Here is a 72,089-nt window from a genome sequence, read left to right on the forward strand (position 1 = left end):
TTCTCAGTCCAGCATAGAATTGAAGAAGAGCTGCATTATTGGACGTGATGTCCTTTCAATGATCAATTAAATGGAGGTAAAAATCAGAAATTGCCAGTAATACTCCACAGATCTGTCACCATCTGTGGAGGGAGAAACAGAGTTAACATTTCAGGTCAATAGCCTTTCATCAGAACTGGGAAAAATTAGAAATGTTGTTGGTTATGAGCAGGTGAAATGGGGGAGGGTGAAAAAAGAACAAAAAGGAAGGTCTGTGATAGCGCAGAAGATAGAAGACATTATTAGCATGGTGTCAGAGGACTGTTAATGTTTTAGCATGGTTTAAAAAGGGAGGAAGAGATGTTATGAGTAATTACAGGTCATCCAGCCTAACTTCAGTGGTGGGCAAGTTGTTGGAAAATACTTCTGAGAGACAGTATTAATCATCATTTAGAACGGCATGGATTAATCAAGAACAGTCAGCATGGATTTGTTAAGGGAAGGCCGTATCTGAATAACTTCATTGAATTTTTGAGGAGATAACAAGGAGGGTCGCTGAGGGGAGTGCATTTGATGTAGTCTACATGGATTTTCAACATAGCGGTGCCTCATCAGACCCCTTTCCAATCCTGAGTGGCGTGAAACAGGGCTGTGTTCTCGCACCTACACTGTTTGGGAGTTCTTCTCCCTGCTGCTCTCACATGCATTCAAGTCCTCAGAAGAAGGAATTTTCCTCCACACAAGATCAGGTGGCAGGTTGTTTAACCTTGCCCGTCTAAAAGCGAAGACCAAAGAACGGAAAGTCCTCATCAGGGAACTCCTCTTTACTGACGATGCTGCATTAACATCTCACACTGAAGAGTGCCTGCAGAGACTCATCGACAGGTTTGTGGCTGCCTGCAATGAATTTGGCCTAACCATCAGCCTCAAGAAAACGAACATCATGGGACAGGACGTCAGAAATGCCCCATCTATCAATATCGGCGTCCACACTCTGGAAGTGGTTCAAGAGTTCACCAACCTAGGCTCAACTATTACCAGTAACCTGCCTCTCGATGCAGAATTAAACAAGCGCTTGGGAAAGGCTTCCTCTGCTATGTCCAGACTGGCCAAGAGAGTGTGGCAAAATGGTGCACTGACACAGAACACAAAAGTCCAAGTGTATCAAGCCTGTGTCCTCAGGACCTTGCTCCACGGCAATGAGGCCTGGACAAAGTACGTCAGCCACGAGCGACGTCTCAATTCATTCCATCTTCGCTGCCTCCGGAGAATCCTTGGCATCAAGTGGTAGGACCGTATCTCCAACACAGAAGTCCTCGAGGCGGCCAACATCCCCAGCATATACACCCTACTAAGCCAGTGGCGCCTGAGATGGCTTGGCCATGTGAGCCGCATGGAAGATGGCAGGATCCCCAAGGACACATTGTACAGCGAGCTCGTCACTGGTACCAGACCCACCGGCCGTCCATGGCTCCGCTTCAAAGACGTCTGCAAACGCGACATGAAGTCCTGTGACATTGATCATAAGTCGTGGGAGTCAGTTGCCAGTGATCGCCAGAGCTGGCGGGCAACCATAAAGGCGGGGCTAAAGCGTGGTGAGTCGGAGAGACTTAGCAGTTGGCTGGAATAAAGACAGAAGCGCAAGGAGAGAGCCAACTGTGTAACTGCCCCGACAACCAATTTTATCTGCAGCACCTGTGGAAGAGCCTGTCACTCTAGAATTGGCCTATATAGCCACTCCAGGCGCTGCTGCACAAACCGCTGACCACCTCCAGGCGCTTACCCATTGTCTCTCGAGACAAGGAGGCCAAAGAAGAAGAACATGGATTTTAACAAGGCTTTTTGACAAAGTCCCACATGGCAGACTGGTCAGAAAAATAAGACCCCTTGGGATTCAAGGGCAAGTGACAAGCTCGATCAAAAATTGGTTCAGTGGCAGGAAGCAAGGTAATGCTCGGCGGGTGTTTTTGTGACTTGAAGACTGTTTCCAGTGGGGTTCCATAGGGCTCAGTACTGGGTCCCTAGCTGTTCATGGTCTATATCATTGATTTAGACTCAAATGCGGGGGAATGATTAAGAAGTTTGCAGATGATACAAAAAATGGTCATGTGGCTGATAGTGAGGAGGAAAGCTGTCGACTGCAGGAAGATATCAATGGACTGATGAGATGGGCAGAAAAATGACAAATGGAATTCAATACAGGGAAGTCTGAGGTAATGCATTTTGGGGGGGAACAAACAAGACAAGGGAATACACAATACATGGTAGGATATTGAGAAGAGTACAGGAACAGAGGGACCTTAAAGTGCATTTCCACAGACCCCTGATGGTCACAGGACAGGTAGATAAGGTGGTTAAGAAAACATGTGGGATATTTCCCTTTATTAGCTGAGGAATAGAATATAAGTGCAGGAAAGTTATGCTAGAATTATACAAAACACTAGTTCGGTCATAGCTAGAGTATGGCGTACAGTCCTGGTCACCACATGACAGTAGAGAGGGTACAGAAGAGATTTATAAGGATATTTTCTGGAATGGAGAATTTCAGTTATGAGGAAAGATTGAATAGGCTGGGGTTGTTTTCTTTGGAACGCAGGAGGCTGAGGAGAGATATAATTAAGGTATATTAAATTATGAGGGACCAAGATAGAGTGGATCGGAAGGATCTATTTCCGTCAACTGCAAGGTCAATAACAAGGGGGCATAGACTTAAAGTAATTGGCAGAAGGATTAGAGGGGAAGTGAGGGGGGAAAAAATCACTCAGAGGGTGGTGGGGATCTGGGACTCACTTCCTGAAAGAGTGGTAGAGGCAGAAACCCTCATAGCATTGAAAAAACACTTGTATGCACACTTGACCTGCTGTAATCTGCAAGGCTACAGACCAAGAGTTGGAAAGTGGGATAATGTTGGATAGCTTTATTTTGCTGGTGCGAACAAGATGGGCTGAAAAACTTCTGCTGTGCCATAAATATTCTATGTTTTCTGTGTTAAGGAAGGAAAGAAGTTGAACATATAATGCCTTAATAGTATTATTTTTGTAATAGTCACTTATTTAAGTGATACAGATGCCAATTTACACACAGCAAGATTCCACAAACAGCAAATGATTGGTTCATTTATTTCTGGGAGTGGATTATGGGTTGGGACACTGGGGAGAATTCCTCTTTGGATAGTGTCATTGGATCCTTTGTATCACAGGGCAGACAGAAATTTCTGTTTATGCCTCAACCTAAAGGATTCTTGCAATGAAGGCTCCAACAATCCATAGGTTTTTCCACTTATCCAAACAAAAAAAAACTGCTTGTATTTATCTTTGTAAAAGCTGGACGGCGAGATATTTAACTTTCAAGCATGTTTTTCAATGCCTAACTAGTGTAGGTTATGTAAAAAAATGTGCGCAATGGTAGCACCATTTAACATGTGAAGTGTAATAATCCACATACCTGAACTTGGCACAGAATAAATGCACTTTGGCAGAATCATCATCAAATTACCACAATTGAAAAATGGATTGTGTAGCTGAGAAGCTGAATTCATTCTCTAGTACATAAGCTGAGGAAAATTTTTTAGAACAAATATTCCGTCAACAGGGCATGTCTGTAACAGTAGGAGTAGGGAGAATACAAGAAGATTGGAAGAGGGAGCCAGCACATGCAGTCCAAAGGGAACCGAGTAGAGTAGAAGACTGAAAGTAGCCCAACACCTTTCTTCCCTTGGGAAAGAAAGGATGTGGTTGAAGATGGGACCCCGGAGGCTGTTTCTGAAGGAAATTAGAAATACTGTATTGTCTGAGAGACCATGGGTGAAAGACATAGAGTGGTATGTGAACCAACTTCTGGAAGTTTGGGCGAGCAGCTGATGGCTGTTACCATTTGGGAACTAATTATATGTTGTTAAGATTGAGGAAGGGTCCTTGCACAGGAATATGAGCATCCAGAAAGAAAGATAGAGGCAAGACGGCTCTTCGAGAGTGCGACCCAGCGTGGGACTTTGAAAGTGCCACAGGAGCTTTAGTGACTGAATAAACCAAATTAACTTTTCACAGTAATGATACTTGGGGATTTATTTACTGGAACTTTGGGAATCACATTAAAGAATCCCTTCCACTTATAATTCCATCCACTGTAGCTTTCAAAAGAAGAATTGAATGTGTGCTTAGAGGGAGTGATTTACAAAACAGTGGATAGAGAGTAGAGAGTGGGACTGGTTGGGTGCCTCTTTCAGGGAGCTGGCACAGCCACGATGGGCAGGGAGGCCTCCTTTTTGTGCTGAATGATTCTATGACCTGTCATGGAGTCATCACCCTCTGGAACAATGTGTGCAACATGCACTATGTGTGGCCAACACTGTCCTTTAAAGGGGAACTTGACAAGTTTGTGCAAGGGCATTTCCAGTTACAGGGAGCTAGTGCTTAGTTTGGATTGGAATATGGCAGCAGCACCACTTTTGGAAATTCAGGGAGCTTGGCAGCAATTGCCTAAAGGTATTTTTCTGAACAGGCCATGTTTCTTTGCCTGTTCCAAGAGAGAGTGTTGTTTGGAGGCGGGAAGGCAGCAGACAAGGTTATACAAGGTTATACTGTCTGCTAGATGGGGAGAGCTTGATTAGCCAGTCAGTAGCTCAGCCCAGGAAGAATTCCCATTATGCAATCCCCCATCAGAGATCCCATCCCCTTCCCTTTCTATGAACTGTGCACAAATCAAAAAACAGAGTAAGTTAGTTAAATTTCCTTCCACATTTATTTTCAGATTTTAATATTCTCATATTGAAGTCATGGTCCCATGCAGTGTTACCTTTCAGCATACCACAACACTCAATTTGTTTACACACAAAAACAACCCAGAACAAGGAAAAGAAACACACCCAACACTCCCCACAAGGCCTAACGGACAACCAGGTGGATGGAAAATGCTGTGTCATTTAAAGATTGAAGAGGAGTTTACTAGTGAGCAGCTTCCAAAGGATCAGTTGATGACAAAGCGGAAGATCATTTGGGCATTCTGCATGCACTGACCTGGACAGACATGATAAAGTCGGCATTACCCATGAAAGCACATTGCTGGTATATCTGACATTGCCCGACCTGGGATGATCCAGATCCAAATCCTGATGGTTCAGCTTACTATTTGGGTCTGGTGATGTCACCCTGTGAATAAACTCTCTTTGATCTGTTTGTCCTGGGAACAAGATCCAGGATTGTTCAAGATGACAAACTATGTGCCATCTTGATAAAGGGCCAGTGGAGGCACATACCGGACTACTGTGATGTTGGCTGGAGTAGGTGTCAATGGAAAAATGCAGAATTATCACCAACAGCTGCTGTTTCTAAAAAAGAATAAACAGGAAAAGGTTATGAACTGAAATTTTTGAACTCAGTGTTGCGTCTGGAAGCCTGTAAAAAGTGCCTAATTAAAAGATGGGATGCTGTTCCTTGAGCTGACATTGAGCTTCATTGGAATAGAGTAGGAGGCCAAGGACAGAGAGGTCAGAGTGGGAATGGAGTGGAGAATTAAAATGACAGGTGAATCAAAGTTTGTGGTCATTCTCGTAGATTAAACGGAAGAATTCTGCAAAGTGGTTGCCCAATGTACTTTTAGTCGCCCCAGTGTGGAGGAGACAGCATCCTGAGCAGCGAATACAGTATACTAAATTGAAAGAAGGACAAGTAAATCGCTGTCTCACCTGGAAGGAGTGTTTGGACAATGAGAAAGAAAGAGGTGAAAGGGCAGGTCTAGCGACTCCTGCACTTGTATGGAAGGTGCCAAGCAAAGGGGAATAGGTGTTGGGGGGTGATAGAGTCATGGAGGGAATGGTTCCTTTTAAATTCTGAAAGGAGAGGGGAGGGGAAGATGTGTTTGGTGGTGGCATTACACTGGAGGTGGTGGAAATGGTGGACAATGATCTACTGAATGCGAAGGCTGGTGGGGTGGCAGGTGAGGACAAGGGGAGCCCTATCATGGGTCTGGGAGTGGGGGAAAGAGGCGAGAGCTGAAGTGTGGGAAATGGAATTGACACTGTTGAGGGCTCTGTCAACCACGTCAGGGGAGTAATCCGTAGTTGAGGCACAATGAAGACATACTGGAAACGCTGGTACATTGGTGCCAACTTCCTAACGCACTGTCAATTACCCCACCATTAACCCCGACCCACTCCCCCACCCTAAAATTTTCCCAAACCTATGCACGCCTGTATGTTCACATCCAGTCCAGTTCTGGGCACCACACTTTAGGAAGAGCGTGAAGGCTTTGGAGAGGGTACAGAAGAGATTTACTAGAATGGTTCCAGGAATGAGGAATTACAGTTAAATGGATAGACAGGAGAAGCTAAGGTTGTTTTGCTTAGAAAAGCGAAGGCTAAGAAGAGATTTGGTAGATGTTGCAACCGCTCCCAATGGCTGAAGGGTCAGTAATCACAGAGCACAAATTTAAGGTAATTGGCAACTCTCACTATTTCCTTTTTGAATGACTCCCACTGGTTTGATGTAGACTTTCCTACAAGTAGCTGTTTCCAGTCCACTTTGGCCAGATCCTGTTTTATCATATTGAAATCGGCCTTCCCCCAGTTCAGTACCTTTATTTCTGGTCCGTCTTTGTCCTTTTCCATAACTACCTTAAATCTTACAGAGTTATGGTCACTATCCCCGAAATGCTCCCCCACTGACACTTCTACCACTTGTCAGGCTTCATTCCCTAGGATTAGGTCCAGTACCACCCCTTCTCTTGTAGGACTTTCTACATACTGGCTCAAAAGGCTGTCCTTAATGCATTTTAAGAATTCTGCTCCCTTTAAGCATTTTGCACCTGGACCATGCAACTGTAAATCTGTTGGTTTCAGGTAATGTCTCCTAACCCATGGCTCTTGGTCAGACAGTATCATGACATTAGCCCCTGTTTCAAGCTTAAAATTTGCGAGATGTCCATTCATGTAGATATCTGCCATCCAGAAATCTTGGTCTGTGTTACTGATTTCTCTTAGGACTTTTCTAGTTCTTTCTCTTGTGGATATTGCTGTACTTGATTCATTGCTCTTTGAGTGAAGGTCTTCTGTTTTGTACCTTTAAGCAAAGAAATTTTGCTGTGGCACATCTTCCCATCGTGTCTAGTTTTCCCACAATTAAAATACTCAGCTTTACTTGCTGGGCACTGCTCTCGGCTGTGGGCCGTCCTTGCTCCACATGGTTGACATGGTTTTCCTGTGCCATATGCCTTCGCACCTGTACGTTCCTTGGCTTTGGCTTAACAAATTGTACGGGCATTGGACTCCTTCTCATCTATGGCTTGTCTTCTGCTTGTAAGATGTCCCTGTTCTGTTTGTGAACTTCAACCTATCTTACTATTTGAATGACCTTTTCCAAAGTAAGATCTTCCTTGGATTGCAACAGGTCTGACAAGGAGTCATCAGCTATACCAATGACTATCCTGTCTCTGATTAGTTCTGCCTTTGATTCGCCATATAAGCAACCTCCTGCCAATCTATACAGAAAATTGGCTCTTTCCAAGATTTTATTGCTGCCACGATTATAATATTTGTCAAAAGCTCAAAGGACATCTTCAAATTTATTGGAAGCCTCGTCCCTTGTCAGACAATTACATTGTCTGCAATCACTCCTACTGAATATAAAAGAGTGTTGACCTGTTCAACTTATGACTTTACATGGAGTTGGGAAGCAATCCTAAACCTTAGGAATCTCTTCCTCCAAATAGACCATTCTTGAACCTGATTGGGTCCTTCTAGATCTTGAAAGCTTTCTGGCATTCCAAATTTTGAATCCATAGTACTTCCTATCCTTGAGTAAGGCTTTTAGGGGTGTTCACCTCTGTTTTAAAATCTTGCAAGCTTGAATGGAGGTTTTCGTGGTCTGTTTTCTCTCCATGGTCTGACTGAGCAATGGCTGTCAATTCCACCTGATTCCTGAGTCATCTCTTCACTCGAGATCAACAGTTCTACCCATGATTTTAACCCAGTGTGCCATTAACCATTACTGGCCTCCAAACAAATATCTCACCTGATCCTGTACAGTCGCCCAGCACTGAAACTTGGACCCAATCACTGGACTTGGATGTACCGAGGTACACCCCCACATTTCTGTGCTTCAGTCTGTGAGGTTGCAGGGCTTTCTCACTGACTGTCCACATTATCTGTGGCACCAGAGCAGCTCCTGAGTACATTGCAGTCCCACAACTGGATCTACTGTTTTCCTGGCACTTCTCTACGAGGCAGGAAGATCTTCAAATTTTCTTGGTCATTTTAACTGCTGTTTCACTGTTGTTTTACCATTGCTTTACCATTGTGACCATGTTGTGCGTTGTTTTAGTAGCGTTACAGGGCTTCCCAGAGAAAGTCTCAGGCTCAGATAAAGGTTAACTCAGAACTGTATTATTTATATTATACTATATACATGCTCCTCAAGCTACCTAAGCTAGCATCCTCTATGCTGCTCCTCCTTCTTCAGCCTATCTTAGGTGACTGTTACATCATCTCTCTTATAGTGGGAGGGGTTTCTCTCACTGTCTTCTCCATTAACCCTTTATATCTTTATACGACAAATGTGAGGCCAATGCACCAGCTTCCAAGAAGAGTTCCGGCTGCCCTCAAGTCCAGCCAGAAAGTCAAGGTACAGGAGCTTGAACAGGTGGGAGTAATCAAGAAAGTAACAACTCCTACAGACTGGATTAGCAGCATGGTATCAGTGAAAAAACTTGGAAAACTGAGAGTGTGTTTAGATCCAAAGGACCTCAATAAAGCTTTGAAGAGATCTCACTACTCTATACTAACCATTGAAGAGATTCTGACTCAACTTGCCAAGGCAAAGGTCTTTACTACCTTAGCTGCTAAGGATGGATACTGGTAAGTAAAGTTGGACGAAAGCAGCAGCTTTCTGACTACTTTCTGGACATCTTTTGGGAGATATAGATGGTTGCCATTTGGCATTTCTACTGCTCTGGAAGAGTAACAATGCAGACAGCATGTGAAATATTAATTGGTCCTTTGATAGTGAACTATTGTAATACTTACAGTATTACAAGTAATATCCAAAGAAAACATGGGTTTTTATTAGACCTTAACTGGAACATACATATACAAACAGTTACTACATGAACCACATCTAAACACATCTCATTCTGTTGGGTGACACCTACAATTCCCAGGCCATGTGCGATGTGACATCACTTCCTCCTGTGACCTTCACTTTACAGCTTCTTTAGATGGTCCTCTCTTCAGGTCATCTGACAACAGCATGAGATAGTCAATGGTCGACCAAGAGTGGAAGTAATCGTGGATGATCTTCTAGTCTATGGATGTGGAAATACGATTGAAGACGCCATCGCAGACCATGATCGGAATCTAGTGAGACTGCTAGAAAGAGCTTGTCAGATGAACCTGACGCTGAATAAGAAAAGGTTGCAGCTGAAGGTGACTGACGTCAGGTACATAGGGCATGTACTGAAAGCTAAAGGACTTCGCCCTGATCCTGATAAGGTGTGAGCTGCAGCAGAGATGCAGCATCAACAGATGCAAAGGCAGTTCAGCAATTTGTTGGATTTGTGAACTACCTAGCCAAGTTCATGCTCAATCTGTCATCAGAGTGTGAACCTCTACGCAAGCTCACTGCAAAGGATGTTCAGTGGTATTGGGGCACAGAACAAAAAGCAACTTCCGCATCAAACAACTCGTGACAACAGTGCCAGTGCTGAGGTATTATGATGTCAACGCAGAAGTCATCCTGCAGTGTGATGCCAGTGAAACAGAACTTGGAGCCACCCTCATGCAGCAAGGGCAACCAGTTGCATTTGCATCCACAGCATGAACGCAAAATGAACAATGCTATGCATGGATCAAGAATGAATGTTTGGCTATTGTCTTTGCTTGTGAGCATTTCAACCAATACCTGACCACAGACACTTCAATGCATCTTTCTCAAGCTGCTTCTATCTGCTTGAAAGCATTTTCAAAGGATGTTACTTTATTTGCAGAGATATCACTTGGAAATGAAGCGCAAGCAAGGGAAGCAGATTTACATCGCCAACATTCTTGTCAAGAACTGCAGTCCCTTTGAAGGAAGTTGATGATGTCAATACAGAGTGTAAAATCTTCCAGATTCAACATGAAGCAACAGCACGACATGCTCTGGAAGTCATCAACCCAGCAGAAACATTGAATCTGACAGACAAGCATCTTTCTCAGATCAAGCAAACTACAGGATAAGATGCAACTCTTCAAGTGCTACAGGAAGCAGTGATGAAAGGATGGCCTGTGTTACAGACAGAACTGAGAGAGAACTGAAACCCCAGTTCTTTTCCCTTTACTGTCTGTAATCAGTGCTTCTTTTGGCAAGGGAGATGTGTGTGTTAACTCCTGAGCGTATGGTATGTTTGAATAACAAGCAGCATGCTTTTCATGGGTTTACAACGAGGATTATTTTTATTCACACGTTCCCCCTAAAAGTCTGATGCTACATCACTCACTCACTAATTTTTTTTTAAAGAGATACAGCACTGAAACAGGCCCTTCAGCCCACCGAGTCTGTGCCGATCATCAACCACCCATTTTTACTAATCCTACACTAATTCCATATTCCTACCACATCCCCACCTGTCCCTATATTTCCCTACCACCTACCTATACTAGGGGCAATTTATAATGGCCAATTAACCTATCAACCTGCAAGTCTTTGGCATGTGGGAGGAAACCGGAGCACCCGGAGGAAACCCACGCAGACACAGGCAGAACTTGCAAACTCCACACAGGCAGGAATCAGAATTGAACCCGGGTCACTGGAGCTGTGAGGCTGCAGTGCTAACCACTGCGCCACTGTGCCGCCCCAAAGTGCCGCCCCAAGTGAAAACATCTTTTCTAGGTCTGTCCTAGTGAACCCCTTCATAATTTTAAAGAGTCTAGGAGTCCATAGATAGTGAGTTTTGGGTAGGGCCACAAACAATTGGAGGTGTGAATTCCATAAATGGTTTTGTCTTGGTATGCCCATTCAAGGGAGACACTCCATCCAAGGTCATTCAATTGCAAAAGTCAACTGACCCTCAGCAGCCATCGTATTCAGCTTTTTAATGTCCATTGTGGTTCCTCTTTTTACAAAAAGGAAAATTCAGTTCCGGAAGATTCTATGCTGGGTACAGTCCATGTTTAAAGTTATGAATAGGACATGCCTTTACTGGGCTTGATTCCTGAAACCATCAAGGACACACCTATAGCTGTAAGAGAGTATTCGGCATACAGAGATGAAGTGACTGCCCAAGGTGACATTTAGTACAAAGGGACTACAGTCATTATCCCTAAAGAGTTGAGAAAAGAGATGCTGAAGCACGTCCACACAAGTCCAGTCTGAGGAAGGCAAGTGAAGTGCTCTACTGGCCAAACATGAGCAATGACGTTAAGGACCACATCAGCCAATGTCATGCTTGCAATGAACATCAGGCTGAGCAAGCTAAAGAGTCCTTCATGATTCATGATATCCCAGACAGACCATGGATGAAGCTTGGAGTAGACCTCTTCATTCTCACTGGAACTGATTATCCCGTAACAATTGATCACTATTCAGATCACTGGGCGTTAAATCAGCTGCTGTGCACACCTACTGAGTTTTCTCTCAATTCTTTCAGCATCATTGATTGATGCCAAGCCCAAGATTCAGATTTTTTGAAATTTTTAACTGACAAGTCTTCAATTAAGAAATAAACTTTTGCAGAACAAACAGGAGCAGTATTTCAATATTCTGTTTAAAATAAGCACATCTTTTAACCCCAGAATGCAGTATTTTGTGTGTCAAATTTTTCCGACAGCTCAAATACATGGAAGGTGTTGGTACAGCACTGATTTTCTGCAGTAGTTGCCTCTGTGAAGGTTTCCATCTTGTGAAGATTTTCCCACCTCCCTCTCTGAGCTCTCTGTGTCTGTCTCTCATTTCTCCTCTTCAAGAAATCCCACCTAGAATCATAGATTTATACAGCATAGAAGGAGGCCATTCAGCCCATTGTCTCAGTGCTATTGTTTGAAAGAGCTATCCAATCAGTCACCTGAATATTTCTCCTTTACAAATATGTATTCAATTCCCTTTTGCAAGTTAATACCTGGGCCAGTGTTGGGAGATGTGTGGGCAGGTACCAAACTCAGTCAACACGGTTCCAGTGGATTACTGGGAGGAGGAAATTCCAGCCACTTTGAGTCCAGTAAGTGTCAGTAACTGCACTCCAGGCCTCGGCCTACCTGTAGGTAAAGTCACAGGAGATCTCGCAGTGACAACAAATGAAGCACTCGACCTTGCTGTGTCTCAGTGTTACTGAATCTGTGTAAATGTTCACACAGTCAAATTGGCTCGATCTGTGTGCTGGAACAGATGATGACTGTAGCCCACTGACCATCCCAGCCCATTCCCCATCTACTGCTGCTCAATTACAGCACAGAAGGTGACCAATTGGATTGTCCACCTGTACCCAGTGCAAACTCTTCAACTGACACCAACTAATCCTTGCCTTTCCCTGTACCATTTTACATTCTTCCTTTTCAATTATCCAATTCATTATTAAATGATTTTACAGTTTTTATCTCAATAGCCACTTGTTATATGAACCTTCATTCTTAAAGACATAACCCTGAGCACTCAGTGCTGGTGTATGTTTTGAGTATTTGATTATTTAGTTGTCTCTCGCTCTCAGCCTCTCCCCTTATTTATTCCCATTCATTCAGTCCCAAACTGCTCTCTTGAGTGGGCAGCGGTGAAATTGTTTTCCTTCTACACATTATGTTAAGTAATTGTATATGTTTACCACATTAGGAGTAGGTCATTCAGCACCTCAAGCCTGCTCCACCATTTACTTAGATCATGGCATATCTGCACCTGAACTCCATTTAGCTGTTTTTAATCCCTAAACCTTGATCAACTTAGGAACATAGGGATGGGAATCAGCCCCTCAAATCTGTCCTGCCATTCAATTAGACCATGCTAACCTTATTTACTGTCAAGATACTTCATGATTTTGAACACCTATATTCAATCTCCTCTTAACCTTCTCTGTTTGAAGGAGAACGACCCCAGCTTCTCTAGTCTTGCCATGTAACTGTTTTGCCTTTAACAATCTGTGTTGGTTGTCATTTATTATTTCTTATTTTTTCTAAGTAGAAATAAATGTGTTTCTCCTCTTTATCATCTCTAAAAGTTTCCCCACCACCAATGTTAGGCTGGCTGGCCTGTAGTTGATGTATTTATCCCTTTCTTCTTTCTTGAACATGGTTTAACATTTGCAATACTCCAGTCCTCAGGCACTGCTTCCAAACCTTTGGAAGTTTGGAAGGTTTTCCACTTTAGATCCAAGAAAAAAAATCAGAATGTTTTCTTTGTGGGAAAAAGTAGGAAGTGTGGAAGAGCAAAGGGGTTTGGATGTCCACGTACAAAAATCAGTACAAGCTGGTGCACAGGTATAAATAGTCATCAAGAAGGCTATTGGAAAGATAGCATTTATCTCAAGGAGGCAGGAGTACAAAGGGGAGGATGTGGTGCTTCAGTTATATGGAGTCTTTCTCAGATGCCATCTGCTCTGTTCTGGACACTGCACCCCAGAAAGAATATATTAGTCTTGAAAGGGTGCAGCAGAGAGTCGTCAGAATAATATTGGGAGTTAAAGGGTTAAATTATGAGGACAAATTGAATAAACGTGGCTTGTGTTCCTTTGAGTTTAGTGGGCTGAGGGATGATCTAGTTGGGGGTCTTTAAAATGATAAAAGAATTCAACAGTGTAGAGATATTAATAGTCGTTTGGTTATACAGAACTTGAGTATTGCTGAAAATAGAGAAATGTTTTCAAAGCTTCTCGACTTGCACTCAGATATAGAAATATTATTTCCTCAAGTGCGAGAGTACAGTCAAGTGGACATAATTTTAAAATTTGACAGCTGTGCTATTTAGGAATCTAATCAAGAAACACTTCTTCACAAATGGGCAATGGAAATCTGGAATTCTCTCCCCTAAAGACTGTGGATGTTGAGAGCCAATCGAAGATTTCAAGACCGAGATTGATAGACATTTGTTGGGTAAGGTGATAACCCTGCATAAATGTAGTTCAGGTACAGACCCGCCATGATCAGGCATCACCTGTGCTCGCTGACCAGCACTGACTCCCAGTCCAGCAATGCCTCGATTTTAAATTTTTCATGCTTGTTTTCAAATCCCTTGGCCACACCCCTCTGTAACCTCCTCCAACCCAACTACCCTCTGAGAACTCTTGCAGTTCACTAATTCTGGTCTCTAGTGCATCCCTGATGCTCCAGAATTCCCTCCCTCTCTACATCTATCTCCTCAATAAAGATGCTCCTTAAAATGGCTTCTTCGACCAAGCTTTGGCCATCTGTCCTAGTGTTCACGTTTGTTTGATAATACTCTGGTGAAACATCTTGGGATGTTAAACTGTGTTAAAGGTGTTATATAAATGCAAGTTTTTGATGAATCAGTAAATTCAGTTTTTACTGACATGGGATTTGGAGATTTGAAGGTTTGGGAATCACAGAATTCCTTCCACTTTTATTGCCATCCACCATAACATTGGATGAGTGCTTGGAAGGGAGTGATTTGCAGGACAGTGGGGAGGGGGAGGAGGTGTGGGTCTGGTTGGGTGGCTATTTCAGTGATCCAGCATGGGCACGATGGGCAGAGAGGCCTCCGTCTGTGCTGAATGTTTCTATGACTTTGTCACAGAGTCATCAGCCTCTGGAATAATGCCACAACATGCACTATGTGTGGTCAAAGGGGAACTTGACAAGTTTGCTGTAGGACATTCCCAGTCACAGGGGGTTAGTGTCTGTTTAAATTGTGCTGTGTCGGGAGCAACAGTGCTCTGTCTCCGGGAACCTCATGGAGTTGGACAGCAATTGTCCAGAGGATTTTATTTTGCTCAATTGGCCATGTTTCTTTGTCTGTTCTAGGAGAAAGCATTATTAGAAGATGGGAAGGCAGCAGATGAGGTTATACTGTCTGCTAGATGGGAGAGCTTGTTGGGCCTGATAGAATTTAGTTACCAATAGTGTTTTTATATATTTATATGTGCAGATTTGGGACAAGTCTGTGTGCTGCCTGGTGTGTGGCTCAGGAGAGTTCACCAGTCAGTAACTGAGCCCAGGGACAATCCCCATTCCCCATCGGAGAACACATCTCTCTTCACCTTTCTGTTCCTCGCTATGATCCGTGGACAAATCAGAAAACACACAGTACGTTAGTTACATTTCCTTCCATGTTTATTTCCAGATGTTAAAATTCTAACATTTCAGTCAGTGTCACAACCTGACTTAAAACAGATGAAAAATGACAGAGGGGAAAAGCCCCTCTGATCCATTCAGCCTGTCCCACACAACTGCGATGCCTTGTGCATCACATACATACACTCCCCATCCCACCCCAGACCATGTGATCTCCTGGGAGAGGCGAAAAACCAGATCAGAAACCCGGGCCAATTTGGGAATAAAATCTGGAAAATTCCTCTCCGACCCCTCTAGGCGATCAAAACTAGTCCAGGAGATCACACGGGCCCTGACAACGCTGTTACTTTACCACATTGACTTTGCTGACATGATCTGAACACAACGGCCTCGGAGCCTGGTCTCCAATGATCTTACAGTCAAACTCTGCACCAGCAAAACCACAACCTCAACATCTGGCAAAGACTTGAAACCAATCGGCGGGTTTTCCAGATTCCCCACTTCTGTGTCATTCCAGCTTGAGTGATATCTGTCCCAGTTTGTTTTTTAAATGATAATTGTGTCATGCTTATTGTTCTGGGAACTAATGCCATTCCTTTAACCTGTGCCAGGCTCAATGAAGTGGAATTCAGTTACTGAGCCAGAAACATCGGGCTGAATCCTCCTCCAATGCCTCTCCGCTGTCATCCAGCTGGGTGGGACTGCTCTCACCTGGTTCCATTCTTATCTAACTAATCGTAGGCAGAGTATCACTTGCAATGGCTTCGCTTCCTGCTCTCATGCCATTACCACGGTGATCCCCAAGGATCTACCCTTGGTGCTTTGCTATTTCTCAGCTACATGCTGCTCTTCGGTGACATCATCTGAAAGCACAGCGTTAGTTTTCACATGTATGCTAATGATATTCAGCTCTCCCTCACCACCACCTCTCTTGACTCCTCCACTGTTGTTAAATTATCAAACTGCTTATCTGACATTCAATACTGGATGAGCAGAAATTTCCTCCAATTAATTATTGGGGAGACTGAAACCATTGCCTTTGGTGCCCACTTCAAACCCCGTTCCTTAGTTACCGACTCCATCCCTCTCCCTGGCAAAAGTCTGAAGCTAAACCAGTCTGTTCGCAACCTTGGTGTCACATTTGACCCCAAGATGAGCTTTCGACCTCCTATTGGCACCATCACTAAGACAGCCTACTTCCACCTCCAGAACATCGCACAACTTGGCCCCTGCCTCAGCTTATCTGCTGTCAAAATGCTCATTCATACCTTTGTTACCTCCAGACTTGACTATTCCAATGAATTCCTGGCTGGTCTCCCGCATTCTACCCTCCGTAAAGTTGAGGTTATCCAAAACTCTGCTGCCTGTATCCTAACTTGTGTCTGTCCCATTAACCAATTCCCCTGTGCTCACAGACCTACATTGGTTGCCAGTCCGACAATGCCTCAAATTTAAAATTCTTATACTTGTTTGCAAATCCCTCCATGGCCTTGATTGATCCTCACTATCTTTCTAATCACCTCCAGCCCTACAAGTCCCCAAACTCTGCGCTGTCCTTCAATTCTGGCTTCTTGCAGGTCCCCAATTTTCATCGCTCCACCATGGGAGGCCATGCCTTCAGCTGCTTAGCTCCTAGGTCCTAGAATTACCCCCTTTCTACATCTACCTCCTCCTTTAAGATGCTCCTTAAAACGTCTTCTTCGACTAAGCTTTGGCCATTTGTCCTAATATCCCTTTTGTGACTCAGTGTCCAATTTTGTTTGATAACGCTTTTGTAAAACACCTGGAGATGTTTAACTGTGTTAAAGGTGCTATATAAATGCAAGTTGTTGTTGAATCAGTAAATTCAGTTTTTACTGAAATGGGATTTGGAGATTTGGAAATTTGGGAATCAGAGGCCGGAAGTTTACGCTGGGCGGTCGGGAGCCGGACTCCGACATAAAGGTCGGTGCCGATCCCGCTCCCACCCAGCCTGGGGATCTGTCCCGTATTTTACGGATCCCCAGTCTTCAATTGGCCCGAGGCGGGACTTCCACCCACTTGAGGGAGGAGGTCTCGCCTCAGTGAGGGGGCCGGCTGCTCCTAGTCTCAGCAGCGCCACCGGGAGCAGTGGCCATGCTGAGACTGCAGCCCAGCCAACGGAGGAGGATGCAATGGAACCGGGACAGAAGGTAAGGTGGGGCAGCCTCACCAGGGGAATTGGCCATGCCCTTGTGAGGCTAGGGTGGTTGTTTGCGGGGAGGGGGTGAGTCTTAGATCCCAGGGTTGGGTTGGGAGGTGGGGACGGCCCACAATCGGGCACCCTGTGGCCGTTAAGAGGCCACTTAAGGGTCTTGATTGGTCTTGGGCGGGCTGGCCGCTTCTCACCCCCCCGACCCCCGCCGGACCTCCGTAAACTTGGTCGGAGGCGGAATCGGGGCGGTTAGGCCTCCCGGAGCCTGCCGCTCAATCTTACACCGCCCGCATGCCACCATCCGACCTGCTGGGGCGGCAAAAACTTCCGGCCACAGAATTCCTTCCACTTATACCTCCATGCACCATAACATTGGATGAGTGCTTGGAAGGGAATGATTTGCAGGACAGTGGGGAGGGGGAGGAGGTGTGGGTCTGGTTGGGTGGCTATTTCAGTGATCCAGCATGGGCACGATGGGCAGAGAGGCCTCCTTCTGTGCTGAATGATTCTATGACTTTGTCACAGAGTCATCAGCCTCTGGAACATTGTACACAACATGCACTATGTGTGATCAACACTGTCCTTTAAAGGGGAACTTGACAAGTTTGCTGTAGGACATTCCCAGTCACAGGGGGTTAGTGTCTGTTTAAATTGTGTTGTGTCTGGAGCAACAGTGCTCTGTCTCCGGGAACCTCATGGAGTTGGACAGCCATTGTCCAGAGGATTTTATTTTGCTCAATTGGCCATGTTTCTTTGTCTGTTCTAGGAGAAAGCATTACTAGAAGATGGGAAGGCAGCAGGTGAGGTTATACTGTCTGCTAGATGGCTGAGCTTGTTGGGCCTGATAGAATTTAGTTACCAATAGTGTTTTTATATATTTATATGTGCAGACTTGAGACAAGTCTGTGTGCTGCTTGGTATGTGGCTCAGGAGAGTTCACCAGTCAGTAGCTGAGCCCAGGGACAATCCCCATTCCCCATCGGAGAACACATCTCTCTTCACCTTTCTGTTCCTCGCTATGATCCGTGGACAAATCAGAAAACACACAGTACGTTAGTTACATTTCCTTCCATGTTTATTTCCAGATGTTAAAATTCTAACATTTCAGTCAGTGTCGCAACCTGACTTAAAACAGATGAAAAATGACAGAGGGGAAAAGCCCCTCTGATCCATTCAGCCTGTCCCACACAACTGCGATGCCTTGTGCATCACATACATACACTCCCCATCCCACCCCAGACCATGTGATCTCCTGGGAGAGGCGAAAAACCAGGTCAAAAACCCGGGCCAATTTGGGAAAAAACATCTGGAAAATTCCTCTCCGACCCCTCTAGGCGATCAAAACTAGTCCAGGAGATCACACAGTTCCTGATAAGGCTGTTACTTTACCACATCGACTTTGCTGACATGTTCTGAACACAAGGGCCTCAGAGCCTGGTCTCCAATGATCTTACAGTCAAACTCTGCACCAGCAAAATCACAACCTCAACATCTGGCAAAGACTTGAAACTAGTCGGCAGGTTTTCCAGATTCCCCACTTCTGCGTCATTCCAGCTTGAGTGAAAACTGTCCCGATTTGTTTTTTAAATGATAGTGTTATCATGTTTATTGTTCTGGGAGCTGTGCCCAGCTTAATGAAGTGGAATTCAGTTACTGAACCAGAAACATTTGGCTGAATTTTTCTGCAAATGTCAGGAACCCAACATTGGACCATTTCTGGGTCCCAAACCTGCTCGACGTCACAGTGAGCCTGCCAGCTGAATTATACAGGAGGCTGCCAATTAGCAGACCACTTGCAGGTTTATTGTCCATATAAGGATGGCGGGCGGATTCCAGATAAGGAAAACTGGTCTCAGTGGATTTGGTGGCAGGGAATTTGGATGTGTGCCAAATCCTATAGGAGGGTCCCCACCAAACCCACATGTCCCACCATTTGGATTCGGATTGGTGGAACAAGACTAGTTTACTGAGAGATCGCTTTCCTTCTGATGTTTTTGTGACTAAAGCTCACCAACTACCAGCAAACAGCATGGTCAGAAGCAGGGTGGCAGAGACATATGGGCTCAATTTTGCCAGCTCTTTGGGGACAGACTGGGATGTGGGAAGGCTGGCAAAATGGCAGGGGCAGGCATCGGGGGTGGGGTGCCTGAAGTGATCCTGCCATCATGCCATTTTGCCAGCATTAGAAAAGCTGGCTGATCAGCCCCTTGCCGGAGGCCAATTGAACCATTTAAGTGGTTAATTAAGGGCCACTTGCCACTGCCACAGGCCAGTCATGTCCTCGAAACATGAGCCCTTGCCACTTGGGGGACACTTCGGGCAGAATTCTGTGTGGCCATTTGATGCGGGAATGGTGCCATGAGGGGACAGAGAATTGTGTCGGAAATGTACGCTCGGAAATCTAGCATTGTGACGTCGGTTCTGGATTTAGTCAGTGGCGGGAAAGCACCAAGGTGGAATCGCCGCCCTGAACTGATGGGAATGTATTTTAAATTGCTGAGCAGTTAATTTTAATGCATTTGCATCTAAATCATCGTGATTTAATGGTAAGCTTGGCATTTAGTGGACGGCGGGCGGCACTTGTGTCTTCGGGTTCATAACTATTAAAAGCTGGCAGCACCGAGGGGAGGCAGCAGTGCTGGGATGGTTGGCATCCATGAACAGAAGTGCATAGGAGAAGTGGGGAGTGGGTGGTGGTGAGGACACCAACGGGGGCTGTCAGCATCTTGGGGGCTCTGCAAGGCGGGGTCTGGGTTTGATGGCTGTATCTGGTGAACAGACTGTTGGATGGCAGCCATCACCAACGAATTGCGACTTATAGAATTTGTGGGGGGTGGGGGGTGGGGGGCCACCCTATGCCACTGACCCTCAACACTACAATGCAATAAACTTTTATGCCTTCTGGATCTTTCCAGGGACCCACTGGGAACATGTGTGCCATCTCCCAGGCAGCAGCCCACGTGGTGACGAGTGCCCTGTTCAAGAGGGCCATCGACTATGTGTGCTACCGGAGCGATCACAATATTCAGGCCAACAGGGCCATCAGATTCAGGGTCATCACTAGAATTCACCAGGCACAAGGTAGATAGATTGCATGCATGTGGCCTTCAAGGCTCCCATGAATCAGTCAGCCATCTTCATCAACAGGAAGGGCTTTCATTCTATCAATGTTCATCTGGTCTGCAACTACTGAGTATGTTTCCTGGAGGTGTGTGCCCGCTCCCCAGGAAACAGCCACGACACCTACATACTTCAACATTTCCAGGTGCCAGAGCACTTCAAGCCCTCCGCTCGCCTTCAGGGATGGATTCTCGGGGACAAGGCCTACCCATTGAAGACTTGGCTACTGATGCCTGTGAGGAACCGCGCAATGCAGCAGAAAGAACTACAAACACCTGTCACGGATCCACCTGAGTGACCATTGAGCAGGCCATTGCACTGCTGAAGATGAGATTCCACTGTCTCGATCTGTCCAGTGGAGCCCTGCAGTAGGCCCCAGTGAGGGTATGTATCGTGGTGGTCTGTTGTGCTCTGCACATTCTAGCACTGCAGAGGGGGGAGGCCTTGCATGCTGATGAGATGCCTGAGCAACATTCCTCCACCAATGAGGAGGATGTGGAGGAGAAGCAAGCAGCACTGGATGTTGAAGCCCTTTGCACTGGAGGCTGGGCAGATTGAGGAACAGGCCAAGGAGGCGAGAGACAATCTCACACAAGCGACAATCTCATACTTACCCACTTCCAGCCACCCTGATGTTCATTCACTGAGACACCAATAAAGACTGACCTCAATGCATGTAGTCTGTCACCTTCTTTCCACTTGTGTTCCATGCCTAGTGCCCAGCTGAAACACATGCTAGTGCCCATGGGTGTTCATATCTAAATGAGGGCTGTGCTTTCATTGGCATTCCACTAAGAGAGAAGGTTAAAGTTCATCACTCACAATTAAGGCATGATAAAATAATTACTTTTACACAATTAACTTAATGGCTTGAACAAAAAAAACTTTATATGAAGCATCACATGTCAGATATCAAACACCCATGAACCCCGCAAGTGTCTCCAGGTGTTTTTCTTTATATGCTGGTGAGTGCTTATACGAGGTTTGAACCAGCACCAGCAGCTGGGCTGGAGGCAGACTGCTGATCAGGCTGCCCCTTGGCCTGTGATGACTTCAGTGGCCATCCTGTGTCTGCCTGAGGACTGGAGGCTACCGGTTGCCTGAGGGTTTCCTGCACTGGTACAGGACTCTCTCAAGCATTGTGATTGCTGGAGCTGGGCTCACTGGCAGAGGGGCTGAGGAGCCGCTGTCCATACTCGGAGTATCCTGAGGGGAGTCTTCAAATGTGGAGGTCAGCCTCTCCTCATCCCTTTCAAGGCTCACTGGAACCTTCCTCCTCACCAGGGAAAAACGAGGAGTTCATGGCCAAGGCAATTGAGCGAAGGTCTGCATGCATCTGTGGGATCTGACTCTACATGAGGTTCGCCAGCCTCTTGATGGAGGAAACCATGCACTCATATGCTTGAGACCTGGCAGCACACATGGCATGGATGGACTCCTCCATCATCTGCTCATGGCTGCACCTCTGGCATCTCCGCCAGATGTTGCCTTACCTCTCTCTGCAACTCCAGTAGGCCCAGAGGTTCATCATTAACCTGGCCACCCACAATCCTCCAACTGTCAGAGGCCTCGGCTCCCTCAACCTCAGCCAGCTGCTCGGACTGGTGTGCGGTTCTCTCACCAGCCTGTGTCCTGATTCTACAGCTGACTGGTAACTTGCTGAGGTGAAAGTATCTGTGCTGGTGGAAGATGCAGGAGAATCATGGGACAGTGCATCCTCTGAGTGCTCCTCCTCTTCAGAGATGGGTGTCTGTCCCCCTTCTGGTTGATGACCTGCATGAGAGAACACAAACATATGTGGGTTAGGCAGTGCAAACCTCACCATACCGATACATGATGTGGGTCTCCAGAAGTGAACTCTATGTCGATGGAAGCCAATCCTCACTCTTGTGTGAAGACTCCAGTCTCTCCATCGGATAAGGTGCAGCTGTCCTGTGTCCATGCCAATTCTAAGGCCTCTTCCTCGGCTGTATTGAGAGGCCGAAGATCCGGAATGCTTTAGCCTGTTCGGGATGTCTCCCTCCTGTTATGGGCCCTCTGGTCCTGCAAGAAGAAAGACGGAGATAGTCATACTTTACAGAGAGATCAACATGACAGTTGTGCTAGTGTCAACCCCCATCCCCTACTGGGATTTCACATAGAACTCATGCTGCTGTCTGCCCTCAGTGGAGTTAATGGGGATGAGCTGTGAAAGAAGGTGGTCTGCGGCAGAGATGCAGTCATGCATCTGTCAGGATGAGGTGATGCCTAACCCCTCTGCCATCGCCATTGTAGTGCCACCCTCCCCATGTCCTGCTTCCTCCTGCAAAGCCACTTGCAATCACTAAACAGGAGAGAGGTGTGGATCACAGGCACAGGAGATCGTTGACACACTTACGGCACTGTACCCCGTTCTGGTGGTGGGTGGGGTGAACCCACGGCTTCTGACCTCTGCAATCTCCATCCAGGCTAGCTTGATGGTAATGGTAGAGTGAGGGATATGTCGGACCATGAGGCTACAGATTGTGGTTGAATATAATGTTGCTGCTGCTGATGGCCCACAGCGACTCATGGTTTTGAGCTGCTAGATCTGTTCTGACACCATCCCATTTAGCACAGTCGTAGTGCCACACAACATGATGGAGGGTATCCCCAGAGTAAAGATTGGACTTCTTCTCCACAAGGACAGTGCGGTGGTCATTCTTATCAATATTGTCATAGACAGATGCATCTGAGACAGGTAAATTTATGAGGGCAAGGTCAAGTAGGCTTTTTGCAGGAGCAGCATAGAGGGAAGTCTTTAATGGGGTTCCCTAGGGTTCAGTATCAGGACCACTGCTGGATTTAATACACATTAATGACTTGGAATTGAGGGGACAGGGCACTATGTTGAAATTTGCAGAGAATGAGAAATTTTTAAGTGTAAGATGAAACAGAGAGGTAGATTGCAATAGACTTCTAGAGGACATAGACAGACTGGCAGAATGGGCAAATACATGGCAGATGAAATTAGATGCAGAATAGTGCAAGCTGATGCATTTTGGTAGGCAGGATGGGGAGAGACAGTGTAAGCTAAATGGTACAATTTTAAAAGGGGATGTAAGAAGAGAGAAACCTGGGGGCGTTTGTGCACAAAAGTTTGAAGGTGATAGGACAGGTTCACAAGGCAGTTGATAAAACATCATGGGATTTGAACATTCTAAATGGAGGCATAAGAATACAAAAGTTAGGAAATTATAGTAAAGCTACAGAAAACATGAGTTTAACCCCAGCTGGAATATTGGCCTGGGTTTTAAGTTCCTGACTGGCTGGAGGCTGGTGTGGATGTTCGCTTGTGAGTGGGAACCCGGAAGTGAATGCGTGTCTGTCAGTAGCTTTTCAATCCAGCCGTTGCATTAACATATTGTTAATTAGCTGAGCAGGCGATAGTGACGACCCACATGTATTGATTTTAATTCCAGTATTTAACGGGACATTTCAACATGAAATTTGATGGATTCTAGAGTTGGGGGTAGAACAGAACAAACTGACAGAATGAAGTACACAGGTTGAAAGGCTGCACCTTGGTTTAGTGACACCTCCCTGGATGTAATGCTTGGGCTGTAAGGGCTGATGGGAAGATACTGTTCCCTACTGACGGGAGGAAGAAGCCTGCCAGTGAAACAAAGAAGGACTGACTGGTGGTTGCCTACGAGGTCAGTAGCAGGAGTGTGATTCCACACTCGTGCATTCAATGCTGAAAGTGGTTTAATGACTGTTGTGCATAGCCTGGTCATTTGAAGATGCGGCAACTTTAAGTTTTCTTGCACGGTCGTATCTTAAAGGGTACAACTTGTGAGCGGCCAGCGTGGTACCTTCTGTGTTACTGTCAAAGGCTGACAGTAATGAATAAAACACTGCCACAGATATCTGGTTCATATTTGCAATGAGAGGGAGAGAAACGTGTAAATATGAACTAAATTACATAACACCCTGCACACATTAAAACACAACCAGAAGCATTCTTTATACAATAAAATTCTCAAACAAATCCACATAAACATTAACACACCTATAGAGACACATTGATATCAGTAACACACTGTTATGGGTTTCCTAAAGGCAAAACTCACTCACTCTCTCTCACTTGGCCTGTCTCACCTCTCTTTCTCTCTCTCTCTCTTTCTCACAAACACACATACACTCACTCTCTTGCCTACCATGCCGCATCTCTCTCAAACTCTTTTTTTCAGTGACTCTCTCGTCTGGCCTGTTTCACACTATTCTCTTTCTTTCCCTCTTTCCCTCTCTGGCCTGGCATATCTCACTTCTCTCTCTCTCTCACACACACACACATACACACACTCTGCTCTGGCTCACCTCTCTCTCTCTCTTTCTCTCCTCACACTCTTATTCTATTACTTGACCAACCTCACCTCTCCCTCTCTCTCCCACAATCCTCTTGCCTGGCCTGCCTTACCTCACTCTCTCTCTCATTCATTCTTTCCCTGGAATGATTCATCTTCACTTTTACTCATGATGGGGCTGCTAGACCTCCCTCTCACTCTCCCTTCCTTTCTCTCTCACAATCTCTGGCCTGTCCTTCCTCACACCTCTGTCTCTATCTATCTCTGACCTTTGCTTGCCTTGACTGCCTCACCTCTCTCTCCCTTTCTCTCCCTTTCTCTCACACTCAATCTCTATCCTAACCTGCATCACTCATCTCTCTGTCTCTTTCTCTCTGTCTCTCTCCCTCTCCCCCTACACACACTCTCACACTTGGCCTTTTTCACCTCTCTCTGGTCATTCAGTGGAAACATGCGACCTCATTCCAAAATCTGACAAGAAACAAGCCAGGGGTCTTGGTTACCTTGAGAACAAGGAATCCAGATCAAAGACCCTCTTGAAAGCAAGGTGCAAGGTTGGAACACTTAAAAGACAATAGGTTTCACTCTACCAGATTCACAGCTTATAAATAGGAAGCCAGGGGCTCTAAAATGCAAAGGAAGGCCCAGGTGGTTTTGCAATGGTCAGACTTATGATCTCTGAGAATTGTCAAAGGCAAATGACTGTTGATGTTTGATCCGGGTCGAGGGACTGAAAGTAAAAAATGAAGATTAGCAGTCTGCTGCACAGCCTAAAGAGAGAGAGAGGGAGACCAGGAGGCTGTTTCTGAGGGAACAGATGCTCTCGGATCACCAATAAAGCAAAAGGCTGTTAAGATTAGAGCCCAATTCGAAGGATAGAGCTTTGCAGAAGAGAAAAGACCATCCGAGCCACAGCTGACACCTTAAACAGAGCAACTTGTGAGTGGCCTGTTTGGCATCTTCCAGATTGCTCAGCAGCCCTGTGCACAGCTTACAGGGAACATTAGTGACTACATTCAACCACACTGAGACCACGGAAGATGGCAGTAGGATCCCACCTAACCCACCTTCAACAACCACTTCACCCTCATCCACAATCTCTACTAAAATGCAAGCAGCTGATGGTTTCAGCATGAACTTCTTACTTCCTCCACCTTTATCCCCTCAGCACAACTCCACCCTTGTGCTATTCTCCTTTCAGGTGCCTAAGAACTGGTACATGGCCAGGCAGTGGTGAGGGAGTGGAACAGCCAAGAGGAGTAGGACACTGACGATAAACCATCGTTCGATCTCACACTCGCAGCCACCAGCTCAGATAAAGCACTGCCCATACTTTAGAGGGTAGCATAAAGGTAGGATCTATATGTGGCGAGTCATCAGACACAAGTGGGCTGCAGCAAGGGCAGGGGGAAAGGATTGCGCAGGTGCCAGCTCCCCAGAGGGGGAGGTCCTGCATGGGTTCTGCTGTAGAGGAATCAGTTGAGGGCTTTGATGGGACAATGTACAGAAAAGGGCTGCTGGGCATGCACATAGAAATGCATGGCACATTGGCAGGCTTGTCAGAGAGGCTTCTGTCACCGCCAAGGAGCACGGCGGAATCTGGCTCCAACTTGACATAGGGTTTTGCACAGAGCTTGGAGCTCATCCTTTCCAGTGTGGAAGTGGTAACTCCAAGGTAACACTTGGGGATCTATTCATGATGCAACATCAGATAGTTGATGTCCCAGCTTCCATTGCAGCACAAGCAGAAGCCACCCAACATCTGAGTGATGCAGAGGAAGCTCAGACTGAGGTCATGAAATCTCAGCTTGTTGCCATGCAGGCTCAGACTGCTGCCATCATAGTTATGAAGAACAATGCTCAGAGGAGCGTTCAGGGTCTCACAGCCATCCAGCAAACTGCAACAGATTACTCGGATTGCTGAGGCATTGCCTCAGGGAAGTGGAAATGTGTCCATGGAGTGTCAACCTGCTGTCCTCTCTTAGGATGACAGTGTTCCCACCACTGATACTCCACCAGTGCCCTGCAGTTGCCTGTCAGCTGGTCAGTAGGCAAAGGTTCCCACATGAATTTGCTAACGACAAGTTCAGAAATATATGTAAAAACATGAATATTGTGGCCACAGCAGCTGAAAGTTCTTTTAGCAATGGTCTTTGTGAAAGGAATCATGCTGTGATCGATGAAATGGTGCAGAAAATTTTATCCTAACCACCAGACTGTAAATTGACAACCGCCCTGGTAGCTGAGGTTTGAAGAGCGACTGGGTGATACAAATGTTGGAGTAGACTTTCCCACAATGAGAAAAGTAATTTAAAAATTATTTTCGTTCTTTTGGCCATATATTCATGGGAGCGACATAAAACACACATTTCTGAAGGGTTTCACTTTTCAGAGAGAAATGCTTCTGAAACCACCTAAAGAGGCAACAGAAGCAGAAGGAAAATAATGCAACCTAAACGAAAGTGTCTCTGGCCTGAATGATGCCTTCCAGGATTTGGTATTTTACAGTGACAGCTGCTTTGCTGGAAATAGGTTTTGTTTAACTAAAAGCAGATCCCACAATGCTTTACTAGTATAATAAAAGAAAGCTTCCAGGCATCTTCATTGTGCATGTTGATAATTTCTTCTGGGATGGTATTGTGGAATTTGAGAAATGTATTATTAATGAGATTAGGGTAGACTTTAAAATTGGGAATCAGGCTTGTTAGACTTTTAAATATATTGGTTTAAATATTAAGCGAATTAGGCCTGGTATAACTTTAAATCAACAATCCTATTTAAAGAGTGTTATTCCCATCCCAGTTAATATCAGGTCATCACTGAAAGATGGTGCTTTATCTGAAGAAGAGACAGAGCAATTGAGAAGCTCGATTGGTCAGTTAAACTGGTTGTGCACTCAGACTAGACCAGATGCTGGTTTTGATGTATTGGAGTTAAATACTATGATGAAACACCTTTAAGTAGAGAATGTTTTCAGGGCGAATAAACATGAAGTAAATTAAATGAAAGCAAACTACTGCAGATGCTGGAAATCTAAAACAAATACAGAAAGTACTGGAAATACATAACAGGTCAGGCAGCATCTGTGGAGAGAGAAACAAAGTTAACGTTTCAGATCGCTCACCTTTTATCAGAACTTAAGTTCCCAAAATTAGGTGACTCAAAGGATATGAAGCTAGTCTTTTTTAACAATGTTTCACACGCTAACCTTCCTGATGGGTTTTCTAATGCAGCTGGTTTCATAGTATTTCAAATGGATGAAATTTGGGAAATGTCCTTTAGCTTTGGAAACTAAGAAAATAAAAAGGGCTGTTAAAAATACTGGCTCTTGTGGAGGTTCTACTTGTCGAATATTTTAAGGGAGATTCTGTACAATGGGCGTACTGAAGGTAGTACACCCATTGAATGTTATGTAGATAATCGTTTATTTGGATAAGGTGCACTCGAAGAAAAGTGTGAATGAGAAGAAGCTACGGATTGGCCTTGCTCGCTTGAAACAAATGCTGGTTAGAGAGGAAATTTCTGAAATTAAATGACTAGATTCAAGCAACCAACTGTCAGATTGTATTACTAAAAAAAAATGCATGTATGAAGAAATTGTTAGGGGTCCTCAAGGAGGGGTATCTCGCAATATAATGCTTCTTTTGACTTAATTTTTAAAAAATTGATGTACATATAAATCTAACTTTTATTTAAAGAGAGAGAAGAGAATGTATTAATCCAATGTTAATTGGATTTAAATGGGGATTCACTTGTGCTCCTATATATAGGAGCAGACTGAAACTGGTTGTTGGTTTGGAGGTGCATGTTTGAAATGCCTGTCTCTATAAATAAATGCTTCTAAGTGTGTAACGATTAGGCTCCAGTTCTATCCTTCATCTCCTGGCTATCTAGAATAGAGCACAACAGATGTGGGATTGCTGTTCAATGGGGATCTGCTTTTGCGCTTATGGGCATGGACAGCGAGGCCAAAACATGGATGCACCAGCTACCTTCACCTTTTCTCCTCCTCCTCCTCTTCCCCCACCTCCTTTCTCTTCCTCCTTCTCCTGAGCTGCTTGCTAAATCCCTGCTGGCATGGTCTGTGCCCTCATCTGCTTGATGATGTTTCCCCTAGCAGCGCGGCTCTCACATGGTTGGACACATGTGGTTGAATTGCAAAGAGGTGTCATGAGCCAGATTTAGAGCAGATAGACCTTGTTGCCCAGCAGCCACCCTCTGGTTTAATCTGGTTGATAGATTGATGGAACAGTGGACTGGAGCAGAATGGGCATTTACACGTATTATGTACTGAGCATTGTCGCACACCAACTGCATATTGCGCGAGTGTAAACATTCGCAGTGGTAGTACATCCACCATTGAGATACAGTACCTGCAAGTTGTGTACAATTGATGCTGCCCTACTCCATGGGGAAACCTGCAATCCTGGCAAGGTCACCTGTGCACTTCATCTGCTTTTCTCTGTTCAGAGAGAACACAGTGAACTTACTTCTTCTGGCATAAAGAGCTTCTGTCACCTCACTGTTACAGCAGTGGACAGTGAGCTGGGAGATGGAAGGTATGTCACCCACTGCAGCCTGAAAGAATCCCGCACAAAGTAGTTCAGGGTATGGTCACCTTCACAGCCATTGGCAGTGCCGTCCTCGCCCTGCTCTGAAGTCTGGGTCCAAGAGATTGAAGAGTTCTGGGAGCACCTCCTTTGTGAATCACAGATGATGCACACATCGCTCCTGGCTAAAGTGAAGATGAAAGAGATGCTTCCTAAAGACCCTAAGTGGAGAAGTCTTCTGCTGATGGTCCTTCTCTTCTCCTCCTCCTCCCTCTTTGAGCAGTTTGTCCTCTTGTTTTGCTACCACTTCTCCATTTCCCTCCCATAACTGGGAGCAATTGGTGTTCTCAGAGCCCTTAAAGTCACAAACAATGCCTTCTCCATGTGCAGCACCCCACTCCCCATCAACATCATCAACTGTAACCAACTCCTCAACACACCTAGCACCTCCATAAACTCAAACAGAAATAGAATAAACTAATCAGCAACGAACCAACAAGCTGATGATCCCTTTACCTAGCATTAGTGGGGGTCCTTCTGCTCCGTGTGCAGGCTGAGCTGTGCAAGTTCAAGAAAGGGTGCCAGCTAGATCGACAAGGTCTAAAATGGCAGCACTGGAGCCAAATCAGTCTTACACACTGACTGACATCATGATCTGCCTATCTGCATGCTTCCAGCATACACTCCTAATGCCCATGCTAATACTTTCATCAAATGGGATTCAGACTGGGCTGTGTTGGAAGTGATGCCCGTAGTGACAAAACTACACCCGCTACAGAGCCCAATTTTGCAGCTGTGTTACGGTCAAGTGAGAAGAGGTCGAAGGGCTCAAGGAACCAACTTTCACACACACACACACAGACACACACAGACACACACACAGACACACACACACACACACTAGAGGTTTACACATACACAAATAGGTTACAGAGTGAGGAAAGGTAGATTGGTTGAGTTGGAGTCCATAAAAAAGGTATACATTCTGTGGAGTTTGGTGATTCATCTGGCCTCTATCTGAATTCAGTGGTCCTGAGGTTTTTAGTTTGAAAAAGTAGATAAATGGTTCAGTGAATCTCTTGAGACAGCAGTGCGGATGATTTCCTCCAATGGGGCTTCTGATTGTAGCCGGAGTATGCAGGTGGTCAGTCAACAGGGAGGATTTGAAAGCTTTCAAGCTGGAATGGAGAGAGAGAGAGAGAGCAACCCCTACTTAGAGGAGGGGATGAACTCATGACAGTCATTCAGTGATTCAAACATAGCAGTTAGCAGTATTTCTCTGCTTGCTGAAAGAACAGGTAGTTCCTTTGAACTTCCTGGATCTTGGTTCTTCCTGGGGACTGAGCAGGCATTTGGTCTCCCTTCTCACAGCATTGCAGTGTAGGATACAACATTGCAGATTAGGTGACCATCCTAAGCCTTTCTTTTTTAAATGTCTTTTCAAAAAAATAAACTCAGATCTCCAGTCAGTGGATTAAAGATAATTATCATTCAACAAATTCGTTTGGCATGACAGGCCATCATATTTATGTGGCTCAAAAATAAAACAGAACCTTTATCTAACATGGTGTAACATACCCATGCACAACTACAAATCTTTACTCTTCCTCTTCCCCACACTTCTACATGGTGCTATCCCAATGGCTTCAGCTGAGGTAGAGGCAGGCTGCTCAGGCCTATGCTCTGACTACTGAGATGCTCTTGGCCGACAAACACTCTCTGGGTTTTGGAACCTCTGAGGGTCCATACAAGGACCTCAGCAAAGGCAGACACGGTCATTGGGACACAAGGCTGCATGTGTGGTACTGACTGATGTAGAGGCCGCGGGTGAGAAGTGGAAGTGCTTTGAGCCGAATCCCCACTTCCACTTCTGTCTTCACTGACATTCCTCTCATGGCCCACCTACTCTTGGCAGGTAGCAATAAGCTGGAGTACTTCACTGCAGATCAGTGGCCTGATGAACAGTCAAGGCTCGGCTACCTTTAATCCAACTTAAGGTGGCATTAATAATGCACAAGTCATTGGTGAGGGCCTGCCTGCACTCAGTTGATTGCTGCATTTGATGCTCCATGCAGGTGGCCACTGTTTCCATGGATGAAAACATTGTCACAAAGCCATCATACTTGAGACAGACCCTTCCAATCTCTCTGAATGTGCACAATGAATCTAGGACGCCCGTCAGTACATCACACATTATTTGTTGTTGCTGTGAAGGTATCTTCTTTGTCGTCGGCCCCTGAGGTTTAGCATTTGTGCCCAGTTGTGCAGAGCTTGGAAAACTATGGAAACTAAACAAATGTGTCTATGGCCTGAAAGATGCTGCCAAGATATGGTATTTTTTGGTGAGATCTGTTTTGCTGAAATTACATTGTTTTCAACAAAAAGCAGATCCCGCAGTGTTTTATGATTATCATTAAAGAAACTGTTTGACCATCTTCATCATGCATGTTGATGATTTCTTATGGGTGGTACTGTGGAATTTGAGAAATGTGTAATTGATAAGAATGGAATTTAAAATTGGGAGTCAGGTTTGTGGACTTTTAAATATATTGGTTTAGATAGTAAGAAAGTAGGTCTGAAATAATTTTCAATCAACACTCCTAATTAATGTTACTCCCATTACAGTTAATCATCAGGCCACTGCACAAAGATTGACTAAATGCTGGAAAGAAAGGAAATCTCTAAAATGAAATGGGTGGATACAAGTCAACTGTCTGATTGTACCTGCATTTCTTTCAGTAAAACAAAGAAATTGTTAGAGGTCCTAGACAAGGAGCAGCTCCAATGAAATGCTTTGTGCAGAATATGTAAGTCTTTGATTTAATTTGTTTTGACATATTGTACTTAAAACGTCTGTTTTATTTTATTATTTTGAAAGAGCCAAGGGAACCGGTTAATTGTATATTCATCGTGTTAATTGAATGCAGGTAGGGGCCATTAACTGGGGATTCATTTTGTTCCTATGAATAGAAGCAGCTAGAAACCATGGTTGTTGAGATATGAGGTGCATGCTTGGAATATATATCTCTGTAAATAAAAACTGAGAAAAATGTGTAAAGATTGGCTCCAGTTCTATCCTTCACCACCTGGAATGGAACAAGAGGAGCTGTCTAACACTATTAGAAGCAATAGAAGAATTTTGTAAAGGAGGTTGAAGTCCCTCCACTGGCACCGCAAGCAGAATGCAACCATGACTCTGCCGCCGGTGGATCCCAGGGAAACATAATTCCAGCGGTGGCCAATTAAGTGGCTGCCATGGGGGCTGCTGTACCTATCAGAAAATGGCAGCAGACCCCCAACAGCTGCCAGCCCAGAGGCCAAACAGCACCACCACTAGTGATGGCCATTGTTGGAGCTGCACCTGCAGGATGAGGGCGCATCGATGGCCGTGTGCTCTCAAGGATGGTAAATGGGGAATGGGGATGCCAGGGCCCGGCGATCGGTAAGGGTGGTGTTGCGATTGAGGTGGGAGGAGTGTACTGTCTTTTCTAGTTCCACTTCTCCACAGATCACAACATATATTTAAATGTTTACCCAGTTATCGATACAGTCAATTATATTTATTCTACTCTTTATCCCAGAATAAAATACACCCAACCGGGTTTCTTTAATAAGCAACCAAATTATCAGATTATTACAAAACAACACTTAACCAGTAACAAAGCAAAGCCTTAACACACTGATTGAATTATGAAAGTTACATTTTTACCTTAGCCCCTCACACACAGACAGTCACACACACACACGCACACTGGTTAACTGAAAAATAAAGAGATTTTCCCTTTATAGCTCTGTTACAAAAAAGAAGACAAAAACAAATATTTTGGATAAATGCTTGCTAATTCTTGAAGAAAAAAAAGAGATGTAGAAAGATGTCAGTTGTCGGTGTGGCGGGTCACTGGAATCCTTTTCTGGAATAATTCATTCAGGCGGTGTTGAAGATCAGTTTGGCCGACCTTTCAGGAGGAATACAGCATCAATTTCTCTTTCGTCCGCCCGCTTCTAAGAGCTTCTCAAAGAGATGGAAAAGCTGGCAGGCTTTTCAAAGAGATGGAACAGGCTGACCTGGGTTTTGTCCTTCCGGTTGATATTTAAACTCCTTTCAAAACACTTTCCATACCCCAACTGACTGTTCAAAGTGAATCCAGAACAATATCTCAAACAGTCAAGCCTCCTGACCCCTATAAATCATGACATGTCACTTCTCTGTAAACATCTTCCCAAGTCAAAAAGTCCCTGCTGGCTACTTCTCTGAAGACAGGTGATTTCCAGTAAGGGTTGTTTACAAACCACGTCCAAAGACTTTCTGATGACATTTTTAAAAAAATCAATGGAATTCTTTGTATCAGTTTTAAAACACAAGTCCTCAAAATTTAACAAATAATGGAAGTACTTTCATAACAGTGGTTACTGAGGGCAGGCAGTGTCAGTACTATGGGGGCAGTATCACTGCTGGGGGGGGGGGGGGGGGTGGCGCCTCCATGGGTCATGAGGTGTCCAAAAAGGAGGGCAGCTCCCCTACACCAGAGCCTGCTGGGATGCTCCCAGATTTCACTGGATGGTTCCCCATGCTGCAGTGGCCAACCCCCATCTCTGACAAAATGCCCACGGAGTTGGGAAGAGGCCCTTAATTGGACACTTAGATGGCTCAATTGGCATGGTGGTGAGAAGATGTCGGGCACCACCACCCTCCCCCCCCCCCCCCCCCACCACCCAAACACCTGATGCCTTCCCATGCTATTTTTCAGGCTTCCCACCTCCCAGTCCATCACCAAGGAGTCTGGGATTGACAGCATCAGACAACAGCTGCAATACCTGGGACAAGAGTTTCTCCCCAACTCATTCAGCATCAGTAACTGATGCCAAGTTCAAGCTCCAGACTTTTTAATTTTTCCGGAAAATAATTGAGGTGCAATATTTCCATTTTCTGTTTGAAATTACTACTACGTTTACCCACCACAATACTGTATTTTCTGTGTTTCAAATTTTGCCGACAGCTCAAATACATGGAAGGTGTTGGTACAGCACTGGTTTTCTGCAGTAGTTGCCTCTGTGAGGGTCTCCGTCTTGTGAAGGTTTTCCCACCTCCCTCTCTGAGTTCTCTGTGTCTGTCTCACTTTTCTCCTTTTCAAGAAATCCCACCTAGAATCATAGAATTATACAGCACAGGAGGCCATTCAGCCCATTGGCTCAGTGCTATTGTTTGAAAGAGCTATCCAATTGGTCACCTGAATATTTCTCCTTTACAAATATGTATTCAATTTCCTTTTGCAAGTTAATACCTGGGCCAGTGTTGGGAGATGTGTGGGCAGGTACCAAGCTCAGTTAACACGGATCCAGTGGATTACAGGGAGGAGAAACATCCAGTGTTACGTTTCCACTTTGGGTCCAGTAAGTGTCAGTAACTGCACTCCAGGCCTCGGCCTACCTGTGGGTAAAGTCACAGGAGATCTCGCAGTGACAACAAATGAAGCACTCGACCTTGCTGTGTTCTCAGTGTTACTGAATCTGTGTAAATGTTCACACAGTCGAATTGGCTCGAGCTGTGTGCTGGAACAGATGATGACTGTAGCCCACTGACCATCCCAGCCCATTCCCCATCTACTGCTGCTCAATTACAGCACAGAAGCTGACCATTTAGATTGTCCATCTGTGCCCAATGCAAGCTCTTCAACTGATACCAACTAATCCTTGCCTTTCCCTGTATTATTTTATATCATTTATTTTCAAATATCCAATTCTTAAGTAAATGATTTTCCATTTTCTGGCTCAATAGCTACTTGTTCTAATAATCCTATATGTGAAGAATTTTTTCAACTTCACCCCATTTCATTATTAGAGACTGAACCCTGAGCTCCCAGACCTAGTGCACACTTTGAGTAGTTGATTATTCAGTTAGTCCCTCCCCCTCTCAGCCTCTCCCCTTATTTAGTCTCATTCATTCTGTCCCAAACTGCTCTTTATGTCGGACCCTGCACAACGTCAATCAGCAGTTTAAATAGGGAGGCTCTTTACTGTTTAAATTGTCTATTTACGCTGACTCTATCCACTGTTTAAATTGTCGGGTCAACTGAGCTCTTCCAAAGACAATCCCAGGATGCGGGGCAAGCTGATCAAAGCAAACAACATGTACTGACCTACTTTCAGTTTCCAGGATTGGAGCCTTTCTATCTGCACAGTCACTACAGTAGATTTTGCTGTTACTTACTCTGACTTTCACAGGGAATGATACAACCTGAGACTGCAGCTCGAAACAAACCTTCGACATCAACACCCTTCCAATTGTCAGCTGCTTAGAGATGGTTCCATTGTTCAAACCCTTCACAAAGCAAAGCTGTTCTGATGCTCTAGCTTAACCACATTCACTCCTAGATAGATCAACTAGTTAGACACAGTCAGTGCAGCTCCCTTTCCTTCATTCAAACTGGTTGAGCAGCCTCCTGCCTCACAGTTACCCAGGTTACCAGCCTATTGTGATATCTGATCTCATTGTGATGCGCAGTGTGATGTCACGGTTTAACCCATCCAGTTGAAGGGACTCACCTTAAATGAAAGTGTATTTGGCAAAAGACCTCGGGATTTATTTAGGTTACAATAACCTGATGTTAGAATGCAATAACAGGTTTCCATGTGGTTTTGAGCCAGAGAACAGGGTGTACAGGTGATGGGATTGTTTGCCTATCAATTATGCTCAATAATTGGATAAATTTACAGCAACATGACGAGGCCATTCAGCCCCTCGAGCATGATCCAACATTTCATCAGATCATGGCCAATATTTATTTCAACTCTGTTTACCTGTCTTTGATTCATATTCCTTGATCAATTCAGATACATAAGAACAGGAGTAGGCCATTCAGCTCCTCAACTTTGTTCCTCCATTCAATTAGACCATGGTAATCTTATTTAATCTGTTAAGACGTTTCATGGTTTTGAACACCTAAATTGAATCTCTTCTTCACCTTCTCTGCCCTAAGGAGAACAATCCCAGATTCTCTAGTCTCTCCTCATAACAGATTTTCCTTTAATAAACCTGTGCTGGTTGACATTTATTAACCCATATCTTTCCAAGTGTTCTCCTGAAGTTGGCCACCCTTTCCACACTGGAAAGGATAGGCTCTAAGCTCTGTGCAAAGCGCTGTGCTAAGTTGGGAGACAGACTACTGTATGCTCCTTGACATTGATAGTAGTCACTCTGGCAGGCCTGCCAATGCACTGACCATTTCTGTGTGAATACCCATCAGCCTCTCTCTGTACGTTGCTCCATCAAATTCTTCATCTGAATCCCCTGAAGAAGAACCCATGCCACCTCACCCTCTGGCACCCATGCTATCCTTTCTCCTCACCTGGCCATAGCCCACTCATGGCTGATGACTCAACATGTGCAGATCCCACCTCTACACTACCCTTTATGTTACGGGCAGTATGAGTTGACCGTGAGCTGGATAATGAGGAGGAAAACCTTAGACTGCAGGGAGATATCAATGGACTGGCCAGGTGTGGAGAAAAGTAGCAAATGGAATTCAAGGGTAATGTACTGAGAAGTGTAGAGGATCATCAGAAGGACCCTGGAGTGTAATTCCACAGATCCCTGAAGGTAGTAGGAGAGGTAGATAAGGTGGTTAAGAAAACATATGAGATACTTGCACTTATTTGCTGAGGCACAGAATATAAGAGCAGGGAGGTTACATTGAACTGTATAAAACCCTTTTTCACATGAAAGGTCGTGGAATTCTCTCTCCATCAAAAGATGGTGGATGTTGGAAACCTATTGTAGCTTCCAAGATGGAGATTGACAGAGGTTTTGGTGATTCAGTGGTAAATGGAGTTGGGGTAAAGATCAGCCATGATCAGTCAGCGTCCCTTTGCTCACTGACCTACATCAGCTCCTGGTCCGGCAATTCCTTGAATATAACTTTTTCATTCTTGTTTTCAAATCTTTCAATAGCCTTGCGCCCGGTCCCCACACCCACCCCCCCCCCCCCACCCCCCCAACCCCCACCGCCCCAACCCCCATCTCTATAACCTCCTCTAGCCCCACAAACTCTAAGACCTTGCCACTTCTCCAATTCTTATGCATGCCCATTTTTAGTCGCCCCACCATTTGTGGCCGTACCTTCAGTTGTTTCAACTCTAAGCACTGGCATTCCATCCAAAAATCTCTCCACCTCTTTAACCTCTCTCCTCCTTTAAGACGCACTTTAAATTTTATTTCTTTGACCAAGGTTTTGGTCACCTGTGTTCACCTGACCAAGAGTCCAGAAAGATGTGTTGGCTATCTGGTGCAAATGTAAAGAATATCTCAGAGCAGCTGGTGTGGACCTTGGAAAGGAAGGAAGATGCAGTTGTCACTGATGAAAGGTCACTGACCTGAAACGTTAACTTTTCTTCTCTCTGCACAGATGCTGCCAGACCTGCTGAGTATTTCCAGCAGCTTTTGGTTTTATTTCAGATTTACAGCATCTGCAGTATTATGCTTTTATTTATTTTATTATGCAGTTGTCACGGTCCATGTTGGGACCAATGATCAACGCCTCTCCTCTATCACCCAGTTGGGTGGGACTGTATTCACCTGGTTCCATTATTTTACCTTCAATTATAGCTGGAGAATCACCTGCTATGGCTCCTCTCTTTGCTCCCATACTCTTACCTCTGGAGTCCCCCAAGGATCCCTCCTAGTTCTCATCTACCTGCTGTCCCTCGGCAACATCATCAGAAAAAACAATGTCAAGTTCCACATTTTTGCTGATGACACACAGCTGTCCTTCACCACCACCTGCCTCGACCCCTCCACAGTCTCCAAATTGTCAAACTGCTTGTCCAACATCCTGTGATACATGAGGAAAAACTTCCTCCAACAAAATATTGGGAAGATTGAAGCCATTGCCTTTGATCCCCCCAGAAACTCTGTTCCTCAGCTACTGCCTTTATTTCTCTCTCTGGTGATGGTCTGAGCCTGAACCAGATGGTTCTCAACGTGGTATCGTACTTGCTGCTGAGTTGAGTTTCTGACCAAATATCTGCTCAATCACCATAACCATCTATTTCCACCACTATATCTCTGCCCAACTCTGCCCTGCTTTAGCTCATCTGCTATTGAAATCCTCATCCATGCCTTCGTTACTTCTAGACTTGACTATTCCAATGTTCTCCTGGCCAACTACAATCTACCACCTCCATAAATTTGAGGTCATTCAAAACTCTGTTGCCTGTATCCTCTCTCGCAGCAATTTGCATTCACCCATCAGCCCTGTGCTTGCTGAGCTACATTGGCTCCAGGTCTATCAATGCTTCATTGTAAGATTCTCATCCTTATTTTCAATTCCCAATCCAGCCTCATCCCTCCTTAACGCTGTAACCTCCTCCAGCCCTACAATTCTGCAAGATCTCTGTGCTTCTCCAAGTCTTGTGCCTAGTGTATCCCCAATTTTAATCGCTTCACCATTAGTAGCTGTACCTTCAGCTGCCAGGGCCCTAAGCTTTGGAATTCCCTCCTTAAAACTCTCTGCCTTTCTCCCTCTCTCTTTCCTCCTTTTAGATGCTCCTTAAAATCAACCTCTTTGACCGATCTTTTGGTCACCTGTCCTTATATCTCCCCATGCGACTCGGTCAATTTTGCTTCATAATGCTCCTGTAAGCACCTAGGGACATTTTATTACATTAGAGGCACCATGAAAGTATAAACATGTTATTGACTGTGACAAAATACATAAAGACATTAATAAACTTGCAGAATGGGCATGTAATTGATAAATGAACTTCAATCTAGATGAGTGTGAAGTGATACATTTTGGTAGGAAGAATAAGGGGGCCACATACCAAGTCCTTGGAAAATAAGTATCTAAATGGGGTAGAGGAACAGAGAAATCTGGGGATAGAGATGTACAAATCATTAAGAAGTAATGACGCTGGTTCATACAGTCAGTTACAAAAAAAGCAACAAAGCGCTGGGGTTCATTCCTCGAGCAATAGAATGGAAAAGCAGACAAGTTACATTAAACTGTTGCAGAACCATGGTTGGACCACACTTGGAGTACTGTGAACAGTTTCCCCCCACCCCCCCCCCACCCGATATGATAAAAATGATAAAGAGGCACTCGAGAAGATGCAAAAAAGATTTATTAAGATGATACCAGAACTGAGCGATGATACCTATTAGGAAAGAGTGAACAGATTGTGGCTCTTTTCTCTGGAAAAAAATATTGAGGGGTGACCTTATAGAGTTCTTTAAGATTATGAAAGGGATTTATAGGGCGGACATAGCAAAGGTGTTTACACTTGCAGGGAGAACAGAACTAGGAGCCAGAAATCCAATAGGAAATATCAGTAGGGAATTTAGGAGATTTTTTTCTTTACACAGAGCATGCTTAGAATGTGGAACTCATTACTACGAGGAATAGTTGAGGCATCTTGCATAGATGCATTTAAGGGGAAGCTAGATAAACACAAAGGAGAAAGGAATAGAATGATATGTTGATGGGTTAGTGGGCAGAGGCTCATGGAGCATGAACACTGACATGGACCAGTTGGGCCAAATCACCTGTTTCTGTGATATAAATACTGTGTAAACCATGCCATAATGTAGTGACAGCCCTCTCCAATTGGTGATACTGGGATACCAGTCACACTGATCTGCTTGCTGGTTTTATTTTTACCTCCTTAAAATTTTACAGCATTTTTCAACAATGCTAAATTTTAAATGTATAAAAGGTATACTTTACATGGCTGAGCCATTGCCTTTCCCCAATCTTCTGCATCGACTTCTAGACTTTCTGCCCCTGCAATGGGTTGCTGGCAGGGGCAGGGTTTAACACACTATCCTACAGGCCAGGGGTCCTCAGCCAAATACAAATATGAGGCTCTCAGTAAAACTCACTATAATGCAAAAAAACTGCACACAACCTGCTGAATCAAAATATTCTATCATTTTAATATACTGTCAGAAGTGGGCAAGGCAGCATCGGCATATTTGTTGCAACATAATTGCTGACATTTGCCGTTACAGTTTTCATTTATGTTTCAATGGATCAGGTGGGAAGTTATGCTTAGAGTTCCTGAATGCTGCTGATTCCAAGAATTCTTAATCTGTCTCTGCATGGTATACTACTGCCGTCTTCTGTTTGCTGGCCTCATCCTCCTTCCTTCTCACATTTCACCCTGCCTTGCTGGACCTCTCCCCTCTCTCTCTTTAAGACCATCTTTAAAATTGACATCCATGACCAAGCTTTTGGTCTCCTTCTCCTAATAACTCCTTCTTTGGCTCATTATCCATTTTTGTATGTTTATCCATCTGTGAAGTAACTGGAGATATTTTTCTCTGTTATAAGAGCTATATAAATACAAGTTGTTGTTGCAGCATTGTTATCGCCATGTTACTCCCCCACTTGTCTCCTTCTCTGCTGTGCTGCTTCATTAACAGGCTTGCCTGCTCTCTCACCTTCTCACTCCCAATACGTCAGCCCTATATCTCTGCTCTGCTGTTTGCCAGTTGACCAGCATTTCAGAAGTAGGCATACATGAGAGTCATCCACAAATTGTCAGAGTGTTCCATTTCAGTCATGGAGTATTCTTTCATTAGCACAAGGACAGCAGCCACCTAGATGAACTGGAGATGGCGCTAATGGATGAACAATGGTGCGGGGAGATCTTTCAATGTCATATCAGCCAGCACAGCTCCACTACTTAAGGGAGATCACCAACTGCAAAGTCAGCAGCAGTTGCTGGCAGAGAGGTAAAGTGGGGTAGGGAAAATAAAGTGAGTATATAAAGTGCGATCAAGTAATTCAAGATGGCTCCTGGGCTGGAAGCTCCCTTGCTGTTCAACTCTATCCATGGCCATCTGCTCCCATCCCTAACGTTTTCTCCCCCAATCTGCCCTCTTAAACTGTTTAAATTCCCCTGGCTCTTTAAATCAGTTCATTTTAGCCCTATCTAAAAGTTAACAGTTAGTTTAGTGTATGTTACCTGGGCCCACTGCCCTCCCCCAGCCACACCTGCTCTTTGTTTTCTTAATTAAATTGATCCGGATGAAACTGACGAGAACAGCTGCCGATACTTTAATCTCCGATCCTGCTGTCTTCACAGTCCAGAGTGTCTGCAGCCACGGCATGCGGTAAGTCCATTGAGGTGAAGAAGGAGCTGCGGGACCCGAGAGAAGTCCTGTGAAAAGGTGCCCCGAACACCCAAAACATCCACGAACGGCCCCCCCCGGCCGCAACTTCAAAGCGCCCGCGGGAGATGGCTCGGAGAGCATCTGCAGCGCACTGTCGGCAATGCTGCATGCCTTTATTTAAACCACTGCAAAAAAAAAAACCCTTAGCAAATGTAATCACCTCTAAGTCTGCCAAATGATGCTTCACCTCCCGAAGGACGTGGATGAGCTTTCCGGACGTCGATGGTGGGCACTGAGGAAATGGCTTATTACCTGCACCAGATTCCACCCCCCTCCCCCACCCCCGTCCCCTTCCCTGCTCCACCCTCTCAGCTCACCCCCTCACAACCCCGTCCCAGCCCGCCCCCCCCTCGCACCATCTTCACCCCGCACCCCCTTCCCCTGCACCCCCCCCCCCCACCCCCTCCCTCTACCCCTCCCCCTTGCATCCCCTCCTCCCACCGGCACCATCCTACACCTGTGTAGGGGCCCCAACAACCCCACTGCCTTGTGGGCGTCTCGGGAGAGACCAAGGCTAAGGGAGTAAACCCTAACAGAAAATCCGGAGCGGAACCCCGTAGGCGGTCATGTGTCACCTTTGGCATGTTTCCGGCAGTTCCTGCAGCCATACTGGTGCCAAACGTCGTGTCCTGCACTCCTTTGGACCCCACCAGAAAGGCCGAGAGGGGGGTTTTGACGACTGGGCAACTCTCAACCTCCATAAATTTGCCCAGGCATGCGCCATGGAGAGGTCACTCCACTGACCACCTCCAGGCGCGTATCCATTGTCTCTCGAGATAAGGAGGCCCAAAAGAATATAAAGTGCCTTTCATGACCTCAGGCTATCTTTTGAAGTACTTTTGAAGTGTAGTCACTGTGAAATGTGGCAGCCAATTTGTGAACAGCAAGCCCCCACAAGCAGTTTTGATGTGGAGCAAGCTTTTATAAAACAGTCAACCTACAGGCCTTTAGCATTTGATTGTATGATAAAGTGTCCCTTAAAGTTGTTTTGTGAATGTTGTGTGTAGCAATATCATAATGACAAGACTATCTGTTTTAGGTGTTAGTTGGGGGATAATATTGACGAGGACACTGAGAAACCTCCCTTGTTCTTCTTTGAAATAATGCCATGGGATTTTTACATCTGCTTGAGAGGGTAGAGAAATCATCAATTTAATGTCTCACCCAAAAAATGGCATATCTACCAGGGCAGCACTCCCTCAGTAAATAAATGACTGGTTAATCTGTTTTAGTGGTATTGGTTGGGAGGGAGCTGTGGAATCTCCCTGCTCTTCTTCAAAAAATGCCATAGGAACTTTAATGTTCACCTAAGCAGGCAGACAGAACCTAGGCGTAACATTTGGTCCAGCAATATTGGTATCTTGTTTCAGCTTGAGCTGAAACTTAGAAAACTGGTCAGCCCAGCGAGAAGATTTCCTTGAATGTGCTGGCAGTCTGAGGGTTAAATCTGTTTAAGCTACCTTAACATACCTAATGTGCTATCTATTCAGGGTTTAATCGGTGATGGAGGTCAAAGAGCAAGATGTTGTTAAAACTATTCTGTTCTCACTGGAGAGTGCAGCTAAAAGAGTGGTGGCGGGAAATTGTCAATTTAATTAGATAGGAGCCAATTACACCAGCTGAAAACGCTAATTACACTCTCTGAATTATTCATGTTGACAAGTTGACAAGTTAACAGCCTAAACAGTTGGATTATTGTCTCCTGCACTGTTACCAAATATATACCTCGTGAAAATAGAATGTCTAAACACAAACTCAATATATCCTGAGAAAATACCATGGTAATTGTACTAACTCTGGTTCTTTGACAGATTCCTCGTTTTTTCCATTCCAGTTTCCCAGTTTTTTTTGCTCCTCACTGAAGGTGCTGTCTCATGGGAGATGAGGGTGGTGGTACACTTCCATAGCCCTCCAAAATACACTCATTTGCATGGACAGTGCAAACAAATGCTTGTGCTTACTTGACAATGAGATTCCATCAGGGCGCTTGTCCTCCTTTGGTCCTGGCGGAGCTGGGGTCTCATTCACCCTGTTAACCAAGTTTGGCAAAACTGCTAACCTGTTCTTCTGATTTCTACACTTAATGTACAGAGGAAATTCTCCTCCCCAGTGGCTGCACCTATGTATTTTTCAGCAGTTATAACTGAATTTGGAGATGAACCCCTACCCTCACCCCCAACCCAACTTTATCCCAGAGGCACTCAAACCAATTGTAGTACTTCGAATGCCACCCTAGCTAAAATCAGAACAGGCCAGAGAAAGAACTTGGGACTTTCTATTACACCATAATTCAGTCTTCTTCTTCTTCTTTGGCCTCCGTGTCTCAAGAGACAATGGATAAGCGCCTGGAGGTGGTCAGTGGTGTGTGGAGCAGTGCCTGGAGTGGCTATAAAGGCCAATTCTAGAGTGACAGACTCTTCCACAGGTGCTGCAGAAATTTTTTTTTGTCGGGGCTGTTACACAGTTGGCTCTCCCCTTGCGCTTCTGTCTTATTTCCTACCAGCTGCTAAGTCTCTTCGACACGCCACACTTTAGCCCCGCCTTTATGGCTGCCCGCCAGCTCTGGCAATCGCTGGCAACTGACTCCCACGACTTGTGATCAATGTCACAGGACTTCATGTCGCGTTTGCAGACGTCTTTAAAGCGGAGACATAGACGGCCGGTGGGTCTGATACCAGTGGCGAGCTTGCTGTACAATGTGTCTTTGGGGATCCTGCCATTTTCCATGCGGCTCACATGGCCAAGCCATCTCAAGCGCCGCTGACTCAGTAGTGTGTATAAGCTGGGGATGTTGGCCACCTTGAGGACTTCTGTGTTGGAGATACGGTCCTGCCACCTGATGCCAAGGATTCTCCGGAGGCAGCGAAGATGGAATGAATTGGGACGTCGCTCTTGGCTGACATACGTTGTCCAGGCCGCGCTGCCATAGAGCAAGGTACTGAGGACACAGGCTTGATACACTCGGACTTTTGTGTTCCGTGTCAGTGCACCATTTTCCCACACTCTCTTGGCCCAAGGGCCAGTAATTCAGTGTCATGTGCATTTACCCATTAACCCAACAAGGTAGTCAAAACCTGTACCTTCTGCAAGGAAAGAGGTTTTTTTTGACAGATCTTAAATACATACATCTTGCACCAAGGGAATTTGTAGTTGGTGGTCTGTTGATGTTCAGAAAGGTTTAACTTAAAACAAACATTTGCAACTAAGGGTTTAAATCTTGCTGCATGATATCAACAAGGAAAGCATTAACTCATTTATGTGAAATTCATGCATTTGCTACTCAGGATTTTTTTTAAAAACTTATATTGCAGTCAATGTTTACCCATCATCTTATATTGAGACTTATAATGAGATTATCAATACTTAGAAAATGAACCTCTATTATTCATATAAGAATGAGGTGAAAATGTTCGCATGAACATACCAGCAATGCTCAAGTAGCAGACTGATCACATTTCCACTCTCAGATCACATCGGGAGTCCGATAGTTGTTTGTTTTCGGTTGAACTGAACTATTCTCTCCCAGCCTGATCCGTTCCAGACCTTTATAGGTCTGGAGCAGGTGACCAAGTCATTCAGGGTACCGTCTTTGTAAAATAACAGAGAATTGAATTTCATACAAACATATTAAGCTCATTGTATGAGAAATCTCAGCAACTAACAATGTAAGGATTTGCACAGATCAACTCGCCTGCCTGCTTTTTTCTTTCTGTTGTTCGATCTCTTCCCTTTCTGTACATTATTTATTCATTAACCCTTAAACTGTCAGACGCTCCCAGGAAATATCAATTTCCCTGGGGTTGGCCATTAGTTTGATTTTTTTGGGGATGTGGGCATCACTGGCCAGGCCAGCATTTATTGCCCATCCCTCTGCCTTCTTGAACCGCTGCAGTCCATTTGGGGTAGGTACACCCACAGTGCTGTTAGGAAGGGAGTTCCAGGATTTTGACCCAGCGACAGTGAAGGAATGGCGATATAATTCCAAATCAGGATGGTGTGTGACTTGGAGGGGAACTTGCAGGTGGTGGTGTTCCCATGCATTTGCTGCCCTTGTCCTTCTAGGTGGGAGAGGTCGCGGGTTTGGAAGGTGCTGTCTAAGGAGCCTTGGTGCATTGCTGCAGTGCATCTTGTAGATGGTACACACTGCTGCCACTGTGCGTCGGTGGTGGAGGGAGTGAGTTTTTGTCGATGGGGTGTCAATCAAGCGGGCTGCTTTGTCCTGGATGGTGTCGAGCTTCTTGAGTGATGTTGGAGCTGCACCCATCCAGGCAAGTGGGGAGTATTCCATCACACTCCTGACTTGTGCCTTGTAGATGGTGGACAGGCTTTGGGGAGTCAGGAGGTACGTTACTCGCAGCAGGATTCCTAGCCTCTGACCTGCTCCTGTAGCCACGGTATTTATATGGCTACTCCTGTTCAGTTTCTGGTCAATGGTGACCCCCAGGATGTTGATAGTGGGGGATTCAGCGATGGTAATGCTGTTGAATGTCAAGGGCAGATGGTTAGATTCTCTCTTGTTGGAGATGGTCATTGCCTGGCACTTGTGTGGCGCGAATGTTACTTGCCACTAATCATCCCAAGCCTGGATATTGTCCAGGTCTTGCTGCATTTCTACACGGACTGCTTCAGTATCTGAGGAGTCACGAATGCTGCTGAAAATTGTGCAATCATCAGCGAACATCCCCACTTCTGACCTTATGATTGAAGGAAGGTCATTGATGAAGCAGCTGAAGATGGTTGGGCCTAGACACTACCCTGAGGAAGTCCTGCAGTGATATCCTGGAGCTCAGCTGATTGACCTCCAACAACCACAACCATCTTCCTTTGCGCTCGGTATGACTTCAGACAGCGCTAGGGTTTTCCCCTGATTCCCATTGACCTCAGTTTTGCTAGGGCTCCTTGATGCCATACTCGGTCAAATGCTGCCTTGATGTCAAGGGCAGTCACTCTCGCCTCACCTCTTGAGTTCAGCTGTTTTGTCCATGTTTGAACCAAGGCTGTAATGAGGTCAGGAGCTGAGTGGCCCTAGCGGAACCCAAACTGAGTGTCACTGAGCAGGTTATTGCTAAGCAAATGCCGCTTGATGGCACTGTTGATGACACCTTCCATCACTTTACTGATGATTGAGAGTAGGCTGATGGGGCAGTAATTGGCCGGGTTGGACTTGTCCTGCTTTTTGTGTACAGGACATACCTGGGCAATTTTCCACATTGCAGGGTAGATGCCAGTGTTGTAGCTGTACTGGAACAGCTTGGCTAGGGTGTGGCAAGTTCTGGTGCACACGTCTTCAGTACTATTGCCGGAATATTGTCAGGGCCCATAGCTTTTGCCGTATCCAGTGCCTTCAGTCATTTCTTGATATCACACGGAGTGAATCGAATTGGCTGAAGTCTGGCATCTGTGATGCTGGGGACTTCAGGAGGAGGCCGAGAAGGATCATCAACTCGGCACTTCTGGCTGAAGATTGTTGCAAATGCTTCACCCTTATCTTTCGCACTGAACTGCTGGGCTCCCCCATCATTGAGGATGGGGATATTTGTGGAGCCACTTCCTCCAGTCAGTTGTTTAATTGTCCACCACCATTCATGGCTGGATGTGGCAGGACTGCAGAGCTTAGATCTGATCCGTTGGTTATGGGATCGCTTAGCTCTGTCTCTGGCAATTATTATTAGTAGTGGAGTGAAGGTAATAGGAATATCTGTCAGGAAATTGTACTGGGAAAGAAAAACATATGCAACAAACTACAAATTGATAATCAATAATCGATGGAGTACAATTCAATAGCAATATCTTGCATGAATTATTAATGGATAGGAAACTTGGTGCAATTCAAATTTAAAGGAATAACTGAAATAATATATGTTATGCTAAGAATATTACTTGAGACTGGTACAGAGGGACAGCAATTTTCTATACACAGAAAATATAAAAAACTAAAAATGTTCAAATCCCACGATGGCCTCTTCCCTTCCTATCTCTGGAACTGCCTCCATTTGTACAAATCTTCAAGATCTCTGAGCTCTTCTAACTCTGGCCTCTTGCCAGTCCTTGATTTTCATCACTCCACTATTGACAGCCATGCCTTCAGCTGCTTGGATCCTAAGCTCTGGAATTCCTTCGCTAAACCCCTCTTTCTCTCTCTTCTCCTTTAATAGGCTCCTTAATACTTACTTCTTTAACCAAACTTTTGGTCACCTGTCCTTATATCTCCTTTTGTGACTCAGTGTCAAATTTTGTTCAATAACATACCTGTGAAGTGCCTGGAGATGTTTTAAAGACGCTATAGAGATGCAAGTTGTTGTTGTTGTAGGAGCAAGAAGGAGGTGAACTGCGCTCCCAATTTTTCTCAGATATATTATGGTATCCATCAACCATGGAACAAGTGTAAGTTGGAAACTGCCACATCCTAACTGAGGTACCCCATGTGTACACAAAAAAATTTCAATTTTGTTGTACCCATACAATCCAACACCGTAACCTAGACCATCTAGAAGGATAAAGGCAGCAGGTACTTGGGAACACCTCCAAGTTCCCCTCCAAGTCACATAGCATCCTACCTTGGACATATATCTCTTTTCTTTCATTGCCACTGGGTCAAAATCCTGGAACTCCCTGCCTAAGAGCACCATATGGACTGCAGCGGTTTAAGAAGAAGAACAAACACTACTTCCTCAAGGGAAATTATGGATGGGCAATAAATGCCAACCTAAGCAGTGATGCCCATATCCTGAGAATGAATAATTTAAAAGATTGTTGCCTCTCACGGTCTTACCTTCTTTATCTGAAGCATGGAACATTTTTGAAACCCCAAAGGTATTCCCATTCCCTCCATTTTTGATGCTATTTAAATGATGGCCTCAGCCAAGAATAGTGGAGTGAAGTATTAGCAAAAAGAAAATGCAAAACTGGTGAATTGCTCTGAAGAACCAGTAGTACATGGAGCACAGTAAATTGTCAATGGAAAATACAGAAGAAAGCTTCACAAATGCCCTTCCTTAAAGGAAGTGGTTTGATAAATTGTGTCTTTCTCTCCTGCACTGAAGCCGGGAAATTTGAGATTGAAGCTAATTTGAATGAAACTCTTTCTTTAACAATGCTTGTTCTTATCAGGAGCACAATCGTTTTGCCTCTACTCCAAATCCCTTCTGCGGTATTGATAGAGCCTCAGGAAATAGGGACTCACAGGTCAGCTTTCAGACAGTTGAACACCAGACTGCAAAGGTTGAAATGGATGAATAATTCAATAAGTAACACATTTTAAAGAATCCTGCTGGACAAATTACATCACCTGCAAGGACATCCAATACTTGGATGTGCTGACCCATCAGTAGTTTTGTTTTTATTCACAAATGCTCTTTATTCCTCATCATTGCTTATTTCTTTTTATTCTTTCATGGGATGTGAGTGTCACTGGCAAGGCCAGCATTTATTTTCTATTGCTAATTGCCCTCAAGAAGGTGATGGTGAGCCACCTTCGTGAACTGCTGCAGCCCATATGGTGGAGGTCCTGCCACAGTGCTGTTGGAAGGGAGTTCCAGGTTTTTGACCTGGCGACAGTGAAGGAACAGGAATAGAATACAGATCCAAGTCAGGATGGTGTGTGACTTGGAGGGGAACTTGCAAGTGGCGGTGTTCCCATGTGTCTGCTGCCCTTGTCCTTCTAGGTGGTAGAGCTCGCTGGTTTGGAAGATGCTGTTGAAGGAGCCTTGGTGAGTTCCTGCAGTGAATTTTGTATATGGTATACATTGCTTTCACTGTGCGTCGGTGGTAGAGGGAGTGTTTAAGATGGTGAATGGGATGCTGATCAAGCAGACAACTTTGTCCTGGATGGTGTCGAGCTTCTTGAGTGTTGTTGGAACTGCACTCATCCAGGCAAGTGGAGAGTATTCCATCACACTCCTGACTTGTGCCTTGTAGATGGTGGACAGACTTTGGGGAGTCAGGAGGTAAGTTACTCGCCACAGAATTCCCAGCAACTGACCTGCTCTTGCAGCCACAGTACTTATATGGCTACTCCAGTTCAGTTTCTGGTCAATGATAGCCCCCAGGATGTTGATGGTGGGGGATTCAGCGATGGTAATGCCATTGAATGTCAAGGGGAGATGGTTAGATTCTCTTTTGTTGAAGGTGGTCATTGCCTGGCACTTGTGTGGCGCAAATGTTACTTGCCACTTATCAGCCCAAGCCTGAATGTTGTCCAGGCCTTGCTGCACAGGGGCACAGACTGCCCCAGTATCTGAGGAATCGTGAATGTATTGAACAATGTGCAATCATCAGCGATCATCCGCACTTCTGACCTTATGATGGAGGGAAGGTCATTGATGAAGCAGCTGAAGATATTTGGGCCTAGGACACTACCCTGAGGAACTCCTGCAGTAATATCCTGGGACTGAGATGTCTGGCCTCCAACTACCACAACTATCTTCCTTTGTGCTAGGTATGAATCCAACCAATGGAGAGCTCTCCCCCTGATTCTCATTGAGTTCAATTTTGCTAGTGCTCCTTGATGCTGCACTCAGTCAAATGCTATCTTGATGTCAAGGGCAGTTGCTGTCACCTCACCTCTGGAATTAAGTTTTTTTGTCCATGTTTGGAGCAAAGCTGTAATGAGGTCATAAGCTGAGTGGTCCTGGCAGAACCCAAACTGAGCATCAGTGAGCAGTTTATTGCTGTGTAAGTGCCACTTGACAGCAATGTTGATGACACCTTCCATCACTTTGCTAATGATAGAGACTAGACAGTAATTGGGTGGATTGGATTTGTCCTGCTTTTTATGGACAGGACATACCTGGGTAATTTTCCACATTGTCAGGTAGATGTCAGTGTTGTAGCTGTACTGGAACAGCTTGGCTAAGAGCACAGCTAGTTCTGGAGCACAAGTCTTCAGTACTACTACTGGGATGTTGTCAGGGCCTTTGTTGCATCCAGTACCTTCAGTCGTTTCTTGAGATCACGTGGAGTGAATCGAATAGGCTGAAGATTGGCATCTGTGATGCTGGGGACCTCAGGAGGAAGCCAAGATGGATCATCCACTTTCCACTTCTGGCTGAAGATGATTGCAAATGTTTTAGTCTTGTCTTTTGCATTGATATGCTAGACTCCCCCATCATTGAGGATGAGGATGTTTGTGGAGCCTCCTTCTCTGGTTAGTTTAATTGCCTACCACCATTCATAACTAGATGTGACAGGACTACAAAGCTTTGATCTGATCTGTCAGTTGTGGGATTACTTAGCTCAGTCTATATCATGCTGCTGCCACTGCTTAGCATGCATGTAGTCCTGTGTTGTAATTTCACCAGGATGACACTTCATTTTGAGGCATGCCTGGTGCTGCTCCTGGCATGCACTCCTGCACTCCTCATTGAACCCGGGTTGATCCTCCGGCTTGATGGTAATGATAGGAATGAGGGATATGCCGGGCCATGAGGTTACAGATTGTGGTTGAATACAATTCTGCTGCTGGATCTGTTCTGAATCTATCCCATTTAGCACAGTAGTAGTGCCACACAACAGGATGGAGGCTATCTTCAGTGTGAGGTTGGGTCTTCATCTTCACAAGGTCTGCGCATGTTTCTCCTACCGATACTGTCAGGAACAGTTGCATCTGCAACAGGTAGATTGTGGAGGGCAAGGTCAAGTAGTTTTTTCCCTCTTGTTGGTTCCCTCACCACCTGCCGCATGCCCAGTCTGGCAGCTATGTCCTTTAGGGCTCAGCCAGCTCGGTCAGTAGTGGTGCTACTAAGCCACTCTTAGTGATGGACCTTGAAGACTCCCATCCAGAGTACATTCTATGCGCTTGCTACTCTCAGTGCTTCTTTCAAGTGGTGTTCAACATGGAGGAGTACTGATTCATCAGCTGAGGGAGGGAAGCAGGTAGTAATCAGCAGGAGGTTTCCTTGCCCACGTTTATCCTGATGCCATGAGACTTCATGGGGTCTAGAGTCAATGTTGAGGACTCCCAGGGCAATACCCTCCGGACTGTATACCACTGTACTGCCACCTCTGCTGGGTCTGTCCTACCGGTGGGACAGGACATACCCAGGTATGGTGTTGGAGAATCTGTGATATTGGTTGTAAGGTATGATTCGGTGAATATGACTATACCAAGTTGTTGCTTGACTAGTCCGTGGGACAACTCTCCTAATTTTGGCACAAGTCCCAGCTGTTAGTAAGGAGGACTTTGCAGGGTCAGTAGGGCTGGCTTTGCCTTTATCATTTCTGGTGCCTCGGTCGCTGCCAGGTGGTCCGTCCGGTTATATTTTTATTCAACTTTTCTGGAGTGGTTTGATACACTGAGTGACTTGCTCAGCCATTTCAGAGGGCAGTTAAGAGTTAACCATATTGCTGTGAGACTGGAGTCACATGTAGGCCAGACCAGGTAAAGACAACATATTTCCTTCACTATAGGACATTAGTGTGCCAGATGTGTTTTTACGACAATCCAATAGTTTCATGCTCACCATTACTGAGTCTTGGTTTTAATTCCAGATTTATTAATTAATTAAATTAAAATTCCACCAGCTGCCATTTGAACTCATAGCTCTGAACATTAGTCAGGGCTTCTAGACCACTAAACCAGTAACAGTACCACTATGCCACCACCTCCAATTGTTTATCGGTTTTGTAGTAGATTGCACAATTGTTTATTGATGCAACTTGGTACCTGCCTATCCATTGCAGCAGATTGTGATTCATGGTGTCCCCTTGGGATCAGAACTGCAGCCTCAGTTTTTCACTACTTTTATAAATGACTTATATCTATGTTTGCTGACGACACTAAGTTAAGAGTGTTATGACCAACTGCTCAAGACAAAGCCCCCAGTCAAAATAAATGATTCTGATTGTGGTGGGAGAAATACACTGTTGATTCAGTCCCACCACTCCACAGATCACCTAACATATCACTTTAAACTTTCCAAATTAAAGAACACCACAGCCAAATTGACCATCTATTAACCCCGAGTGAGACTAACCAAACCAGGTGTCTTTAGATCAACAAATTAACTGTTTAATTAGAAAAACAAAATTCTTAAACACTACCAAGATATAAACAACATTTAAAATAGAAAAAAAAGTGACCTTACCGATTTACGCTCCTGCCGAACTGGAATCTTCCAATGTGGAACTGTCCAAGATTGCTTGAAGTCTGCACTGTTGTCTGATGGAGAAAAAAAGGTTCTTCAACAGTAAGACAGTCAGTAGTTTATTTCAGAAGTTGAAGTGATGCTTTTCTTTTCCAGTGATGAATGTCAGCCAATCAACAACTCACAAATACTTCAATGAATCAATTTCACTTCAGAATTTTGAAGGGTGAAAAAGTGATCAGTCTAAAATTCACCTTCCTTCAGTTTAAACTATCAGAAAACTCTGTTAGGTTCATGCTGGTCCAGCGATCTGTGTGTCTGTTAACTATCTCTCAAAAGCCAGTTTTTCAGCTAGTTTCAAACATCAATCAGCAACATTGTATCTCATGTCCTTGGTCCTAAGTGGCTATTGCCTATGGCAACAAGAATGCATTCTTTGACTCACAGTCCCTGGAGCTGGCTGCCCTAAAGCAGTTCTGATCCTTTTCCAGCCTTAAAGGCACACCTCATACATCGCGGAAAAAAAACTACAGGATCATAACAAGAGGCACAGTAAATAGTATAAATGGGAGCAAAACATTGCAAAGGGACGTTGATCAATTAAGCAAGTAGGCAAAAATCCGGCAGATGGAGTTAAATGCGGGAAATGCACAGTCTGCCAATTTGGAACAAGAATGATTGATCTGAGTATTTTCTAATTGACGAGAAGCTAGAAACATTGAATGAGCAGAGAAATCAGTGGTTCCAGCACAGAAATCACTAAAAGCTCATGGACAGGTACAAAAAAAAATTAAAGAGGCTCATGAAATGTTGGCCTTTATCTCAAGAGGGCTGCAATACAAAGGGGTGGAACTTATGTCCAGGCTGTTCAGAGCTCTGATTAGACTTCATCTGGAAGACTGTCCTCAGTTTAAGACACTGCACCTCAGGAAGGATATATTACATTGGAGGGATTGCAGGGCAGAATGATACCAGGGCTAAACATAAACTGTTACTGTTTGTTTTCATTTATCTAAAAGCTTGAAAAAACTTTTTTCCTGTGAAGCACTCAACTCGTCTCTCCTGAGGGTACTGATGTTGTTAAATACTTTGGGCCATCCTCCCTTATTTCTGTTAAGTAGACATTCTTCATGTGTAAGTTGAAATAGTGAGTAGTACTAACTTATTTAAACATGGCAGCATCACAGGTGAGCCCAACATCATCTTCAGCCGACATCGCAGGCATGTACTTTCCAGATGATAGCACTAACTAGGAATCAGCTAGCAGGAAACCTGGCTGATTTTTCGCCGAGCATCAAGATCTTGGGGTAGGAATTTATCTCAGGCGGTAGTGCAAAACAGGTGGTATTGGATCAGCCATTATGCGCAACGACTGGCATTCAGTTCCTTTGCAACCAATGCTCAGTTGATCCAATACCACCTGTTTTGCGCCATCTCCTGAGATGAATTTCTACCTCTTCCAGTCGAGTTATAACAACCCTGCTTCCATCCTGACAGAGATCAGCTCATCTGCTCACCGTCCTGTCAATGTTGATCTGTGAGAGGCAGAATTTGATCATCTCAACCTATCCCAAAACTACCATTTATCACACACCCCTGACAGAGATCATAAATTGATATCCTTTTTATACACCCCTTACTGTAACATTGTTTGATATACCACAACCTCAGATGTAGAGCAACACAATTTGCCTGTGGCTCTCCAATAAAGAAACCATTTAGGTTTTCCATAAAACCATCCTCAAATATTATGATGTCTGACACAACATATGGGCTATGACTGCCTCTGATATAAAAAAGCTTATAAACACTCTCCTCGAAACACATTTCTAATCATACATAAAAACAGAAAACACTGTAAATATTCAGCAGCCGTGCTGAGCATTTGCACTTTTTTATGTTTTTATTTTAGATTTCCAGCATCCGCAGTATTCTGCTTTTCTAATCATGGTATGTGTTTTGTTTGGCCACAAGACAGTTATATGGGTTGAACTTTCTGTCAAATATATTTATATAACTGGTATCTCCTTAAATGAAAACAGAAAACTCAAGGACCTACTTAGATCCTGAAGTACTGATTAATCATTGTTCAATGACAATGGGGCAAAATACAAAATTTAAATAATAATATTTTTGCCCATGTCCATTACATATTCCGTTCTCTGAGGTCATCACCAATCACAAAAGTTCCAGATGCTGATCAACTTACTCTGCAGTCTCATCAATTTCTACTTTTATTTAGATTTCCTGCATTTCTTGCTTTCCTTCTTCTCTCCTCTATTGATGTTCTCTGAATTTTGAACAGAAGAACAAAACGCTAAAGGCCAGAAATTAACATTGCTAATACAACAGCTTCTTGTAATTATATAACACTTGTAAAATAATAAATGTCTCAAAGTGCTTTAGTGTCAGCTGTGTCTCAGTTAATCTCACTCTTGCCTCTGAGATAGAAGCTTATGGGCTGAATTTTACCAGCACCTTGATGCCGTGGGTCGCTGTGGGGGGGCTGTTAAAATTCTGCGGGGAGACGCCTGCCTCAACCCATGACGTCGAGAAGGGCCCGCAGCATATTACTGGCAACAGGTGGACCTCGGTGTGCATCCCCGCCGTCTGGCCATGGGCCCTTCATCTTAATATTCAAATTAACCTAAATTACATGTAAATACACTTACCTGCTGGCGGCAGCCATCCCACGCTGATTTTACGGCCGGCGCTCGTACCTCGCACGCCTTCAGAACTCCGTACAGAGTTCCAAGACTAGACCGTGGTGGGGAGGGAGGAGGAATAAAATTTTCAGGGCGGGAGGGGTGTAGGAGTGGGGAAAACAATTCTTATTGGCTGTGGGGATGGTGGGAAGGGGTTGAGGGTCAAAGGAAACAAATTTTGTGGGGGAAAGTTCAGAATACTATTCAAGGTTTATTATGGGGGAAGAGGGCAATTAATGTATAAATTACCCATTCTGGGGTGGGAGAAGTGATTTATATTTGAAATGACTTTTTATTGTTATATCCCAGAGATCGGGACCTTTAAATTTTAAAATGCAACTGAGGGGTTTGAAGTCTTTTAAAATGGCGCTGGCACCTGCTCAGTGGCACCGGACGCCATTGCCGGAGACACGGCGACCGCCCACTTGATGTCATCAGGGGCAGCCGCTCCACCACCTCTCTTTAAATCAGCTCCCATAGTACGGGGGCTGTGCGGCAGCCCTTCCATGTCGGAAGGCCCCCAAGTTCAAGATGTGCTGCCACGTAGCGCGTCACGTGAATAAAATCTGGTTCTAGGACTCGAGCACAAAAATCTAGACTTACATTGCAGTGTAGTACTGAGGGAGTACTGCACTGTTGGAGGTGCCATCTTTCAGATGCCATGTTAAACTGAGGTGAATGTAAAAGATCCCATGACACTGTTTTGCAGGAGAGCAACAGAGTTATCCACAGTGTCCAGGCCAATATTTATCCCTCAATCAACATCACAAAAAACAGATTATCTGGTCATTATCACATTGCTGCTTGTGGGAGATTGCTGTTTGCAAATTGGCTGCTGTGTTTCCTAACAAGAGTGACTACACTTCAAAAGGTGCTTCGTTGGATGGAAAGCACCTGTGACCTCCAGTAATCATGAAAGGCGCTATATGAATGCAAATCTTTCTTTCACAGAAGCGTTATAAAACAACATATGACACAGAAACACATAAGGAAATATTAGGATAGGTGGGTAAATCAGTATGTTTTTTGGAGCACCTTAAAGAAGGAAAGAGAGGTAGAGAGGAAAAGTGGTTTATGGAGGGAATTCAGAGCTTAGGGCCAGACAGCTGAAGGCACAAACGCCATTGGTGGAGTGATAAAAGTGGGGATGCCCAAGAGGCCAGAATTAGAGGAGCGCCTAATCTCAGAGGGTTACAAAGATTGGGAGGGGTGAGGCCACAGAGTGATTTGAAAACAAAGAACAAAGAACAGTACAGCACAGGAACAGGCCATTCGACCCTCCAAGCCTGCGCCAATCTTGTTACCTGTCTAAACTAAAACCTCTGCACTTCCAGGGACCGTATCCCTCTATTCTCATCTTATTCATGTATTTGTCTAGATGTCTCTTAAACGTCGCTATCGTACCTGCTTCCACCACCTCCCCCGGCAGCAAGTTCCAGGCACTCACCACCCTCTGTGTAAAAAACTTGCCTCGCACATCCCCTCTAAACTTTGCCCCTCGCACCTTAAACCTATGTCCCCTAGTAACTGACTCTTCCACCCTGGGAAAAAGCTTCTGACTATCCACTCTGTCCATGCTGCTCATAACTTTGTAAACCTTTATCATGTCGCCCCTCCACTTCCGTCGTTCCAGTGAAAACAATCCGAGTTTATCCAACCTCTCCTCATAGCTAATGCCCTCCAGACCAGGTAACATCCTGGTAAACCTCTTCTGTACCCTCTCCAAAGCCTCCACATCCTTCTGGTAGTGTGGCGACCAGAATTGCACGCAATATTCTAAGTGTGGCCTAACTAAGGTTCTGTACAGCTGCAGCATGACTTGCCAATTTTTATACTCTATGCCCCGACAGATGAAGGCAAGCATGCCGTATGCCTTCTTGACTATCTTATCCATCTGCGATGCCCCTTTCAGTGACCTGTGGACCCGAACACCCCGATCTCTCTGCCTGTCAATACTCCTAAGGGTTCTGCCATTTACTGTATACTTCCCACCTGTATTAGACCTTCCAAAATGCATTACCTTACATTTGTCCGGATTAAACTCCATCTGCATTTCTCCGCCCAAGTCTCCAACCGATCTATATCCTGCTGTATCCTCTGACAATCCTCATCACTATCCGCAACTCCACCAACCTTTGTGTCATCCGCAAATTTACCAATCAGACCAGCTACATTTTCCTTCAAATCATTTATATGTACTACAAACAGCAAAGGTCCCAGCACTGATCCCTGAGGAACACCACTAGTCACAGCCCTCCATTCAGAAAAGCACCCTTCCACTGCTACCCTCTGTCTTCTATGACCGAGCCTGTTCTGTATCCACCTTGCCAGCTCCCCTCTGATCCCATGTGACTTCACCTTTTGTATCAGTCTGCCATGAGGGACCTTGTCAAAGGCTTTACTGAAGTCCATGTAGACAACATCCACTGCCCTTCCTTCATCAATCATCTTCATCACTTCCTCAAAAAACTCAATCAAGTTAGTGAGACACGACCTCCCCTTCACAAAACCATGCTGCCTCTCGCTAATAAATTCATTTGTTTCCAAATGGGCGTAAATCCTGTCCCGAAGAATCCTGTCCAATAATTTCCCTACCATTGATGTAAGGCTCACAAGCCTATAACTTCCTGGATTATCCTTGCTACCCTTCTTAAACAAAGGAACACCATTGGCTATTCTCCAGTCCTCTGGGACCTCACCTGTAGCCAATGAGGATACAAAGATTTCTGTCAAGGGCCCAACAAGGATGAGAATTTAAAAATCGAGGCATTATTTAACTGGGAGCCAACAGCACAGGGGTGCAATGGGACTTGGTGCAAGTTAGGACATGGGCAGCAGAATTTTGCATGACCTCAAGTTTATGGAAGGTATGGAAGGTAGAATGTGGGAGGCCAGCTGGGAGTGCATTGGAATTATCAAGTCAGGGGTAACAAATGCATTGATGAGGGTTTCAGCATCAGATGAGCTGAGGCAGGGGCAGAGTTGGGCAGAGGCAAAAGGTGGTCTTTGTGATGGTGCAGATATATGGTTGGAAGCTCATCTCAAGGTCAAATTTGACACCAAGGTTGTGAACAGTCTGTACAACCTCAGACAGTTGTCAGTGAGAGGAATGGGATTGGTAGCTAGGGAGCGGAGTTTGTGTTGGGGACCAAAGTCAATGGCTACCCAATACTTTGTTGGAGGAAGTTTCTGCTCATCCAGTACTGGAGGTCAGTCAAGCAGTCTGATAATTTAGAGACAGTGAAGGGGTCAATAGCAAGAGATAGGTGCTGGTGAGATAGAGCTCCATGTCATTAGTGTACATTGTTATGATCCCCGTGGAGACCACCAACAAACCAAAAGAACTGTATCCACCAGCTGACCACAATTTTGTTAACCAAAAACCAAACGGACATGATTTCACTTTTATAAATTTTACTTTAACACTCAAACCAAAAACGATAGAAATTAAACATGAACTAACAATTAAGTCATGATGTGCATCTTAAAGGTTACATATTAATTAGCAGATTCAACAAAGATAATCCTTACAGATCCTCAGAATAGGCTTATCAGCAAGGTGGCGCTGCACAATCTCACCATGCAACAAAATCAGAATCTTCCTCGTGTCGTTTTTCAAGTTCTGTCCTCCAGGATGCAGACACAGAAGTAATGAGGTCCCATCAATAGTGAGTGATGCAATCTTCCCTTTAACGATTTGGTCTTGAATAACCTCGGCCTTTCCCACTACCGTCCTGATCGCGTTCTTCCACTGATAACTTTACAGTCACCGAAGACAACTGCCATAAGACATTCACCAATGGTCAGCCTTCAGTCCAGGGTTCCTCTGCCTGCAGTCAAACTACTTCAACCAGCTGCTTTGCAGTCTGATTCTATTCCAAGCAGCCTCTCTGGAAGCCCAAAACTTGCAGCTCTCAGCACATTTCTTTAAAACAATCTAACTGATTTTTCCAACCACTGCAGAGTTTTTCACAACACCCCAAAAGCCTCTTTTTGAAAAACACACGCAATCTTCTAGCTGGCTCCCACCTATTCCAAAAGCCCCTCTTCAAAACTGAAATCCATGCCCCCAGTCACATGTCCTTGGTTAAAAAAATTGTTTTTTCCTCAGTCACAGAACTGTTTGTTTGTCTGACCTGGGTTTGATTCCCCAATAAGCGGGAAACCTTTAGTTTCAATTTCAAATCAGGGACTGTCTCAAAAAATATCAAACAGAAGATATATAGAACAGAGTTTACATACAGCAACTGTATCACAACATATGGAAACAGAGGTCACCAAGAGGCAGCATGTAGATGGGAAATCGAAGGGGTCAAGGATAGATCCCTGGGGGGGCTACTGGAGGTAACAGTGCAGGAGCAGGAAGAGAAGCCATTGCAGGTGATACGCAGGCCATAATTAGATAGATAACATTGGAACCAAGCGAGTGCAGTTCCATGCTGCTGGATGACAGTGGCGAGGCGTTGAAGGAGGATGGTGTGGTCAACCATGTCAACCTGCAGACAGTTTGAGAAGGACAAGGAGGAATAGTTCACCTTGTCACAGTCACACAGGATGTCATTTGTGACTTTGATAAGAGCTGTTTCCTTATTGTGGCAGGGGTGGAAACCTGATTGGAGGGATTCAGGCATGGAGTTCCAGGAAAAATGGGCATGGATTTGGGAGGTGACAACACATTCAAAAACTTTGGAGAGGAATGGGAGGTTAGAGATGGGATGATAATTTGCAAGGCTGTTGGGGTCAAAGGTTTTTTTGAAGAGAGGGATGATGATGGCAGATTTGAAGGAGACGGGGACAGCACATGAGGAGGGAGAACCATGAACAATATCAGCTAAAATGGGTGCCAAGAAGGGAAGTTGGGTGGTCAGTAGTTTATTGGGAGTAGGATTGAAAGAGCAGCAAGTAGGTTTCATGGACAAGAGAAGGATACAAATTCAGGGCTTGGGCAGGGAAAGTTTGGCCCAGTGGACTAGGGAAATAGAGGGAAGTGGCAGAGGTAGTCTTGACCTTAGCGACAAAGATGTCCATGTTTCTCGCACTTCTTTTTGGAGGCAAGTTCGGAGAAGACAGGGGAGGGGGGTTTAAGAAGATGGTTTGCAGTAGAGAAAAAAAGCACCGGTTATCTTTGCATTCCAGGATGATTCTGGAATATTGAACAGTTTTAGCAGACAAGAGCAGGAGTCAACAGTGTTTTAGGTGGTCCAGCTAGATCTGGCAGTGAATGGCTAAACTAGTTGTCCACCATATCCATTCAAATCTGTGTCTCTTGGACTTAAAGGGGGTGAGATGTGGGCCATACCCAGAGAAATGGTCAGAGAGTGTTGGTTTTGCTGAGTTCAAGGGTATTGAAGGATACCAGTAAATGAAAGCTTAACATATTTGTACAAAGTTTACTTGCTACTCTTTTACTCTTTTAAGGGAATTGTTAATCTACTTTTTAAAAAATGAGCTAACAACTGTGTTAAATTATAAGTTAGTGGAGTGCCATATAAACACTTCAAGCATTTACCCACTACTATTACCAATGGAAATTTCTAACTTTAGATGTACAGAGTCACAAAACAGGTTTTCTATTTAATATAATTTCTGAATTAAGTGAAAAAATCATCATTTTAAGAGCTTAACATATGGCTTTCTTCCAGTTCAATGCATTTTTCCCTGCATGAGCTAATGTACAGTGATGAGTCACAGATTTTACTGGAGGGCACAGGAGCCAGCCTACAGGATTTAAGCAGTGACTCAGAGGATGACACATTAACTGTTTGAGTAAAGGAAATGATTATTCTATGTGGTGCTGGAAAATAATGGGAAAAAAACAGAAATAATTCAGCATTTGGGAAGACAATAACCAAGGCGCAGAGGTTTTTGGGTTGCAGAAGATTGGAGAATGTTACATTTTTCAGAGCAGGGAAAATTTTCTTATTTTTCTTATCAGCTGAGTCAAGTACTAACAAGTTTGGGAAGCTCAGTGCTATGGTTGTGTGTTGGGCAGGGCTGTCGTGGGGCTTATGTTACTCTCCGTCCTCTATCTGGTAGGTGGTTTGGGTGTTTGGAGAGGAGGGTGATCTCTGGGGATCCAAGAAAGGGTTTGGACTTCTTCATATTCCTTCGGCTGTTTGATGTACATTGCATGGTTAATTTAAATAATGCCTTTCAGGACATCACAAAGTACTTTACGGCCAATGAAATACATTTGAAGCACAGTAACTGTTTTAATGTAGGAAATGTGGCGGCCAATTGGCAGACAGCAAGGCCCCTCCCTCCCCCCCTCCCCCTACAACCAAACAGCAACGGCCATGTAATCATTTTACTGATATTGATTGTGGGATAAATATTGTCCAGGATGTTCCCCTGGAGAACTCCCCTGCTCTTCTTCAAAATAGTGCTATGGATTCTTTAATGTCTACCTGAAAGGGCAAGAAAGGGCTTTAGTTTAAGCATCTCATCTGAAAGATAGCACCTCGAACAGTGGAGCACCCACTCAATATTGCACTAGAGTGTCAGCCTATATTTTGTGCTCAAGACTCTAGAGTGGTTCTTGAAATGACAATCTTCAGACTCAGAGGTGAGAATGCTACCAGTGAATCACAGCATAACCAGTGCAGTTAGGGATAGCAATAAATGGCTAGAACGCCACTGTGTTGAAATATTCAGTTTGCCAAGATCCGAAGATTAGCTTCTTTATAACACACTACACATCCATGTTCCCTGGCAGTCAACAAATAGTGTGTTGCAATTCGTTGGGAGGTCCAGTGAGGCATATGTCCATCTGAATGGGGCGGCACAGTGGCGCAGTGGTTAGCACTGCAGCCTCACAGCTCCAGCGACCCGGGTTCAATTCTGGGTACTGCCTGTGTGGAGTTTGCAAGTTCTCCCTGTGTCTGCGTGGGTTTTCCCCGGGTGCTCCGGTTTCCTCCCACAAGCCAAAAGACTTGCAGGTTGGTAGGTAAATTGGCCATTATAAATTGCCCCTAGTATAGGTAGGTGGTAGGGAAATATAGGGACAGGTGGGGATGTGGTAGGAATATGGGATTAGTGTAGGATTAGTATAAATGGGTGGTTGATGGTCGGCACAGACTCGGTGGGCCGAAGGGCCTGTTTCAGTGCTGTATCTCTAAACTAAACTGAATGATCGGTCACGATTTTTGAAATGCTGAAAACTATTTTTATCATAGATACAAGAATGTTTTCACTTAAGCAACGATGGTGTGCTCATACCTCAAAATTCTTTACAAGAGGAGGAAAAGGATACATATGGAAGATGGCCAGAAAGTTAAGAGATATTCAGAATTTTGAACTTTTTTGATGAGTAAATTGATAAAAAATATTTTTATTGGTTGAGGAGTTATAAGCTAGTTGTAGAGAGATACAGCACTGAAACAGGCCCTTTGGCCCACTGAGTCTGTGCTTTCCAACAACCACCCATTTATACTAATTCTACATTAATCCCATATTCCCTACCACATCCCCACCATTCTCCCACCACCTACACTAGGGGCAATTTACCATGGCCAATTTACCTATCAACCTGCAAGTCTTTGGCTGTGGGAGGAAACCGGAGTAGCCGGTGGAAACCCACACAGTCACAGGGAGAACTTCAAACTCCACAAAGGCAGTACCCAGAACTGAACGCGGGTCACTGGAACTGTGAGGCTGCGGTGCTAACCACTGCGCCACTGTGCTGCCCTCTAGTGTCATTATATTGAAAAGGATGAAGCAAGAAGTGTGGAGCTTTTTTTTTATATACACAGAACAATTTTCCGACATGGAATGCCGAACTGAGGTGGAAACAACTTTAAAAAAGTATGTTGATAAATGTGTGATAAATACTTGAGAAATAAAAACTTACAAAGGTACAGGGAACGGGCAAAGGAAAGGAATGAATTGCTCTTTCAGGGACACAGTGTGAGCATGGTGGGCTGGTAGATGCTTTTAGTGCTGTAAAGTCCAATGATTATGAGAGCACCCTTGGTGAGTTTTTTCTTAAAGAGGCTTCTTTTGCAGGAGGAGAAAGGGATAGCAAGATAACAGGATTGGGGAGAGGGTTACAAAGATCAAGGATTCCTCTTAACATGTCTCCTGGACTCGCAGCTCCCTACTGAGCTCCTCTCCCTTACAACAACAGCAACAGCAGCAGCAGCAACAACTGGCATTCAGATTGTACATTTAATGTCGATAAATAACCCAAGGCACTCCACTTATCAAAATCAATTAAAGCAAAACTGATCAACTCCTTTTAAAAAGAGTGGGATGAAGATCTAGTTAAAATAGGACTGTAGGTTATAGATAAGTCTTTCTTTCTTCTTCTTTGGCCTTCTTGTCTCGAAAGACAATGGGTATGCGCCTAGAGGTGGTCAGTGGTTTGTGGAGCAGTGCCTGGAGTGGCTATAAAGGCCATTCTAGAGTGACAGACTCTTCCACAGGTGCTGCAGATAACATTGGTTGTCGGGGCTGTTACACAGTTGGCTCTCGCCTTGCGCTTCTGTCTTTTTTCCTGCCAACAGCTAAGTCTCTTTGTCTCGCCACTCTTTAGCCCTGCATTTATGGCTGTCCGCCAGCTCTGGCGATCGCTGGCAACTGACTCCCACGACTTGTGGTCAATGTCACAGGATTTCATGTCGCATTTGCAGACGTCTTTAAAGCGGAGACATGGACGGCCGGTGGGTCTGATACCAGTGACAAACTCGCTGTACAATGCGTCCTTGGGGATCCTGCCATCTTCCGTGCGGCTCACATGGCCAAGCTATCTCAAGCGCCGCTGGCTCAGTAGGGTGTATATACTGGGGATGTTGGCCGCCTCAAGGACTTCTGCTTTGGAGATATGGTCCTGCCACCTGATGCCAACGATTCTCCGGAGGCAGCGAAGATGGAATGAGTTGAGACGTCACTCTAGGCTGACATACGTTGTCCAGGCCTTGCTGTCCTAGAATAAGGTACTAAGGACACAGGCTTGAAACACTCGGACTTTTGTGTTCCATGCCAGTGCGCCATTTTCGCATGCTCTTTTGACCAGTCTGGACATAGCAGTGGAAGGCTTTCCCATGCACTTGTTGATTTCTTCATCGAGAGACAGGTTACTGGTGATAGTTGAGCCTAGGTAGGTGAACTCTTGAACCACTTCCAGAGCATGGTCGCCGATATTGATGGATGGAGCATTTATGACGTCCTGTCCCATGATGTTCGTTTTCTTGAGACTGATGGTTAGGCCAAATACGTTGCAGGCAGCCGCAATCCTGTCGATGAGTCTCTGCAGACACTGTTCTGTGTGGGACGTTAATGCAGCATCGTCAGCAAAGAGGAGTTCCATGATGAGGACCTTCCGTACTATGGTCTTCACTCTAAGATGGGCAAGGTTGAACAACCTGCCATCTGGTCTTAAGTGGAGGAAAATTCCTTCTTCTGAAGACTTGAACGCATGTGAGAGCAGCAGTGAGGAGAAGATACCAAACAGTGTAGGTACGAGAACACAGGCCTGTTTCATGCCACTCAGGATAGGAAAGGGGTCTGATGAGGCACCGCTATGCTGAATTGTGCCTTTCATATTGTCATGGAACGAGGTGATGACACTTAGTAGCTTTGGTGGACAGCCGACCTTTGTTAGTATTCTGAAGAGACCACTTCTGCTGATGAGGTCAAAGGCTTTGGTGAGATCTGTGAAAGCAACGTAGAGGGGCATCTGTTGATCGCAGCATTTCTCCTGTAGCTGGTGAAGGGAGAACAGCATGTCAATGGTGGATCTCTCTGCTCGAAAGCTGCACTGTGCTTCAGGGTAGACATGCTTAGCCAGCTTCTGGAGTCTGTCTAAAACGACTCGAGCGAGGACTTTCACCACTAAGCTGAGCAGGGAGATTCCACGGTAGTTGTTGCAGTCAGATAAGTATAGACAGAGATAATCATACAGTCCATGAAACCTCTTTAACCTCAGACCACTTGAGCTCTCACATGGAGAATTGAATTAGTCAGAGGAGAATTATATAAATACTAATGTTTAAATCATTCCAGATATTTCTTTTCACCCACTTTGGGGTGTGAGAGAGTAATCTCACTGTCACCTACCTCAGCAGAGGAAGTAAATAGAGTGGAATCCAGGTGGAAGCTTGGAAAATCTGTTAGAAAGATTGAGTTTTCTGGATCAAGTGCCTCCTTCGCACCACACACTTTAAAGGGAAAGAGATGTCTATGGGAATATCTTCTGTTCAAAGTACAGCCAGGAATCAAACCTGGGTCTTTATTTCCTCAATTTAAATGCGAATCTTGCCTTTGGTCACATTAATCACAGTTAGTTGTAGGATAGGATAACATGTTACAAACCTTTAAGTGCCTTGCTCCAGTCATCCAAACATGAAACAACCCATTATGCTTCTGTTTGTCTAAATTAGATAAACCTGCATTTGGGCTCTTCATCGATTGCTGGCTTGATTCCAATGATCACAGTTATGTTCTGACTGCCTGTGCGCCTCACTTTGAAAGTCTGTGGTTGCAAGCCATTTATGATGTGTTTTTAAAACCACATCAGTGCACAAGGTCTTCCAGCCTGCCGTTACCAAAATGATTCACCTTGGCTGTATTCCAAAAGGTGTTGACTTTAATTTCTGACCAACACTTGACTGAAGTTTATTTTATTAAGGAACCTCTGTGAAAAGCCATAACCTGTTGTGCAGGACACCTCCAAGGTTGAAGCAGTCTTCACCTTGCAACTAAGACAGCCAGGAGTCCGAACAGTAATGGATTTCCCCCCTTAACTGGCTCAGGTATACAGGGTTTGAAATTGATCTGCACCAGCAATGCAAATCAGGCTAATATTGAATCGCCAGCTGACTTTCCACCGCGTCCAATCTTCTTTCTACTGAAGTTCACAGCACAATAGTTCAAACCATTTGTTAAAAATTAAAAATCTTGGCAATAATTTCCAAGTTAATGGAAAATAAAAACTGGCATGATGAAAAATTGGCTGTTGATTCACTTGGAGCCCATTTTGCATTGCTGGTGTAAACCTATTTCACCTCCACAGAGTCCAATTGTGGAACTGTAATCTCTGCCTTGGAGATCCACAAGCTCAACATAGGCCAGAAATCATACACAGGAATTTGTAATTTGCCGGTTTAGTATTTCATTGAATGGTATTCTTGGTTACCAGATCATTAGCGGTATTTTCTAAGGGAAAAGTTGACTTTTTAAGCAAGCTTCCACAATGCTAAGGATTAAAATGAACCTACCTTGATGTTTGACTATTGTGAAGATGAGTCATACTTTATTTTGTTGGAAAGCTTGTAGATTTTTGTGAATCTATCTTTTTCTTGTCTGAAATCTGATTTTAGTGACCCAGACACTCTGTGATCCTGGTGGTCATATTGGGGTTGTGCTCTCAGTGCCAATCCTGCTGGGGATTGCAGGATTGCTGGGAGACCATGTGATCTGTATGGGGCAGGCAGGAGACATTGGCTAGCACCACTGCTGGGGTCCAGTACCTGCCTGCCACTGGAGTGGGGGAGGGTGGTGAGGTAAGGAGTGGCCAATCCTGACCAGGTTCTTTCTGCCAAACCACAGAAGTATGTTTTTTAAAAATAAAGCATTCAATTTTCAGGGGTCCAGGCCACTTATTTCCTGACATTCTAACCTCCAGCACTAACCCAGATCTCAAATAAACCTGGAATGTGAAAACTCCTAGTGAAGGGTCTCTCCACCCTCCCTAATAACATTTGCCTTGGAAGATCTGGGATGAGGTTCTATGCCTGGTGCTGACTCATAATTGGTTTTAGTTCCATAGCTGGTGGGAGGTGTCTAGTATCCTGTTGCAATTTTACATGTATAAATCTGACTATGGGGCCTCTCAGAGCCAACCTCAATCCTGTCCTTTCTAGGCCTTCTCACATAGAGGGCTAAAAAGTGGTCTTCACCCATCTTTGAGCACAGAGGTCGAGATTTGTGACCCACCCATGCCCAGTCCCATTTAAGCAGGCGGCATGCAAACTTTGTGCTGCATCCCCATTTGCCTGAATGCAGCATGCAGCTGAGCATGATCTGCACTGCTGGCACACTGCACTCTCATCTGGGGGCCTAACAGCATGCAAGGCTCATACCTGTTCTGTGCAGCCTCTTGCTCTTAAAGGCAGTCTATCCCTATTAAATGGGAGCTGCACCGACAGAAAGGACACAACTGCTGACTGCCAGTACTGCAATTGGAAACAAAAGAAATGGAGCACCAGGGCAGAGAGAGGCACCCAGGTTCACAAACATGGTGCTGGAGGCTTTAGTTATGGAGATCAACAGGAGAAGAGAGACCATGTGCTGAATTTTGTTCTGGCGACTGGGGACCCGGCAGCAGGCCTGAAAGTGCGGGCGTACACCTTAGTGTTCCATCGGACCCCCATGGCTATTTTAGTTAACTGCCTGCCCTCAGGGATGCCATCCTGCCTCCAAAAGCTTCCAGCCAATTGGAAGGCTGGCAGCTCTGCAGCAGTGGCAGCACCACTGGGAGAGGCCCTACAGTCCCGAGGACACCAGAAACTCTGGGAGAGGTGAGTGGGTCGGAGTCGCCGGGGCCATTCAGGCAGGCCCTGGGGATGGGATGGGGGATGGGGGACGGGGTTGATGAGGGTGGGGATGAGGGGAGTGTCTTCCTGGTGGGGGTGGCGGCACCAAATCACCACCAGCACAGCCCTTCGGGGCCCTAGATTGACCCCAAAGGAGGGACCCCCACTTGACCCCCGCTAGGAGGTGTCTCCCCGCAGTGGCGGGTCCTTCCATCTTCAATTAAATTGAGGTGGAGGCGGGAAGAGACACTTAAGTGGCCAATTAATTTGCTGCTCCTCCTGTACAATCCCTTACCCATTGGAGCCATGGTCTGAACTGCACTGCTTCAGGGTCTCTTCACTCCCAGCCGTCTCCAAAGCTGAGTATCTGTTCAACAGTAGCGCAAACCCCGAAGATTCCTTCACCTGCTGCCTCTTCCTACTCTTCCAGATGGCTACCCACCTACTATCCTGAACTCCTACTGCCTGTGAGGTGACCACCTCCTGGAAAGTACGATTCAGGAAAATCTCTTCCTCAGAGATGCTCCGTAGTGACTCCAGCTGCCTCTCAAGCTTGGAAATCCTGAGCTTGAGCAGAAGCAGCTGGAGACACTTCCAACACACACGATTCCAAAAGACACATGAAATGTCCTGAAGTTCCCATATGGTGCAGCAATTGCAAGCAACAGGTCACAGGCGCCCATCCATGATCGAAAAAAAAAACTCTATTCCTTCTTTTAGAATCCAGTCAGTACCTTGTTTAAATCTTAATTTTAATTAATGCCTCTAGAATTGCTCTGTGCCACTACTTTTATTGACACAGTCATTGTTATATTCACCTTGATTGAGGTTATTAATTTCTTGGCTCCTAATTTGAAAGAATGCCTAGTTTACATAAAGAAAAAGAGAAATATTCACTAACCAACCATTTATCTGCTTTTCTGCGACATCACACTTTGATTTTTTTTTCAAACTCCATTGGTCCACTCTGAACCTTCCCCAGAGTTCTTTTATACTCTCCGCCAGTCTCACTGCTCTCTGGGCCACTCCTTTATCTTCCCCACTGCCAGTCTCACTGTGCTCTCTGGGCTATTCTTTTATCCTTCCCACTGGTCTTGCTTTGGAATTCTCTACCCCAGAGTGTTGTGGATGCTTCATCATTGAATATATTTAAGGTTGAGAAGGATGGATTTTTGGTCTCTCAGGGAATTGAGCGATATGGGGAGAGGGCGGGAAAGTGATGTTGAGGCAGAAGATCATATTGAATGGCAGAGCAGGCTCAAGGGGCTGTATGGCCTTCTCCTGCTCCTATTTCTTTTGTTCTTATGTTCTTGTGAATCGCCAACTGAAAAGCAACAGGAAGCTTTCTTGTACTTTGTGCCATTAAGCTGCCTGATTTTAGCCTGTTAAACCCTAACAGTACTCTTGCACATTAAGTTATGGCTGTTAATAACCAATGCCTAAGCTGTCTGCACATGGAAGAGTGAGGATCCCCTCTGCAGGGATGAAGTGTGCGCTCTGTCTTAGGTAAATGGAAAGTCCATTAGTGTGGATTTCTCATTAGTTTGTTATAAGTATGCTGATGGGGTTCACTGTGTGTGTGCAACAAACATCTGACCAAAGAAAGCAATGAATTACATTTTAATTCACTGGCAACTGGGAATCACCAGAGAGCATGCCCATTCAGAGTTGGCTTTGGAGGAAGATGGTTTGAATAAGTCACTGTCAGTTGGCATTCTTCCAATGCTGAGCTTGAACCAGACAGATTGAGTTCACAAGTAACATTATGGGCTTTACTGATTTGCATTCTCCATTGCTTGCAGTATCCCTGCCCTTGATACATTGTTGGATATGTACACCCTCCGATCTACCCCTGAGTCATCCAATCTAGGAAGGTCCCAGGTGTGATCCCTGGTCATTCCTGGCAGTACAGCTGCTACAATTGGGGTGCGCGCCCCTATACTAGGGAGCAGAAACTCCAAGGACTGTGAAGTGATTCATTTTGGTTGGAAAAACATGGAGAGACAATATAAAATTCCAAAGCAGGTGCAAGAGTGGGTGTATATGTGCATAAGTCATTGCAGGTGGCAGGACAGGTTGAGAGAGCGGTTAATAAAGCATACAGTATCCTGGGCTTTATTAATAGGGGCATAGAGTACAAGAGCAAGGAAGTTATGTTGAACTTGTATAAGACACTAGTTCGGCCTCAACTGGAGTATTGCATCCAGTTTTGGGCACCGTACTATAGTAAGATGTGAGGGCATTGGAAAGAGTGAAGTAAAGATTCACAAGAATAGTTCCAGGGATGTGAAACTTCAGATATGAAGATATATTGGAGAAATTAGGACTGTTTTCCTTGGAGAAGGGAAGGCTGAGAGGTGATTTGATAGAGATAGTCAAAATCATGAGGGGTCTGGACAGAGTAGATAGCGGGAAACTGTTCCCACTCATGAAAGGATCGAGAACGAGAGGGCACAGATTTAAAGTATTTGGTCAGAGAAACAAAAGTGACATGAGGAAAAACTTTTTCATGCAGAGCGTGTTTAAGGTCTGGAATGCACTACCTGAGTCTGTGGTGGAGGCAGGTTCAATTCAAGCATTTAAAAGGGAATTAGACTGTTATATGAAAAGGAAGAATGTTCAGGGTTATGGGGAGAAGGCAGGGGAATGGAACTGAGTGAATTGCTCTTTCAGAGAGCCAGTGCAGACATGATGGGCCAAATGGCCTCCTTCTGCACTGTAACAATTCTGTGATTCCTCTCCACCTGTAAGACAATTTAAATTTTGTGGGCTGAATTTTATGCCACCCCGGCAGGTCGGTTGGTGGCGTGAGGCGGTGTAAAATTGAGCGGAAGTCTCCAGGAGGCCTACCCGCCCCGGTCCCGCCTCGGGTCGACTTTACAGCGGTCGGGCGGGGGGTTGAAACGGCCCGCCCGCCCGCCCGCCCGAGGCCATCAAGGCCCTTAAGTGGCCACTTAACGGCCACTTAAGGGCCCGCGCCCACCTCCATGGGTATTTTACCCATGGCAAGATGGTGTGCTGGGGACGTGAAAGGCCGTCCGATTGAGGGCCAGTCCCGGAACCCAAGACGCCCCCACTCCCCCCAAACGACCACTTCAGCCTCACCAGGGAAGGAACGATCTGCCTGGTGAGGCACGCCCAACTTATCTTCACTCCTGGATCCATCTTGTTGGCTGGGCTGCAGTCTCAGCAGTGGCCACTGCTCCCGGTGCGCTGCTGGGACTAAGACCTGCCGGACCGCTAATTAGCCGGCAGCTCACTGAGGCGGGACCTCCTCCCTCATGTGGCTGGTAGTCCCACCTCGAGACAATTAAAGCCCGGGGATCCATAAAATGCGGGATGGATCCCCGGGCTAGGCGGAAGCGAGTTCGCCCCTGACTTTTACGTGGGTGGCGAATTCCCTTCCGCCTAAGGTAAAATCCAGCCCTGTAAGTTCAGAATCAGTAATAAAAGAACAGGTAGACTTCCAATCACTCAGTGAGTTTCTCAAATGATCAAAGATGCTTTTTCTTTCACAGCACAGTGGCGTAGTGGTTAGCGCCGCAGCCTCACAACTCCAGCGACCGGGTTCAGTCTGGGTATTGCCTGTGTGGAGTTTGCAAGTTCTCCCTGTGACTGTGTGGGTTTCTGCCGGGTGCTCTGGTTTCCTCCCACAGCCAAAGACTTGCAGGTTGATAGGTAAATTGTCCATTGTAAATTGCCCCTAGTGTAGGTCGGTGGTAGGAGAATGGTGGAAATATGGGATTAATATAGGATTAGTATAAATGGGTGGTTGTTGGTCAGCACAGTCCTGGTGGGCTGAAGGGCCTGTTTCAGTGCTGTATCTCTAAACTAAAATAAATAAAATTCATGGGATGTGGACATTGCTGGCAAGGACATTATTTATTTCCCATCCCTGATTGCACATGGAAAGGTGGTGGTGCATGGTGCTGCAGTCCATGCTGGGTAGGTACATTCACAGTGCTGCTAGAAAGGGAGTTCCAGGATTTTGACCTAGTGTCAGTGAAGGAATAGCGATATAGTTCTAAGTCAGAATGGTGTGTGGCATGGAGGGGGACTTGCAGATTGCTGCCCTTGTCCTTCCAGGTGGTAGAGGTTGGGGGTTTGGAAGTTGCTGTTTAAGAAGCCTTGCTGCGTTGCTGCAGTGCATCTTGTAGACTGCTGCCACTATGTGAACATCCCCACTTTTGACCTTATAATTGAAGGAAGGTCATTGATGAAGATGATTGGGCCTAGGACAATACCACAA

Source organism: Heterodontus francisci, chromosome 25, assembly GCF_036365525.1.
Source record: "Heterodontus francisci isolate sHetFra1 chromosome 25, sHetFra1.hap1, whole genome shotgun sequence".
Classification (NCBI taxonomy): Eukaryota; Metazoa; Chordata; class Chondrichthyes; order Heterodontiformes; family Heterodontidae; genus Heterodontus; species Heterodontus francisci.